At 41.5% G+C, this 72089-nt stretch overlaps 1 protein-coding gene and 2 gene segments (V, D, J or C); all 3 read left to right on the top strand.

Annotated features, from left to right (window-relative positions):
- Positions 1 to 5608: 5608 nt before the first annotated feature.
- LOC132869149 (Ig heavy chain V region PJ14-like) lies at positions 5609 to 6047 on the top strand (the record flags this gene model as incomplete). The annotated part of the segment is given in 2 exon segments: positions 5609 to 5654; positions 5746 to 6047. Coding segments are annotated over 2 exon segments (348 nt in total), but the record flags the coding sequence as incomplete, so codon positions are not given.
- A 47387-nt stretch (positions 6048 to 53434) lies between these two features.
- LOC132869401 (Ig heavy chain V region 914-like) lies at positions 53435 to 56399 on the top strand. The segment is given in 3 exon segments: positions 53435 to 53480; positions 53564 to 53865; positions 56208 to 56399. Coding segments are annotated over 3 exon segments (540 nt in total).
- Positions 56400 to 62269: 5870 nt separating this feature from the next.
- Positions 62270 to 71782, top strand: LOC132869148 (sterile alpha motif domain-containing protein 3-like). Of its 3 annotated transcripts, none has more exons than XM_060902495.1 (12): positions 62270 to 62321; positions 63086 to 63172; positions 69347 to 69476; positions 69570 to 69617; positions 69732 to 69898; positions 70011 to 70098; positions 70190 to 70342; positions 70443 to 70508; positions 70613 to 70822; positions 70934 to 71087; positions 71199 to 71278; positions 71380 to 71782. In XM_060902495.1, the coding sequence occupies exons 5-12, from the start codon at positions 69750 to 69752 to the stop codon at positions 71662 to 71664; spliced, it is 1185 nt and encodes a 394-aa protein (XP_060758478.1). In that variant the 5' UTR covers positions 62270 to 62321; positions 63086 to 63172; positions 69347 to 69476; positions 69570 to 69617; positions 69732 to 69749; the 3' UTR covers positions 71665 to 71782. The 3 variants fall into 3 exon arrangements, with proteins under 3 accessions (XP_060758478.1, XP_060758477.1, XP_060758476.1); XM_060902494.1 differs by lacking the exon at positions 62270 to 62321 and adding an exon at positions 62486 to 62988; XM_060902493.1 differs by lacking the exon at positions 62270 to 62321 and having other exon boundaries at positions 62486 to 63172.
- Positions 71783 to 72089: the final 307 nt, after the last annotated feature.

Here is a 72089-nt window from a genome sequence, read left to right as displayed (position 1 = left end):
AGAATTCATTGCTCCAACAATGATGGCAAGCCATCCTGGCCCAGATGCAGCAAAACAGGCCCAAACCATGATACTACCACAACCATGTTTCATACATGGGATAAGGTTCTTATGCTGGAATGCAGTGTTTTCCTTTCTTCAAACATAACACTTCTCATTTAAACCAAAAAGTTCTATTTTGGTCTCATCCTTCCACAACATTTTTCCAATAGCCTTCTGGCTTGTCCACATGATCTTTAGCAAACTGCAGACAAGCAGCAATGTTCTTTTTGGAGAGCAGTGGCTTTCTCCTTGCAACCCTGCCATGCACACCATTGTTGTTCAGTGTTCTCTTGATGGTGGACTCATGAACATTAACATTAGCCAATGTGAGAGAGGCCTTCAGTTGCTTAGAAGTTACCTTGGGGTCCTTTGTGACCTCGCCGACTATTACACGCCTTGCTCTCGGAGTGATGTTTGTTGGTCGACCACTCCTGGGGAGGGTAACAATGGTGTTGATTTTCATCCATTTGTACACAGTCTGTCTGACTGTGGATTGGTGGAGTCCAAACTCTTTAGAGATGGTTTTGTAACTTTTTCCAGCCTGATGAACATCAACAATGCTTTTTCTGAGGTCCTCAGAAATCTCCTTTGTTTGTGCCATGATACACTTCCACAAACATGTGTTGTGAAGATCAGACTTTGATAGATCCCTGTTCTTTAAATAAAACAGGGTGCCCACTCACACCTGATTGTCATCCCATTGATTGAAAACACCTGACTCTAATTTCATCTTCAAATTAACTGCTAATCCTAGAGGTTCACATACTTTTGCCACTCACAAATATGTAATATTGGATCATTTTCCTCAATAAATAAATGACCAAGTATAATATTATTGTTTCATTTGTTTAATTTGGTTCTCTTTATCTACTTTTAGGACTTGTGTGAAAATCTGATGATGTTTTAGGTCATATTTATGCAGAACTATACAAAATTTGAAAGGGTTCGCAAACTTTCAAGCACCACTGTATTATGGCAAAAAATTCAGTTTATTTTTCATGACAACCAGAATAAGAAAACAGAATTACATAGTTGATTTGCTTATTTATTTATGAACCATTGTTTCAACAAAAAAAATCTTATAATAATAATAAATAAGTTATTTTCCACATTAAATTGATGTTAAATCGAGACATGTGATGTGACTGAGATGAACATCTGCAGAGCTCCGCTCAACACAGCTCCTCTGTAATGTTGATGCAAATCTCCATCTCCTCTTGTAATATTAGCACCGTGCTTATCTCGAGAGGAAGCGGTTCTCATTCGTCCTCCTTCAACACAAACATGTTTGCTTCAGCTCCACCGCTGCTGCTGGCTCTCGCCCCCTGTGAGTGTTTGGATTATGAGTTCATCTGATCCTTTCAGTTCAACATGGCAACCTTTTTCTTTTTCTCTTTTCACAGATGTGTTCTGTGCTACTGAGCTCATCCAGCCAGACTCTGTGGTGATAAAGCCAGGAGAGACTTTAACCCTCACCTGTAGAGTGTCTGGAGCTTCGATCACTGATAGCAGCAGCCACTTTGGAACAGCTTGGATTCGACACCCTGCAGGAAAACCTTTGGAATGGATCAACACCAGTGATTATAAGAGGGATATTTATCAGAAAAATTCACTGAAATACAAGTTTCTCATCTCTCAAGACACTTCCAGTAACACTGTGACCTTAGGGGGACAGAACATGCAGACTGAAGACACAGCTGTGTATTACTGCGCTTGTGAACCACAGTGAGACAAATCAACAAGATCCCTGTACAAAAACACCTCATACAGTGTACAGTATAACAGAATGTCCACAAGATACAAAACTTATCCATCCAAGTCTCATTTAAAAAAAAAAAAAAAACAATTCCATAAATCACAGCAGTGTCTCTCAAGGGAAAAATAAATGAACTTCTACAAACAAAGTGAGCTTGTTTGCACACAAACACACATGATTCCAATTTAATTTTTATCCAGTAATGTTACTCCAAAACCAAACTGATGATGGTGTCAAGTAAATCAAGTACTATCAAAAATGAATGTGCAAATAGTTTATTTTGGTAAAATTGTGCAAACCAGCAGAGGAAGGTGTGTCTGTCTTCTTCTCTCCCAGTGCACTAAGAAAGTTACACACATGGGGAACTTTGAAAACTATTGAGCTGAGTTACCCGACTGAAGACAAAAGCTGAAGAAATTGTGGAATCTTTGAAGTAAGCTCTTACAACAATATTGTGCAGTAAAAAGCAAGTGAAAATAAAATCCTTTTATAAAAAGAAATCCAGCTCAAAACTACTGTGTTGTATGTGACATGAAAAATATATTTACTACATGCTTCACCTGCCAAAGAATTCTGACCGTGATGCTTTGCAGATCGACAGCAACATGCTGTATACAGGTTCTACAGTCAGCATTTGTTCATGATAGAATAAAGATGCTGTGAGAATGACAAACATTTGGAACAGTGTGGACAGGAGAGGAATTAAAAAACAAACAAAGCTTAAACCTAATTTTGGCATTTATAAAACATGTTCGGTGACCCCAACATCCCCAAGAACAGATAATAATTATTGCCCTAAATTTCATTTATAATCCTTGTTGTGAGTTTCTCTAGATGTATACTTCCCTCTGTTATTGATTTATAAATAATGGAAGTTGGTAAAGAGCTTTCTGTCATGGAAAAAATTTGTTCCATTCAAAAGCCACACATTCTCCATTAGATGAATCTCCTCCTCATGATTTAAATACATTTTAAATCCGTTCTCCTCCCATCATCATCAGATAAGCAAATACAAGTGTCAGGGCTGGATATCGCTCTATTTATGTGTTGTGTTGGTCTCTGTTAAACTTTGAAGAACAGAAAAGACCCCAGTATAAACAACACACACCATGTTTTCTCCATCTCTACTGCTCCTGCTGGCAGCTGCTTCCTGTGAGTGCTTTATCAAATTCATTCATTTACGACAAAAACAATAAATGTGCAGCTTATATTGTGTGAGATATCACCATGTGTTTTCCTCCACAGATGTGCATGTTGAGGAACTGACTCAGCCTGCTTCCATGACAGTCCAGCCAGGCCAGAGTCTCTCCATCCACTGCAAGGTTTCATATTCAGTTACTAGTTATTATTCATATTGGATTCAACAACCTGCAGGACAAACTCTGGAGTGGATTGGATACATCTGTCGTGATGGGAGTACATATTACAGTGAGAAACTGAAAACCAAGTTCAGCATCTCCAGAGACACTGCTACTAACACAATAACAATTCAAGGACAGAATCTGCAGACTGAAGGTACAGCTGTGTATTACTGCGTGAGATACACACAGTGTCACAGAATAGTGGATTCCCCTTCAAAAACTTTGAGACGCGTTAGAGACATCCTGTCAATGCAACTAATAAACCATTTCAGTCACACTTTTACTTTCTTCCACTGGAATGAAGGCTTAATAGTTTGTGTCATTTTTAATCACACAAACAGTTGATTAATAGTTGACAGGCTCAAATCTAATATCTATCAAATGCTTGCCAGTAAAATTGTTCATGTTGAGTAATGCAGTGTATCATGAGGTCTCATCCATGGCATCATCTGAATAATAATGACAACAAAACACTAAAAGTGCAGTTCTGTTGTCGGTCCTTTTGTGTAATTTGTATTTGATCAGAAAATGTGTCATTAGTCCACCGACTTTTCGTTTCTCCTCCAAAGGCATTCTGGGGAAAAAGGAAGGTCGAGTAAATCATCCATAAATCTATTCTCTGACATCAATAAGTTATTGAACAGGCAGAGAAAAATAATGCAGCCATTTCTAAGCAGTAGAAGTGCAAATTATTTTCCATTGTTGATAAACAATCAAATTTAGAAAGTTTCCTCTACCTTTGGTCTTGTAGTGTCTCCTGTATATTTATCCTGAGCCACATTAGAAATGTCTGAACATGATGTTTTTCTTTCAGCTTTAAGGCCTGTGAGGGGCGCTCTTTCTCTATTCACACAACATCTACCCACCATGCTGAGCTTCAAAGGACTGAGAGAGTGGAATAAATATGAGAACATGTTCTCCTGGGATTTACATTAAAGCCATAAACTCTAACTACAACATTGTTATGAAGCTAAGACCTTACAGATCGATTATATCAGTGTCTCATTAAACCAGGCTGCAGAATCCACACTGTTTGGTGAATTAGTCAGTAAATAGTCAGTAACTCTTCTATTTTGTGAATGTGTAAGTGTTTTTACATTTGCAGGGAATGCCTCGTGTCTTTAAGCCTGCTGTGCCTTTATGAAAGCATTCATTCATTCATTCATTCATTCATTCATTAGTTACTTTGCTTGATTTGTGGTAAAAAATAAAAGTCATGAACTTTCAGGACCTAGAAATACCATTATACTGGAGATTTTTCAAATAAAATCAATAGACAATGGGCATGGAGGAGGAAGAGAAGAAGAATTTTGACCACTGTCATTTTCAGCTGTTTTTTCCTTCCAAAAACTTAATTTCCAAAACCATTATTAATCCCTTCATTTTACAGTTGGAATAAGTGTTTAATGAGTGGATTCAGGAAAACTACATCATGTTTCTCCTCTCTGACATCAGGACTCACACATTTATTCCATCATGACGTCAGAGACTAAAACCCTGTTCCATTTTAATGAGAGATTTCTGAGCAGTGTCGTTTCATCAAGGTTTAAATTTGATCATGTAATTGCAAACATTTTATTATTTGATGTGAAACTACTGTTTATCATCAGATGCTGAATTCTTCCAGCTCCATATTTGCCTTTTAATCTGAGGACTGTGTGTTCTTCTCAAAGTTTCTCTGTAATCTTGATGAGGACATGAGACTGATAATATTGCAAGAATACATTCTGGTGTCGACTTTGGATAAAAGCTGACTAACAAGTAAGATGTGTGTGTGAACTGGTTCCACTTCAGCTTCTCATTAGAAACAGGATAAAGAGCTGTGAGACAAAGACTGTTCTGAAGAGGCTGTGTAAGAGTCTGTTCTTCACTTGAGAGATTGTTAATAAAGTGAGGTTGCTCATATGGTCTCATCACTTCATCTGATCTCAGTATGGAGGAAAATCCACAACACAGGTTGGACAAGTTAAAACTCAATGAGGACAGAAAGTGAAGACACAGTTGTGTATTATGGAATGACATCCTTCAGTGGTGTGTGAGTTTTCTCAGGAACATGACAAGATGCATTTTATACTGCTGTTATAATGTAAGGGTCCAAATTAAACAGAACTATTCATGAATAAAAGTCGAATTTCATCTTCTTTGAATGAATTCACCTGAAAACAAACTCACTAAGGAACAACTGCCTTCAGCTTCTTATTTGTTAAAATATCAACAGAAACAGGACTGACAGATCGATCTACAAACAGACATGACACAATGTTTTCAATTATTCTACATTTAAACTCACAGATTATAGATGTGTGAGAGATGAGGAGGTTTTCTCATGTAGAAAAATTCCTCAAATTTCCCTGAATCTAAGGAGTGTCTCCATGCAAATGTCCTTCCCTGTTATATATTTAAGCAGTGAAGACCAAGAGCTTTTACTTCTTCTGCTTCAACACACACCATGATCTCTACATCCCTCCTGGTGCTGCTGCTGACAGCTGTACACTGTAAGTGTTTTTACATTTGATATTTCATACAGTTTTATTTTTACTGGCAGCTTTTTGCTTTTCCAACATTAAAATAACTTTTCTTTCCCAGGTGTTCACTGTGTTGAGCTGATCCAGACCGGATCCACAGTATTAACCCCTGGTCAGTCACTGACTCTGACCTGTAAAGTGTCTGGATATTCATTAACTGATAGCAGCTACTGGACACACTGGATCCGACAACCTGCAGGAAAAACTCTGGAGTGGATCGGAGGTATATGGTCTGCTGGGGAAACTTACTACAGTGAGAAACTGAAAAGCAGGTTTCAGGTTTCCAGAGACACGTCCAGCAGTACAGTAACATTAACAGGGCAGAACATGCAGACTGAAGACACAGCTGTGTATTACTGCGCTCGTAATCCACAGTGAGACAAATCAACAACATCCCTGTACAAAAACACCTCATACAGTGTACAGTATAACAGAATGTCCACAAGATACAAAACTTATCAATCCAAGTCTTACTAAAAAATAAATAATTTCACAAATTACCACAGAGTTTCATGTTCATTTTTTTATTCGTTTGCGGCAGAGATTTTAAACCACAGTGCTACATCTCTAACACTGCTGCACATCTCATCTCATCTCATTATCTCTAGCCACTTTATCCTTCTACAGGGTCGCAGGCAAGCTGGAGCCTATCCCAGCTGACTACGGGCGAAAGGCGGGGTACACCCTGGACAAGTCGCCAGGTCATCACAGGGCTGACACAGACAACCATTCACACTCACATTCACACCTACAGTCAATTTAGAGTCACCAGTTAACCTAACCTGCATGTCTTTGGACTGTGGGGGAAACCGGAGTACCCGGAGGAAACCCATGCGGAGAACATGCAAACAAGCATTAATAGCAAGCATTAATAATAGTTTGTGCACCCTGTGCTTCCACTGCTACAAATGTATCCAATCCACTGCATCTTTTTCCCTGGAGCATGTCGGCTCCAGTCTGTACAATAGCTCATGGGCGTCGCCACCACTGAATGTGAAGGGGACGTGTCCCCTTCACATTTCATAATTCTTCGTTTGGACCCCCCACACACACATTTAACATAGAATATTAGTTCACCCAGCGCCGTTTCTATTGCTTCGTGAAATAATCCATTCCACTTACACAGACCACTGAAAATCCACTCCGGGTTTTCCGGGCGTTCGCTACAACAACTCACCGCGCGCGAGTGAAGTGAATCTCAGCGCGAGCAGAAAAATTGGTGCAGCTACTTGAAAGTGGAAGAGGTGACGTCAGCCCCATTGCCACCTCAGTGTCTTGCTTTTGCTAAAACCTTATTCTTTTGTTCTATTCCCTCAAAATTAACCCGAGGCCACATTAAATTAATGTTCAACTAAACAATGAAATAAGCTTAGCCTAATGGGGTATTCTTGGTTGATGATGAATTGTTTGCAGTATTTGCTCCTCCCCAGACACAATGGACAGAAGGAAATTCTTTTCAAAGAAGCAGAAAGTCAGTCAAAATTTCCCCACAGGACAGGGTTTTTTTGTCCCAATGGAAATGTTAGTGCAGTTAGCTGGCTAGTCAATGTTAGATGTATCAGCTCGCTTAATGTTAGCTATCATTTAATTCAAACCCAGTAGGCCTGCCTTACTGTAATGCCAAGAATGAGGTCAAGTCTGCTCTGATGATATTTATTGATTCCCTGTTGTGATTTGAAGAACTTGTTTTGCCTGGTCTTTGCCAGTTTTCTGGAAAGTAACATGGGAAACCAGTGTCTGGGGAAGGAATAGTAGAAAGGAAACCAATGGAGAGAGATGGATGTTATTCCAGGTGGATTGTGAAGGAAAGGGGGATAAAAGTTATTAAGTGGTAGAAATTGTGGTGGCACCAATGTAAGAAGGAGTTATATCTATAAATCTGTTTGTTATACTAATCTGTAAATGTTACTGTAGTGCCACCATTGCATGTAGGTTGACAAAACTGCACTTGTTCATTGTGTAAAGTTCTCTTTTATGTGTCGTTGCTTGACACAGTGCAATTTTGTGTTATGAAGACTGCATGATGCCATGTCATTTTTGTTATGAGTATCACTAAATCGGAAAAAAAGTAGAATTCACCCACTAAAGTCACTGTTGGTGGTTAACAAAATTGCACCTGTTCATTGTGTGAAGTTATTTTTTGTGTGTCACCATTGCTTGACACAGTGTGATTTTGTTATGAAGTTTGCATGATGCCATGTCATGCCTGTTCATTGTGTGAAATTATGAATATTCTTATTTTTAAACATACAGTTGAGTGTCACCATTGCTTGGCACAGTGGCATGTTGTGTTACATCTAAAACTAAATAAAAAAGGAAACATAAAATAAAAAGTAAAATGCACTCATTAAGTCATTGTTGGTGATAAATTGTGTCACATTCATCTCATTATCTTAGGCATAGCAGTGGGTTTAAAAACAGGCTGATGAATATATGGACAAGTTGAATGAGGACTTATTGTTGAGTCTCTTAAATAGTCATTGAATTAAGTGACTTGTTGGTAAAATTAGATGTTTAAAAACCTGTTAAAAATACACCAGAATGCAGGAAATGGCATCTAATTAATTAAGCATTTTCTGGGGGAGGACCCCCCGCCAGTGTGTCCCCCCCACATTAAAAATGCTTTTGACACCCCTGCAATGGCTGCTATCATTCAAGCTATATCCAGACACTTTACTTCCAATGGTCAAAGCCTGTCCAAGCTGGACAATCACATGACCTGACAAAGCAAATTCAATTGCACCAAATGCAACTGTAATTTAAAAAAAAAACATCAGTAATTTAATTTCTCGAAAATATCTCAACAACAAATACACAAAGTACAACAATGGATATTAGAACACATGTATGAACTTCCAGGATGCAGTGATGAGCAGCACCAGGGAATAAAGGAGCCACATGGTTGCAGATGAGGCTATACTGGTCGGATCTGCTCTATGACGGTCCAGCTTTATTGAAGGAAAGGTGGGAACTGAGTTTGCATCATGTAAGGGAGTGTAAAATGACAGTTTTTCTGTTGGTCAACAGGATGAAGTGGCTGCAGGATATCATAACATTTACTGTTGTGGTTAACGTGACAGGAAGACTACTGCTGAGGATCATGAGTAAAAATATACTTTTTTTAACCTTCAACTCTCCATGTTGCAATTACAAGTCTGAGAAAGTTATGGTGACTTGGAGTCAGTATATTTAATACATAATATGAAGAGTCTGAAAGCTGAAGACACGGCTGTTTATTACTGTGCACAAGAGTCACACTGACACAACAGACTCCAGAGCTGTACAAAAACTGACACAAGCACATCCTCATGAGCTGTAAATATTCCCTCAGCAGGAAACTGAACCCCAAATATGTCAAAACATGTATTTTGCCATGTTAGTGTGCCTGTATAGTCTCCAGAAGAGATGGCCAGCTATCAGTTTTGTTTACTGGTTTAAAGAATGTGAAATGTTTTTCCTTCCTGCAGTAAAATTCCATAATGCACTGCTTTAATAACTGGCAATGCATTACCAAGAGTGCATGCAAATCTCCACACCTCACACAGGTATAAACAGCCTGAACGCACATAGCAAGTACAACAAAGCTGCTCTCTTCTAAGCATCATAAGCTGGCCTCTTCTTCTCCTAGTGTACTCTGAGCCCTGTGAGTGCACACTTCTCTCCACACTTTATTCACCAATTTATATGCTCCATATTTCAGTTAAAGTGAAGTGTGTTGAATAGTTTCTTTGCCACTCTTCTCTTTTCAGATGTGCACTGCATTAGTCCGATCTCATCTCCTGCTGAGGAGCCTCAGTGAAGTTGTCCTGTCAGATTTTTGGCAAAGACCTGACTCGCAATGGCACAGGCTGGATAAGACAGTGTCCAGGAAAAAGGCTTGGAGCGGATCGCGATCATATGGGGTGGCGGAAGGATAAACATTGTAGCTTCCTGGAAAACCCACTACAGCATCTCCATTGACACGAGCAACAATGCGCTTTATGAAGATATCACACTGGTGAATCTGACACTGTGATGTTGCACAATGCAAGATCACACTGAGGAATGTTCAGGAAAATCTCCTCCTGTTTCACTTGCATGGAGTTGTTTTTCAGAGAATTGCCTTGTGCAAGTTCCTCATTAAACGCTTTCTCCACGTGAAAGGTTTTACCTGCTCATGTAATGCATTGGTTGTTTCATTTCATTATTTGTTTATAGACATGCATTCTTTCATTTCAGGTCTGCAACACATTACCAAAAAATTTGGGACGGGGTGATCTCCAGTTTATCAGAGTGTGTGAGAAAATTATTGAACTGTTTAAAAACAATGCTCCTCAAAGAAAGATAGGTAGGAATTTGGATATTTCACCTTCTACGGTGCATGAGATCATGAAATGATTCAAGGAATCTGGAAGAATTTTAGTGCATAAAGGGGAAGGGCATGTTCCTAATTTGAACACCCATGATCTTTGATCCCCCAGGCGGCACTGCATCAACAACCATCATTCATCTATCACGGAGATAACCACACGGGCTTGGGATTACTTTGGCAAACCTTTGTCAAGTACAATACAGTTACTGTACATCCACAAATGCCAGTTAAAACCTTCCTGTGCAAAAAGGAAACCTTAGGTTAACTGTGTCCAAAAGCAACACTGACTCCTCGGAGCTCAGAGGCATCTGGGATGAACTATCTCACAGTGGAAACGTGTACTGTGGTCAGATGAATCAGTATTCCAGGTCTTTTATGGAAGAAATGGATGCCGTGTGCGACAGGCCAAAAATGAAAAGGACCATGCATACTGTTCCAAACAACAAGTCCAAAAGCCAGGGTGTGTCAGGGTATGGGGTTGTGTCAGTGCCCTCCGGAAAGGTAACTTGCACTTCTGTGGTGGCAGCATTAACGCAGAAAAAGTAGAGTGAGATTCTGGAGCAACATATGCTGCCTTCAAGATGGCATATTTTCCAGGGAGATATCAACAAGACAATGCAAAACCACATTCTGCACAGAGGATAAAGGCATGGCTGTGGACACAGAGGGTGCCTGTCCCCAATAGAGAAAGTGTTGCGACTTTCAAAATGATGACGACCTTGTACTGTTGCATACTTTAAGACCATTTTACTGTAAGATTGAAACAAAATAAGACCTCTAATGTTTCATCATTAGGTCTCTTCAGTCCCTAATCAACTTTTAGGTGCTGCGAGAATGAATGACAGCATTATCAAGTGGTCAGTGTTGTCCTGTCTCTACTTTTTTGAAATGTCTTTCTTTGAATGAAATAAATCAACAAACAAACAAACAAACAAACAAACAAACAAACAAACAAATAAATAAATAATTCATGAGGTAAAACAATGTGCTGTTTGTATTGTTTTGAGGACAATCAAGGTTGAACATGATTTATAATTCATTGTTTTCAGTTTTAATTTCAATTCCAACATCCAACATACTTTTTTCCTGTTGTACTTGCTGGGTTGAGTTTGTTGGATCAGGTCTCTGGGTCACTGTGACCCAAATTTGGGTGAATTGGGAAACCTCCAGCATGCTGGGTTGGGGATGCGGACCGGAAAGATTCATTTTCTGGAATTTTCCACTGTGTTTGTGGAGACAGAACAGCAACCAGAAAAAGTCTGAAGTAAAACGAATCTGGTGCAACTGTAAGACTGTTTCACATAATTTTTAATTTGGTTTAATCTTTTGAAATTATTATATTTTGCATTAAGGCATGATGTCAGTAATTTTACCATGTAGGTTTGTTTAATAAGCAATATTAGCCTGCTGACAAAATGTACAGCAGTTACCATGAGCTGAGGGGGAAATGTTGTCATACAGCAGCCTTAAATTAGATAAATTAGTGTTAACTGACATTTAACATTAATTTAGGGTTATTGTTTGTCTTCTAGCTCATTAAAAATGATCTCGCGTTTTCTGCCCAACATTTAGCTGACTAGCACTGGAGTTGAGTTGATGCTAATCCTGTGTGTCAGGGGCACAACTACCCACTTTTTGGGAAGTATGCAGCAATAATTTTGCCCCCCCCGCGCACACACACCGTGTATATATATATATATATATATATATATATATGGGCGGCACGGTGGTGTAGTGGTTAGCGCTGTCGCCTCACAGCAAGAAGGTCCTGGGTTCGAGCCCCGGGGCCGGCGAGGGCCTTTCTGTGTGGAGTTTGCATGTTCTCCCCGTGTCCGCGTGGGTTTCCTCCGGGTGCTCCGGTTTCCCCCACAGTCCAAAGACATGCAGGTTAGGTTAACTGGTGACTCTAAATTGACCGTAGATGTGAGTGTGAATGGTTGTCTGTGTCTATGTGTCAGCCCTGTGATGACCTGGCGACTTGTCCAGGGTGTACCCCGCCTTTCGCCCGTAGTCAGCTGGGATAGGCTCCAGCTTGCCTGCAACCCTGTAGAACAGGATAAAGCGGCTACAGATAATGAGATGAGATATATATATATATATATATATATATATATATGCACATTTTACAGTTCACTGAAGTTTATTTAAACATATCTCACTATAACAACTGAGGTACTCATAGCACAAAACAATTACATTTACACAATGTCCAGAACGCCAGTCAGGGTGTTAAAAGGAAAAAGTAAGAAAATGGATTAAAACAAAAAGTAAGATATTTCATCTTTGACCCAAATGTAGTAGAGTTCAAGTACCAAAATGCAACTACTTCAGTAAGGAACAAATACTTCAAAAAGGTAAGTTAGTATAGTACAGCAACTAATTTTACTTTGTACTAAAAGTACTTTGTTACTATCCAGTCCATCACTGGCCAAAGGATAGGAAGGAACTAAATTGTAACATGCCACGCCTTGGCATTCGCCCATTTGTCAAGTATAGAATCAAAGGAAATAGACTGCGCCAGAGTATTTATTATGGAAATGAATTCATCTGACTTTCTGTTACACAAGCCAGAGTTCGCTAGCTATCCAAGAATACTGATTGCATAATCAGGTGCTTGTCCAACTGACATTAACAATCGTTGCATTCACGCAGGCACCACATTTCAATCAATTTGACAAACGGGTACTAAATCCTTGCCCATAGCCTGTGTGTGCATCAGGCTCAGCTTAAATATGCTAAATCACTATACAATTGAATTTCAGCTAGCCAGGCCAGCGCAGCACTATCTAGTCTTCTATGAACTTCATAGCCTAATCCCTGACCCTGAACACAAGATCTGTTTCCATCATAGTCCATACCCGCTACTGTCTTTCATCCACATCAACATTTTTTGGCGCATCCCCGAGACTAAAACTCTGTTCCATTTTAATGAGAGATTTCTGAGCAGTGTTGTTTCATCAAGGTTTAAATTTGATTGTGTAATTGTAAACATTTTATTTGATGTGAAATTACTGTTTTTCATCAGACGCTGAATTCTTCCAGCTCCATATTTGCCTTTTAATCTGAGGACTGTGTGTTGTTCTCAAAGTTTCTCTGCAATCTTGATGAGGACATGAGACTGATAATATTGCAAGAATGCATTCTGGTGTCCACTTTGGATAAAAGCTGACTAACAAGTAAGACATGTGTGTGAACTGGTTCCACTTCAGCTTCTCAGTAGAAACAGGATAAAGGGCTGTGAGACAAAGACTGTTCGGAAGACACTGTGTCTGTTCTTCACTTGAGAGATTGATAATAAAGTGAGGTTGCTCGTATGGTCTCATCACTTCATCTGACCTCAGTATGGAGGAAAATCCACAGCACAGGTTGGACAAGTTAAAACTCAATGAGGACAGAAGGTGAAGACACAGTTGTGTATTCTGGAATGACATCCTTCAGTGGTGTGTGAGTTTTCTCAGGAACATGACAAGATGCATTTTATACTGCTGTTATAATGTAAGGGTCCAAATTAAACAGAACTATTCATGAATAAAAGTCGAATTTCATCTTCTTTGAATGAATTCACCTGAAAACACCTGATAAACTCACTAAGGAACAACTGCCTTCAGCTTCTTATTTGTTAAAATATCAACACAAACAGGACTGACAGATCGATCTACAAACAGACATGACACAATGTTTTCAATTATTCTACATTTAAACTCACAGATTATAGATGTGTGAGAGATGAGGAGGTTTTCTCATGTAGAAAAATTCCTCAAATTTCCCTGAATCTAAGGAGTGTCTCCATGCAAATGTCCTTCCCTGTTATATATTTAAGCAGTGAAGACCAAGAGCTTTTACTTCTTCTGCTTCAACACACATCCCTCCTGCTGCTGCTGCTGGCAGCTGTACACTGTAAGTGTTTTTACATTTGACATTTAATACACTTTTTTATTGCTTTTTCCTTTTTCCTACATTTAAAATAACTTTTCTTTCCCAGGTGTTCATTGTATTGAGCTGATCCAGACCGGATCCACAGTATTAACCCCTTGTCAGTCACTGATTCTGACCTGTAAAGTATCTGGATATTCATTAACTTATGGCAGCTACGCTACACACAAGATACGACAACCTGCAGGAAAACCTCTGGAGTGGATCGGACGGATATGTTATGCTGGGGAAACTTACTACAGTGAGAAATTGAAAAGCAGGTTTCAGGTTTCCAGAGACACGTCCAGCAGCACAGTAACATTAACAGGGCAGAACATGCAGACTGAAGACACAGCTGTGTTTTACTGCGCTTGTGAACCACAGTGAGACAAATCAACAACATCCCTGTACAAAAACACCTCATACAGTGTACAGTATAACAGAATGTCCACAAGATACAAAACTTATCAATCCAAGTCTCACTAAAAAATAAATAATTTCACAAAGTACCACAGAGTTTCATGTTCATTTTTTTTATTCGTTTGCGGTGGAGATTTTAAACCACAGTGCTACATCTCTAACACTGCTGCACAAGAAACACACTATTATAATCACATCACTAACAAGAACTTGTTATACTGTAGGGAACAATAATCACCTCAACAAACGTGTGAGAAAGTGTGAGAGCATTTTCTCATGACTTTGAAGATCTCATCTCATTCTTATCTCATTATCTCTAGCCGATTTATCCTATTCTACAGGGTCGGAGCCTAGCTGACTACGGGTGAAAGGCGGGGTACACCCTGGACAAGTCGCCAGGTCATCACTGGGCTGACACATAGACACTGACAACCATTCACACTCACATTCACATCTACGGTCAATTTAGAGTCGCCAGTTAACCTAACCTGCATGTCTTTGGACTGTGGGGGAAACCGGAGCACCCAGAGGAAACCCACGCGGACACGGGGAGAACATGCAAACTCCTCACAGAAAGGCCCTCGCCGGCCACGGGGCTCGAACCCGGACCTTCTTGCTTTGAGGCGACAGCGCTAACCACTACACCACCGTGCTGCCTGACTTTGAAGATAAGTTGAATTTTTCCACGATCACGATCCAATATTCTCAAGCATTAATAATAGTTTGTGCACCCTGTGCTTCTACTGCTACAAATGTATCCAATCCACTGCATCTTTTTCCCTGGAGCATGTCCGCTCTAGTTTGTAGAATAGCTCATGGGCGTCGCCACCACTGAAATGTGAAGGGGACGTGTCCCCTTCACATTTCATAATTCTTCGTTTGGCCACACATTTAACATAAAATGTGAGTTCACCCAGCGCCGTTTCTATTGCTTCATGAAAGAATCCATTCCACTTGATCGATAAGAGAATACACAGACCACTGAAAATCCACTCCGGGTTTTCCGGGCGTTCGCTACAACAACTCACCGCGCGCGAGTGAAGTGAATCTCAGCGCGAGCAGAGAAATTGGTGCAGCTACTTGAAAGTGGAGGAGGTGACGTCAGCCCCATTGCCACCTCAGTGTCTAGCTTTTGCTAAAACGACTGGGGGCCAAGATGGCGTCTGTGTAGGAAGGTGTGTTCGTTTGAGCTCTTCAAGGGAGGTGGTAATAACAACGCAATTTATGATAATTTTGATGCATACCGTTTGAATTTCATTAACTATGAGCTACACTCATACTGTGGACTCTATGGGAAAGAAATTAAGAGGGAAAGGTAAAAGAATTCCGAAAATGGCAACAGATTCAGCAACCGTCGGCGAGACTAACCCAGCTAAGCTTGGAGGACAAGATATGATTTGGTTCGACTCGCATCCAGCAATTACCAAAAAAGTTACATTAATTCCCTTGCCTGATACCCCCGAGAAACCTCCGTTCAAAAAGACAAAACGAGAAGAATCACACGGCAATGGTAACAAGGACATTTTAGCTGTGATTAGCAAGCTGTCCCTCAAGCATGATGCTACCTTCCAGAAGGTGTCAGCGATTGAAAGAACAACCCAGGCTACCTCAAGAGAACTAGAAAATTTGTCCACTATAGTGAAGCAACTCGTTTCCGAGGTAGGTGAAAACAAGAAGGAGCTTTCTCATCTGCAGACTGAAGTGCAAACGCTACAAAAAGACAATGCCGCTTTGAAAAAAGCCTTGATTGAATCGCAGCGCTACAACTGGAGATCCTTTTTGAAACTCCATGGTCTAAAAGAACTAGCAGGAGAAGATATAAGAGGAGCAGTCATCGAGGTGCTACAACAAGTGACGACTGATCTTTCAGCTGATCTCCTTGACGCTGGTGTGGATGTGGTACACCGCCTCGGGCCACCACCGACTGATGCAAAGTGCCGCTCAGTTATCATCCGCTTTTCATTTAGAAGAGTGAGAGACACAATCTGGCAAGCATCGAAAAAATGCAAGTTTCTCCTTCAGAATAAACTGTCTATCACGGAACCTGTACCACCGGAGGATAGAGCGGCGCGAGAGAAGTTGTGGTCTTTAGTTCAGAAGGCAAGAATGCAGGGGAAGAAGGCTTTTTACAAAGACTCCCATGCTCTCATCGATGGAAAGAGATATGACTATGCAGAGGTGAGTTGAATCAAGGCTCATAGCTATAGCTCTCCATAGGAATTTTAAACCTGCCGAGCCTACCTCCCTTTTGTTTGCCATTAGAGGTGCTTATAACCTTGATCTTAATGTAGACCTGGCATTTTAAGTTCTATGGTCCTCTAAATGATAGGCTATCTTTCCCAATCTTAGCCACATCAGAATTAATCTTTGCGGATAATAAGCTAGGCCATACCAAAGTTTCTTCTTTTCAGTAAACTCTCTTCATAAAACAAAAAGTCAAACAGTCAGTTTACATTCAGTGAGCTAAATGTAGAAGCTTTCTATAAGCTTAATGATTGTTGGTATTTTTTGCATCAGACTACAAAGTTGTTCTCCACCTCTCTTTTGTAGGTGAGTTTTTGCAAGTTCTTGCAAATCTGTGTTTATTGTTGGGTTTTTGTATTCATGGTTGAATCTCTGTGTTGTGTGTCCTTAAATGTCAGAGGAATATGAGAAAGTGTGAAAAGAAAGGCTTTATTTTTATTTTGCAAGAGAAGTGATGCAGATTTTGTACCGCTACAAGAAACACATTCACTTGAAGAAGATGGTAAATTTTGGAAACTACAGTGGGGGAACAGCATATACTATTCTCATGGTAGCAACTACTTTGCAGGTGTTGCAATACTTATTCACAGATTTAAAGGAGAGGTTTTGGAAATGATACATTCTTTAGAAGGTAGATGGGTCTTAATTGTTGCCAAACATGGTAACACTACTATTATTATAGGCAATATCTATGGGTATAATTCTAGTCAACTCAATAAAATCCTTTTTGCTGAGATCTCCAGTAAAACTAAATTACTTGGCAACAAATATAAAGGTTCAGTAGTTATTTTGGGAGGGGATTTCAATGAATGTATGGATGCTACGGTTGATAGATTTCCACCAAAGTTGAATCAAAATTCAATTTCAAATAACTTAATCTTGACTTTAACTTCTGACCTGTCCTTAACTGATACTTGGCGTTTCTTTAACCCAGACTTAGTTGATTTCACCTGGTCTAACAGTACTTTGACATTGAAGTCAAGAATTGATCTTTTTTTTAATCTCACAGTCTGCTTTGTCTCTAGTTATAAATGTCATGCACTCTGCTGCACCTTTAACAGGCCACAAATTCATAACTCTCAAGATGGGTGACCAACATAATAAACCAGCAATAAGGGGATACTGGAAATTGAATAATTCCTTATTAAATGATGAGGAATTCAATGACTGTATTAAAGAACTTGTAAGAGAACTATTCACTGATTGTAGTGATGGATGCAAACAAAAATGGGAGTTTTTTAAGTATAAAGCTAGACTTATTGCTACTAAAAGATGTAAACTGATCAAGGCTAGAAGGAGTCAGTTAGAAACGGCACTATTGCAACATTTAAATGGGTTAACCAAAGAAAATAATACAGAAGAAGAAAAATTAGAAATTAAAAAAATCAGTTTACAACTGGATGATCTTTATTTGAATCTAGCAAGAGGTGCCTTTGTGCGCTCTAGAGCCAAGTGGCTGGAAGAGGGGGAGAAAAACTCCAGTTATTTTTTTTGCCTTGGAGAAAAGGAATGGTCAAAGGAAAATGCTGAATTCTCTTAATATTGATGGAAAAATCTGGAATGATGCTGCTCTAATTTCAAAACATATTTATAATTTCTATAAAGAACTATATACATCCAAATTTAATAGTTGTACAGCGGAAGTGTTCATTAAAAAAAATAAATACATCCCAACCGTTGATAATTCATATGTATCGCTTTGTGACTCTGACATAACTAAAGCTGAGATGAAGAAAGCTCTCTGTAGTATGTTCCCTATGGGTGGGTGGAGCACAGAGGACGGCAGGACAGAGATCAAGGTAATCAGAAGGCTTTATTGCCGTACTTTCCAGTCTGACAATTTCACACGTAAATTCGAGACAGACACACACTGTCGTCTTGTCTCGGGAAGCTCTCCTCTGCTCTCCCTCTGCCTCCTTAAATAGGGCGCGGTCACTGGGAAGACACACAAACACAGGTTAATTGCCGTCAGGTGTAGTGATTCTGCCACTCACCTTCCCTGACTCCGCCCTCCTGTCACAGACCGGCGCTTGACCACGCCCCCGCTGCCACACTCTCCTTTCAATGAAGAAAGGCAAAGCCCCAGGTATAGATGGGCTTTCTGTAGAATTCTATGTTCATTTCTGGGAACACATTGAGAATCCATTATTTTGTATGTTTCAAGAATGCATTGAGCAGAGACATATGACTTCAACTATGAAGCAAGGTGTAATTTCTCTGATCCCAAAACCAGGGAAAGATGCACATTCTGTTGAGAATTGGCGCCCAATATCACTGTTAACAATTGACTATAAAATTGTAGCGTTAGTCTTTGCAAAGAGATTTAAGACTGGCCTTGATGATATCATATCAGAGACACAATCAGGGTTTATTAAAAATCGCCATATTACGAATAACATAAGATTGGTACTTGATCTGTTAGATTATTCAGATGAGGTACACTCTGAAGCTCTCATGCTACTGCCGGACTTTTACAAAGCCTTTGACTCCATTGAGCATCAGTTTATATTTCAATCTCTCAAGCTATTTGGATTTGGTCAACCCTTTATTAATATCATTCAGACACTTTATAATGACACAAACAGTTCAGTAATAGTTAACCATAACACTACCCAAAGATTTAATGTTGAGCGTGGAATAAGGCAAGGGTGTCCTCTTTCTCCCTTTTTATTTCTTCTAGTGACAGAGCTTCTTGCTTTAAGTATAGTTAATGACCCTGATTTAAAGGGTCTATCCATTTTTCAGAGGGTAATCAAAATATCGCAACTGGCAGATGACACGATTTTATTTTTGCAAGATAAAGAACAACTTCCCCATGCGCTGGCTCTTGTAGAGCAATTTTCTAATGCATCAGGTCTCAAGTTGAATATTTCAAAATGTGAAATATTACCCCTACATGACTGCAACGACACCATAATAAATAACATCCCAATAAAGCAAACAGTTAAATATTTAGGAATACAAATAACTAAGGACCCTAAGAATAGAGAGGAATTGAATTTTGCAGGAAAAATAATTAAAGCCAAAAACATCTTTAACTCCTGGTTACAACGAGATCTAAGTACAGTATATATGGAAGAACTTTACTGTCTAAAGCAGATGGTCTTTCTCATTTTGTTTATCCCTCTCTTTCCCTATTTTTGAAAGATAAAACAATAAAACAGATCAACAAAATATTTCTGGATTTCATATGGAGAAATAAACCTCATAAATTGAAGAAGGAAGTGCTGACTGATTGTAAAGCTAACGGAGGTCTAGATTTCTTAGACTTCTCTAACACAATTGATTCCTTCAGGATTGGATGGATTCGAAGATGCCTTTTACAACCTAACTCACTGTTTTTTTTTTTTTTGTTTGTTTGGTTTTTTTTATCCCTAATCACATATTCAATGAATTAGGTGGTCTTTCTTTTATTCTTAAGTGCAACTTCGTCCCATCTAAATTACCTATTAAACTTTCTAATTTCCATAGGCAATGCTTGCCTGGAGAATGTGCTTTGTTCATAACTTCTCCCCCCATAAAGTCATTATCTGGAACAATTCTGACATTACTGTGAGAAACAAAACTTTATTTACCCTAAATGGTTTGAACATGGTATATGTGATGTTATTTCTTTGTTTGATAATTCTGGCACTTTGTTGACATATGAGCAATTTTTGTCACGTTACTACTTCCCTATACCTTTTCGTCAATTTAATATGGTAATCAAAGCAATCCCTCAAGGATTAGCTCTTCTTATTAAAAGTCACTTGTTATATCATTTACCTATTAATACTCCTTCTCCAGAAATTGTATTGAACGGCATTAATATATTTGATAAAAAATGTGACAATAAACATGTACGTCAGTCTCTTCAACTCAGGAACAAAATTTCTCCTAGAGGGAAATTCTTTTGGAACTCTTTAGTTCATAATATCAACTGGAAGAAGGCTTGGCTGCTACCTCACAAATATTGTATCACTAATAAAATAAAGGAAATTCATTTTAAGATTCTTCACAAGATTTACCCTACAAATGTAAATATTTCCATATACACTGACATAAGTTTGAATTGTTCTTTTTGTGATAAAGAAGGTGAAACACTTGTACATTTATTTTTTGACTGTAATATAGTAAAACAATTTCTAACAGACCTTAGTTTCTATCTTTTTGTGCAGCAGGGTCATTGTTTTCACTCTTAAAGATATTTTCTTCTACTATGAAAACTCAACTGATTTATCGTTTGAATTTTTAGTTAATTTTTATATTTTACAGGCTAAGTTTTTCATTCATAAACAGAAATGGCAAAAGAATCAGCCTCTCTTTATTTTTATTCTAGAAATGACCTCTTTTCTCAGCTCTCAAGTTTGTACATAATAAGAAAAATACAAGACTTCTGAATGTTCTCTAATATATATTCCTCGTTTTTTTCCCTTTTAGTTGATTAATGTAATTTACTGTCTTTATGTACTTAATCATTTGCTCTTGTTTTACCTTATTGTCACGTCAATGTCATTGTTGTTTTATTGCAAAAAAAAAGCTTTTGATAAAACCTTATTCTTTTGTTCTATGCCCTCAAAATTAACCCGAGGCCACGTTAAATTAATGTTCAACTAAACAATGAAATAAGCTTAGCCTAATGGGGTATTCTTGGTTGATGATGAATTGTTTGCAGTATTTCCTCCTCCCCAGACACAATGGACAGGACATTCTTTACAAAGAAGCGGAAAGTAAGTCAAAATTTCCCCACAGGACAGGGTTTTTTTTTTTTGTCCCAATGGAAATGTTAGTGCAGTTAGCTGGCTAGTCAATGTTTGATGTATCAGCTCGCTTAATGTTAGCTATCATTTAATTCAAACCCAGTAGGCCTGCCTTACTGTAATGCCAAGAATGAGGTCAAGTCTGCTCTGATGATATTTATTGATTCCCTGTTGTGATTTGAAGGACTTGTTTTGTCTGGTCTTTGCCAGTTTTGTGGATAGTACCATGGGAAATCAGTGTATCAGGGATGAGAATTTTCCGCGAATCAGCGGAATTCCGAGTTTTTCCTGCTGAAAATGTCATTTTTGTGAAACGTGTAAATCCGTTGAGAAAATTTCGGGGGGTCGGCGCGAGGCGAGGCCAGGGTTCCTGTGGGTCCTTTAAAAGTCTTAAATACAACTTTCGGTTTTCAAGGCCTAAAACGTCTTAAATTGTTTGGAATGACTGGGATTTTTGAAAGGGAGGTATTACATTTAATATTGGACCGAACGAGTGAAATGTCTCCATCCGGTTTGGGGTATTTCTTTAATTGTAATTTTAAAAGTGACCAGCGCACCTTTTGGGGGCAGCATTGGTTCTGTGCGTCTTCTATGCATTCCGTAGATCAAGAACTAACCTTAGGAGGTTGCTGGAGGCAGTGTGGTGTGGTGTGGTGCGGTGCGGTGGTTGTGAAGAGTGGGAGATGCGCGGGTAGCTTACGTGGGCGCTAGAAAGCATTGATAATTATGGGAAGATGTCTGTTTAACGACAAGTGGTTGGGGGATGACAGACCCCCAAAATAAGGAGAAGAATCGTTTGCGATAAAAAGCGCTGGATCGCACAAATGTGTTTAAAGACGGTACCGCAGCGCTGGGGACACGCCCACTGAGAAACTGTTTTTTCACGGACATGAGGCGCGCGCACGTGTTAGAGGTCAAGCACTCTGGAGTGAAACGCAGGGGGGTTCGCGCATGCGCACAAGAGTAAGGTGGAAAATGGGGCTTATAGGAAATAATGATTAGCATCATTTTTTTACATAATTAACATTTGTTTATTATACCAAGTTGAATATAAATATATAAACAACCTTTATTTCAAAACTCAATTAAAAAGAACTCCAGAAAATACAATAATTCTAAATATAGTACAGTATAAATAATTTGTACAAAAAGTTTGTTTTATTACTTATCGTCTACAACAGTGTTTTTAATATAATAATATTAACAACCACTAATAATTAGTAGTAATAGTAATTATTATTGATTATTAATCATTACTACTTATGAATTAGTGATTAATAAGTACTAGGGATTATTAAATGTTATAAAAGTAAGTTTATAAACGTTTTAAACCATCATTGAATTTGAAAACATTCATATATCTCATTATCTCTAGCCACTTTATCCTTCTACAGGGTTGCAGGCAAGCTGGAGCCTATCCCAGCTGACTACGGGTGAAAGGCGGGGTACACCCTGGACAAGTCGCCAGGTCATCACAGGGCTGACACATAGACAACCATTCACACTCACACCTACGGTCAATTTAGAGTCACCAGTTAACCTAACCTGCATGTCTTTGGACTGTGGGGGAAACCGGAGCACCCGGAGGAAACCCACGCAGACACGGGGAGAACATGCATACTCCACACAGAAAGGCCCTCGCCGGCCACGGGGCTCGAACCCGGACCTTCTTGTTGTGAGGCGACAGCGCTAACCACTACACCACCGTGCCGCCCTGCATTCATATATAGGAAAGTTGGCAGACATTTCAGAGTTTTTTTAAATGTCCCATTCTCATCCCTGGTGTATGGGGAAGGAATAGTAGAAAGGAAAGCAATGGAGAGAGATGGATGTTATTCCAGATGGATTGTGAAGGAAAGGGGGATAAAAGTTATGAAGTGTTAAAAATTGTGGTGGCACCAATGTAAGAAGGAGTTATATCTATAAATCTGTTTATACTAATCTGTAAATGTTACTGTAGTACCACCATTGCATGTAGGTTGACAAAACTGCACTTGTTTATTGTGTGAAGTTATCTTTTGTGTCTCGTTGCTTGACACAGTGTAATTTTGTGTTATGAAGACTGCATGATGCCATGCCATTTTTGAGTATCACAAAATCGGAAAAAAGTAAAATTCACCTGTTCATTGTGTGAAGTTATTTGTGTGTCACCATTGCTTGACACAGTGTGATTTTGTTATGAAGTTTGCATGATGTCATGTCATGCCTGTTCATTGTGTGAAATTATGAATATTCTTATTTTTAAACATACAGTTGAGTGTCACTATTGCTTGGCACAGTGGCATGTTGTGTTACATCTAAAACTAAATAAAAAAGGAAACATAAAAAGTAAAATGCAGTCAGTCATTGTTGGTGATAAATTGTGTCACATTCATCTCATTGTCTTAGGCATAGCAGTGGGTTTAAAAACAGGCTGATGAATATATGGACTAGTTGAATGAGGACTTATTGTTGAGTCTCTAAAATAGTCATTGAATTAAGTGAATTGTTGGTAAAATTAGGTGTTTAAAAACCTGTTAAAAATACACAAGAATGCAGGAAATGGCATCTAATTAATTAAACATTTTCTGGGGGAGGACCCCCCGCCAGTGCGTCCCCCCCCCCCACATTAAAAATGCTTTTGACGCCTCTGCAATGGCTGCTATCATTCAAGCTATATCCAGACACTTTACTTCCAATGGTCAAAGCCTGTCCAAGCTGGACAATCACATGACCCTGACCAAGCAAAAATCAATTGCATCAAATGCAACTGCAATAAAAAAAAAAGTAATTTAATTTCTCGAAAATCTCAACAACAAATACACAAAGTACAACCCCGATTCCAAAAAAGTTGGGACAGAGTACAAATTGTAAATAAAAACAGAATGCAATAATTTACAAATCTCAAAAAACGATATTGTATTCACAATAGAACATAGACAACATATCTGTTAGGGTTTTGCTGCGATTCGAACCTGATTCACTGGTGTGATAATCCAGCAAACCCCCACTAGGCCACCAGGGGATGACTCAAATACAGAGGCGTGAGGCAGAAGTAGAAAAAGTATCAAAAGGTTTATTTACAATATTTACAAAAAATCCAAAAAGTATAATCCAAAACGCTCAGAAGATCTTAAGGGAAAAAATAAAAAATCCAAAAGTTCAAAGTCAATACAAAAGCCAAAAAAAAACTAGAAAAGAAAAGGCAAAAATACCAAACACTCAGAAGATTCACAAAGTCAAAAAACAAAATCCACAAAGTCCAAAAGAAAGCAAAAATACAAAGAACACAAGGACATGGACGAGGAAATCGGAACAGAGGTAACTGGAGCTTAAACATAACAGCACAAAGACTCCATGACAAGAAGATTGAACTCAGGGGTATAAATACACAAAATAAATTGGAAACAGGAGACACTAATGAAACAGGCAATCAACACCAACACAAAACACAGGACACAGTGGCGACCTCTAGAGGCCAAAACAAACAGACAAAAAACAGGAAATAACAGCGGCCTCTAGAGGCCAAAACAGTCCCAGTCCTAACAATATCAAATGTTGAAAGTGAGACATTTTGAAATTTTATGCCAAATACTGGCTCATTTGAAATTTCATGACAGCAACACATCTCAAAAAAGTTGGGACAGGGGCAATAAGAGGCTGGAAAAGTTAAAGGTACAAAAAAGGAACAGCTGGAGGACCAAATTGCAACTCATTAGGTCAATTGGCAATAGGTCATTAACATGACTGGGTATAAAAAGAGCATCTTGGAGTGGCAGTGGCTCTCAGAAGTAAAGATGGGATCGACTACTTCAGCTCTCTGTCTAAGGCCCTGTCCACACGGCAACGGATTCAGGTGACTCCGATACAATTGCTTATCATTTAGGCCTGGCGTCCACACGGCACCGGCGTTTTGGGTGCCCAAAACGCAATCTTTTTGAGAACGGGTTCCAGAGTGGAAAGATCTGGCAACGTTGCCGTTGTGAAGTCGTCTGGATGAGTAGAACGGATTTGTTTACGATGATGTCACAACCACATGACTGTGAGTGCTTCACGCCGGGTAGAAGTGTAACGAATATCACCAGGATATCACCAGGAAAAAGCCTTACAGAGCACTAGTGAGAGTGAAACACGAGCTTGGATATTATTATTATTATTATTATTATTTTTATTATGTTCAGTGTTAGTTCACAGTAGTAATGCAAGAAGCAGAATAGTGACAGTAATAGTGAAGCAAAAACATGCAATTGTACAAACACTGCAGCTCTACAGCAAAATATTCATTTATGAAATGGTCTGATTCTTAACACCAGTAGTGCCAATGATGATCTCATTGTGATGCGATGCGAGTTGTCAACAAATCCTATAACTTGGTTCATGAAACGTGCTTACAAAATATTTTCACTGTGAATATTTATTGTGTAATGGTGCAAAGAGAGAGAGAGAGAGAGAGAGAGAGACTCTGCCCTTAGGGCAGAGTCAATCCCGCCAGCAAAAATAGGGAAAAAAAGGAGCGATCTCACCTATTCAGATGTTGGTTTAAGTCCGACAATACATTCCTCAAAAAGGGCGTAGAGGAGCAAATTAATGTTAGGACTAGGACTGTTTTGGCCTCTAGAGGCCGCTGTTATTTCCTTTTCATGTCGTGTTCATTTTGGCCTCTAGAGGCCGCCACTGTTCCTGTGTTTTGAGTTTGTGTTAATTGCCTAATTATCTTCACCTGTGTCCTTAATTAGTTTGTCTATTTATACCCCTGAGTTCAGTCCTCTTGTCACGGAGTCTTTGTGCTGTTATGTTTATCTCCAGTTTCCTTTGTACTGTGTTTTTTGATCTTCTTAGCTTTTGTATTTTTGCACTTTGCTTTTCTTTTGGATTATACTCTTTGGTTTTTTTTTTGTCTTTTGTTTTGCCCTGTATATAGTGTTATATAGTTTAAATAAACCTTTTGATTCTTTTTCTACTTCCGCCTCACGCCTCTGCATTTGAGTCATCCCCCTGGTGGCCTAGTGGGGGTTTGCTGGATTATCACACCAACGAACCAGGTTCGAATCCCAGCAAAACCCTAACAGAAAGACTCCGTCATGACCGACTCAGCAGAGGCTGCTTCAACTGTCTACCCGGCCAACCTTCAGGGAATTATGGCAGCTTTGACACGCTTCGGAGCGACCATGGACGCTCATGGACGTACGCTCACCAGCCAACGTGAGGCCCTCGCTCGCCACGAGGAACTGCTTCAGCAAATTGGGAAAACCCTGGCACAGCTGACATCTCTGCCTGCATCTCCTGATCCAGTTCCTGCTCCTGATCCAGCTCCCACTCCTGCTCCAGTGCCTCCTGCAATGCTGCCTTCTTCACCTCGCGAACCCAGCCTTCCTGCACCACAGAGGTATGACGGCAAGCACAGTGAGTGCCGAGAGTTCCTTACCCAGTGTCAACTCACCTTTGAGCTTCAGCCTACCACCTACACTACGGATCGCCGCAAGATTGCCTTTGTGATCACCTTATTAGCTGGTAAGGCGCGAGCCTGGGCTACTGCTATCTGGCAAAGACAGGGACCTGAGTGCTTTGATTTCCAGCTGTTTTCTGAAGAGATGCTTCGGGTCTTCGATCAGGCAGACATCAGTACCGACGCAGCCCGAAAGCTCATGTCCATCCGGCAAGGAGGAAGCGTCGCAGATTACGCCATCTCGTTCCGAACACTCGCAGCAGTAAGTGGATGGAACGAGACTGCCCTGGTGTCAGCCTTCCACCATGGTCTGTCTGACCCCATCAAGGACGGTCTGGCCTCTATTGGATGCCCAAGTGACCTCGAAACCCTCATCTCACATGCTATTCGTCTGGACAACAGGATGAGAGAACGCCACCAAGCCTTGAGCCCCCCCAGCCTCCCTACCTCTACCTGGAGACCATCTACCTCCTTCAGTGACTGTCCAGAACCCATGCAAGTGGGTCGTACTCGCCTCTCCGCATCTGAGAGGGAGCGCAGAAGGCGGGACAAGTGCTGCATCTACTGTGGCAAGCCTGGTCACTTCCGAGCATCATGTCCCGAACTCTTGGGAAAAGGACCGCCCCGTCCAGCCGAGGGAGGGTTGTGACGGGGCCTACCCTCTCTCCCGGACTCCCTGGCCAAGGAATCTACATCCCGGTCTCCATCTCCTGGGGTGAGTCTGTCCACTCTTGTCAAGCTTTGATAGACTCAGGGGCGGCTGGGAACTTTATGGATATTCACTTCGCCCAAAGCATCAATATTCCGACTGCACCTCTTGAAGTCCCACTGTCTGTGTCTGCCCTCGATGGCCAAGCGTTAGGTGATGGAAGAGTCACCCAAGTTACTTCTCCAGTTTTCCTCCAGTCTCAAGGTCACAAGGAAGAAATATCCCTGCACCTGATTCCTTCACCTGAGTTCCCAGTTATTCTAGGCCTTCCTTGGCTTACTCGCCACAACCCTCGCATAGACTGGGTAACAAGCCAGGTTGTGGAATGGGGCCCTGCATGCCATGCCTCTTGTCTGCTCTCTAGCTCTCCTGTGTCTCCTGCCGAGCCCCCTGATCTCACCGAGTTATCTCAAGTTCCCACAGAGTACTGGGATCTCAAGGAGGTATTCAGCAAGAGCAGGGCCGCCGTTCTTCCTCCGCACCGGGCCTACGACTGTGCCATCGACTTGCTCCCTGGGACTACCCCTCCTCGTGGCAGACTGTTTTCACTCTCTCAGCCAGAACGCAAGGCCATGGAGGAATACCTCAAAGATGCCCTGGTCTCTGGGTTTATTCGACCCTCCACTTCACCTGCTGGAGCCGGCTTCTTCTTTGTCGGCAAGAAGGATGGCGGGCTCCGACCATGTATTGATTACAGGGGCCTGAATAAGATCACTGTGCGCAACCGATATCCCCTTCCGCTGATGTCCACAGCTTTCGACCTGCTCCAAGGCGCCACCGTCTTCACCAAGTTGGACCTACGGAACGCATACCACCTCATCCGTATCCGACAGGGAGACGAGTGGAAGACTGCCTTTAACACCCCGTCTGGGCACTACGAATACCAGGTGATGCCCTTCGGACTCACCAACGCACCAGCTGTTTTTCAGGCCCTAATCAATGACGTCTTAAGGGACATGATTAACCTATACGTTTTTGTCTACCTCGACGACATCCTTATCTTTTCCAAGACCATGCAGGAGCACCGCCACCATGTCCGCCAGGTTCTCTAGAGGCTGCTACAGAACAATCTGTTCGCCAAGGCCCAGAAATGCGAATTTCATGTTCCCGAGGTCTCCTTTCTGGGATTTATTGTACGGACAGGCCAACTCCAAATGGACCCTGCCAAGACCCTGGCCGTCCGGGATTGGCCTACTCCCAAGTCCGTTAAGGAGGTTCAGCGGTTCTTAGGATTCGCTAACTTCTACCGCAAGTTCATCAGGAACTTCAGTTCTGTGGCAGCACCCATGTCAGACCTCACCAAAGGGACAGGTGGATCTTATGGCTGGTCTCCTCAGGCAGAAAAGGCGTTCAAAGACCTCAAGGACCGCTTCTGCACGGCACCCATTCTGGTTCTCCCGGACACCTCCCAACCATTCATCGTGGAGGTGGACGCCTCGGACAGTGGTGTCGGCGCGGTGCTCTCTCAACGTTCGGAAGGAAAGCTGCACCCCTGCGCTTACTTCTCCCACCGCCTGAGTCCTGCTGAGTCCCGGTACGATGTGGGGGATCGAGAACTGCTAGCGGTCAAACTGGCCCTTGAGGAGTGGAGGCACTGGCTGGAGGGAGCACAACATCCATTCCTGGTTTGGACTGACCACAAGAACCTGGAGTACCTCCAGCAAGCCAAGAGACTGAACCCTCGACAGGCTAGGTGGGCCCTGTTTTTCAGTCGGTTTGACTTCACCCTCTCATACCGCCCCGGCTCCAAGAACACCAAACCTGACGCACTGTCCAGACTGTTCTCTGCCACTAACAGGGAGAATGAAGTCGGGCCTATTATCCCTGTGTCCCGGATTGTGGCCCCTGTCCGCTGGGGTATTGAGGAGGCTGTCCGACGAGCCCAACGCCAGGACCCCGGTCCTGGGACGGGGCCACCAGGCCTCTTGTACGTCCCACATCAAGCCCGGGCCAAGGTTCTCCAGTGGGGTCACTCTTCCCCTCTCACCGCCCACCCGGGAGCTCGGAGGACCCTGGACTTCCTGAAAAGACGCTTCTGGTGGCCTAACATGGAGAAGGAAGTAAGGTCATTTGTCCTGTCCTGTGAGGTTTGCACCAGAACCAAGAACCCACGACAGCGTCCCCAGGGTCTCCTGCATCCTCTGACCATTCCCCGGCGTCCCTGGTCCCACGTGGCAGTCGACTTTATCACGGGTCTCCCTGAGTCACAAGGTAACACGGTCATTTTGGTCTTAGTTGACAGATTCTCCAAGGCCTGCCGCTTCATACCACTGTGCAAACTCCCCTCTGCTCTTGAAACTGCGAAACTTTTGTTTAATCATGTCTTCCGAGTCTTTGGTCTTCCACAGGACATCGTCTCAGACCGAGGGCCCCAGTTCTCCTCCCGAGTGTGGCACGGGTTCTGCAAGGTCATCGGAGCCACTGCCAGCCTCTCCTCTGGGTTTCACCCACAGTCCAATGGTCAGACGGAGAGGCTCAACCAGGACCTGGAAACCACCCTGCGAGGCCTGGCTATGGATAACCCGACATCGTGGAGCACCTGGCTGCCATGGGCGGAGTACGCCCACAACACCCTGCAGTCATCGGCCACCAAGCTGTCGCCATTCCAGTGCCAATTCGGGTTCCAGCCACCTCTGTTCCCGGACCAGGAGGAGGACGCGGGGGTGCCCTCGGTCAACCAATATGTGAGACGGTGTCGCAAGACCTGGAGCAAGGTCAGGAAGACCCTCATACAGACCTCCAGAACCAACCAGACTCAGGCCAACCGCCATAGAAGACCTGCACACGCTTTCCGCCCTGGGCAGCGTGTTTGGCTGTCCACTAAGGACCTTCCACTGCGGGTGGAGAACCGTAAGCTTGCTCCTCGCTACATTGGCCCCTTCAAGGTGGTGCGCAGGGTGAACCCTGTCTCCTACCGGCTCCAGTTGCCCCGGACTCTGAGGATCAACCCCACTTTCCATGTTTCCCTGTTACGGCCCGTACTGACGTCTACGTATGCCCCTGCCCCTAGGAACCCCCCACCCCCCCGCATCTTCCAGGGGCAGACTGTGTTCACTGTGAATCGCCTGCTTGACTCCCGCCGGGTCCGCGGCGGGTTGCAATATCTGGTGGACTGGGAGGGCTATGGTCCTGAGGAGCGCTGCTGGGTTCCTGCTCGGGATGTCCTTGATAAAGAACTATGTCGGGACTTCCATTCGGCCCATCCGGATCGCCCTGGGAACGTCAGGAGACGCTCCTAGAGGGGGGGGTCCTGTTAGGACTAGGACTGTTTTGGCCTCTAGAGGCCGCTGTTATTTCCTTTTCATGTCGTGTTCATTTTGGCCTCTAGAGGCCGCCACTGTTCCTGTGTTTTGAGTTTGTGTTAATTGCCTAATTATCTTCACCTGTGTCCTTAATTAGTTTGTCTATTTATACCCCTGAGTTCAGTCCTCTTGTCACGGAGTCTTTGTGCTGTTATGTTTATCTCCAGTTTCCTTTGTACTGTGTTTTTTGATCTTCTTAGCTTTTGTATTTTTGCACTTTGCTTTTCTTTTGGATTATACTCTTTGGTTTTTTTTTGTCTTTTGTTTTGCCCTGTATATAGTGTATATAGTTTAAATAAACCTTTTGATTCTTTTTCTACTTCCGCCTCACGCCTCTGCATTTGAGTCATCCCCCTGGTGGCCTAGTGGGGGTTTGCTGGATTATCACACCAACGAACCAGGTTCGAATCCCAGCAAAACCCTAACAATTAATCCATCAACGTGTAGCATTCAATTTATTCCGGACCATTAAAGACGCCGCCTTCCATGTAGAATCATACGTCATCCTCGCCGCCATATTGGATAGGTCAAAGCGGAGAATAAAGATTCATGCGCTGCCTTTAACTGTACCAACAGGTTTACCGTCCAAACGAGATCACATGGGATTAGCTTTCACAGGTGAGAAACAACAAATTAATCCATCAACGTGTATCATTCAATTTATTCCGGACCATTAAAGACGCTGCCTTCCGCGTAGAATCATACGTCATCCTCGCCGCCATATTGGATAGGTCAAAGCGGAGAATAAAGATTAGCTGCGTTTAACTGTACCAACAGGTTTGCCGTCCAAACGAGATCACATGGGATTACCTTTCACAGGTGAGACTGGAAAAATACTTTTCATTGTATTTGGTCATTATAATGTAATTTTACGAACAGATTTTCCTGACTTTGTGGCTAATATGAAGTCTCGCGCATAATAGTTTATGCGCATGCATCCTTACTTTTTCTATTGTTCTGGTGTCTCCGAAGGGACCATCTTACAGCGCCCCTAGAGGTGTGGCATGTGTATTGCATCGTTTTCAGCAAGCGTTGCGTTGCCATATGGACCTGATATTTTACTGATCGTTGCCCATTTGGACGCGATATATTTTTAAATAACATCTCGTTGTCGTGTGGATGTAGCCTAAGATAAGGAGTGTCTCCATGCAAATGTCCTTCCCTGTTATATATTTAAGCAGTGAAGACCACAAGCTTTTACTTCTTCTGCTTCAACACACACCATGATCTCTACATCCCTCCTGCTGCTGCTGCTGCTGCTGGCAGCTGTACACTGTAAGTGTTTTTACATTTGACATTTAATACACTTTTTTATTGCTTTTTCTTTCTCCACCATGAAAATAATTTTTCTTTTCCAGGTGTTCACTGTGTTGAGCTGATCCAGACCGAATCCACAGTATTAACCCCTGGTCAGTCACTGACTCTGACCTGTAAAGTGTCTGGATATTCATTAACTGATAGCAGCTACTGGACACACTGGATCTGACAACCTGCAGGAAAAACTCTGGAGTGGATCGGAGAGATAGGTTCTGCTCGTACCACTTACTACAGTGCGAAACTGAAAAGCCGGTTTCAGGTTTCCAGAGACACGTCCAGCAGCACAGTAACATTAACAGGGCAGAACATGCAGACTGAAGACACAGCTGTGTATTACTGCGCTCATTATCCACAGTGAGACAAATCAACAACATTCCTGTACAAAAACACCTCCTACAGTGTAGAGTATAACAGAATGACCACAAGATACACAATTTATCAATCCACGTCAAATAAAAAATAATAATAATCCCACAAATTGCAGCAGAGTTTCATGTGTGCTTGTTTATTTACAGCAAAACTCCCATATATTTGGGAATGAGCAGATCAATGTGTGTGTGGTGCCCTGTGATAGAATGGTGTCTTATACCGTACATATCCCCTCACCACACCTATTATTTCCTGGAATAGTCTCCAGATCCACTGCAACCCTGACCAGGATAAAGTGTTCCCTGTAAACGAATGAAGGAGTTTTTCATTCTAATGTGATGTGCCTCCCAAAATATTGCTGTTGTCTTTTAGTGAGAAATGATCGACATTGTTGGACATTTCTGCTCTGATCAGCAAATTTATTCAAGATTTTAACAAAATAATTTCCCATGAGGCAAGTGTGTGATGATTTTGGACATCCAGTTTCCATGAGTAAGGAGATTTAAAATCATTTACAGGACTAAATTTAACTTTTATATTCAGTCTTTCATAAATACAAACCAAATTCAGCACCAAAAAACATTTTTCATTCTGATGATTAAAACCTGTCAAGGACAGAAACCAGCAGGCTGTTTTGAATGGACCAGGATCCCAATATGCAAATGTTGATGCAAAATTTTCCCCCTTCCAACTACATATAGAGAAATATCAGCCTCAGTCACTGTGGGCTCTGGAGAATTTAGCACTGCTTTTAGTTCAACGATGTTCCTTCCATTGTTGCTGCTGCTGGCAGCTTCATCCTGTGAGTTTCACTTCAATCATGAACTCAGAGATCAGAGCAAATTATTGCAGTGATAACATACTGTACAGACATTTCTGACTGAAATTGTGACGTCTCTTATTTTTTTCAGATGTGGACTGTGCAGTAGAGCTCACTCAGGTCACCTCAGTGATGTTAAAGCCAGGAGATTCTTTAACCCTCAGCTGTAAAATATCCGGCTACTCTGTTACTGATAACAGCTACGCCACGGCTTGGATCCGACAACCTGCAGGGAAAACTCTGGAATTTATAAACAACATTTGGGGAGGTGGAGGTACCACCCATAAAGATTCTCTCAAAAGCAAGTTCAGTATTTCTAAAGACGGCTCCAGCAGCATGGTGACTCTGAGAGGACAGAATCTGCAGACTGAAGACACAGCTGTGTATTACTGCACTCGTGAACCACACAGTGAGACAAATCAACAACATCCCTGTACAAAAACACCTCATTCAGTGTACAGTATAAGAGAATGTCTTGTAGATGCAAGTCAAACTAAAAAATAAATAATCCCACAAATTACAACAGAGTTGCATGTTAATTATTTTTCAAGTAGTTTGTAATGTAGATTTTAAACCCAGGATGACATCTCTAACATTGTTTCACATTATACACACTATTCTAATCACATCACGAACAAGAACTTGTGATACGGTAGTCTCATTAGGGAACAATAATCACCTCAACAAATCAGAGTTTGTGAGAAAGTGTGAGACTATTTTGTCATGATTTTGAAGAGGAGTAGATTTTTTTCCATGATCATGATCCCAATATATTCAAGCACTGATAATAATAATGATCATTCTCAATTCAGTATTTAATCCTTGTTGCCAATTTCACTGATCCTTGAATATATGATTGAAAATTATAGTATTTCATAAAGAGGTTTCCATTAAAAACCACACATTCTCCATCAGATGAAGCTCGTCCCCATGTTTTATATAAATTTATTTGGAGCATTCGTGATATAAGTGTCGGTGTAAATTGGATAGAAATGAAAACACATGAGAACAAGCATCCCTCTGTCAACCTTGCAGCTGGAACTACTGTCAGAGCTGTTGTTCTAGAAATGTGAGGGCCGAATCAGTTGGTGACAGAGGTACGCAATTGTTTAGTTTAAAACCCAAGTTTTCAAGGTCATGTGATGCATTTGATGCAAATCCTTCACTGATGTCTCTTATATGAGGGAGGTGAGTGTGTGTGTAGTGAGGAGGAGAGCAGCTGAACAGTTTAATTCACTTCAGTTTTATCCCAAACAATGATGTTCTCATCAGTACTGCTGCTGCTCACAGCTGCATTCTGTAAGTCTCCATGTTGGCTGAATGAGTTTAGATTTCAGACCTGGTTGTGAAAATGATTTGATGACATTTGATGATGTTTTATTGTTGTTATTCTCAGGTGGTGTTGGTGCTCTGGAGCTCAGTCAGTCAGCCTCTGTGCTCGTGAAACCTGGAGAGTCGTTCTCCATTTCTTGTAAGACCTCAGAGTCGAGCTATTGTATTCACTGAATACGACAACCTGCTGGAAAAGCTCTGGAATATTTTGGCGTGCTGTGTAACAATGGCGTTACGACTCTCAAAGATACAGTGAAGAGCAAGATCAGTTTCAGCCAGGACACATCCAGCAGCACAGTTTATTTAAGAGGACAAAACTCTCAGACCAAGGACATGGCTGTGTATTACTGCGCCAGAGACATGGCACTACAGACTCCCTGCAGCCCTGTACAAAAACATCCCTGTTCATTTTCATCTCCCTGCAGTCCACTTGTCCCCAGGGACGCCTGGTAAAAATGAGCTCGCAGGGCTCAGACCCCTCTGAATTTCAAAGACAAAGGGAAATCAACATCATGTTTCATCTTTGGCCTCAACATGAAATTATTTCTTGTCCTGAGCTGGATATACAGTTAATCCATCATTAATAATCTGTCAATCCATTCCAATCCATAGTTAATGTGAAAGAGGTGAAGTGTTACTGCAGCATTCAGACTCTCCAAAGGCCAGGTGATATGAACATCACAGTTTATAATTTTAAGGTATTGTCTGTCTTTGGACACTGAAAGTTTGACTTTAACAGCTTTAATGATGATCATATTCCAGTTCTCTAAACTGCTCTGATCAGTTGGAGGTAAATCTCCTTGTCTTCAGATGTGACAGAGCTCAGAAGTTGTGCCTCTTGTTGCCTGGAAAGTATGTTCACATCACTCAGTGCACAATGACAAAATAATCTCACAAACTTAGCTGTTTAAATTCATGCTCCGTGCAACACCAGCATGATTTGTGTTCAGGAGTCCACAAGACAATGTAGGAACAGCCAGAGTCTCCGTCTAGAACTACAAATCCCATCAACTAACTTCCGCGATGACCTACGTCACGGCGTCCATGATTACGTCACGTCACGTGACCGACTCTATAAGTGACCCGGTCATCCTCAACTCGTTCTCTCTTGCTCTGTGGATCTTCGTATCATACAGACATATAGAGATACCCACTTCATCGGACCATCCGAAATCACGACGTCTGCCTTGCAAGAAAGAAGACTCAGCGCGCTTTTGTATATACCGTACCACTGGCCATGGTAAAGAGTAACTAAGTTGCGCCGTCTCACTCAATTGAGTTACAGCCGGTTTTGTTTATTATAAGTAACGTCACGACTGCAGCCCAAGCAGTTAATTAAAAGTTAGAAGCGACCGGATTCCTTCTGACTTAATTGCTGTGCACATTATCGTCAGAGACTTTTCCTCACGAACGTGAAACTTCGGGACATCTCTGCATATCCTGCATAGAAGCAAGATACTGGAAGTAAGGCTGGCATTTGGGCAAACTAGTCTTAGGAATTAGCTTTATGAAGTAGTGTGAATTTAAACTCAGAAACTGTTTAATTGTGCACACTATAGACACTTGGAGTGTCGAGTTGATCATTGTGTTCTATATTATTTCCTCTGTTGTTTTTATAGATAGGTTGTTGCATGCTCTTTTCTATCTTCTCTAACACCCCTTAATTTCATTATTACACACACTTTGACCTCATCAAGATTTCATGGATTTGGTAATGTTATAAAGTAGAAAAATTAGCAACCACTACGAATTCCTTTGTCTCAAGAAGACCACGAGGTGATTTTCCCTCCCCCCCAACACCTTAGATAACATGCCAAACTTTACAGCGCATCCTCTCATATACACACACACACACACACACACAGACACATGCTCACACACATACACACACGCTCATCAAGTACTACCTCACTGTTTGTGCCTTGTCTATATATATTGCTGCTGACCATATTGAATGTATTCAACTGCTATTACCCATTTAGTATCATTGTTATAATAAATTCAATTATTCTGTTAAACTGTGCTTGTCTGTTTTTTGCTGCTGTATTCTTGAAGTCACACAATCTCAAAGAACTCCAAATTGCCTTCACCCAAGTGTATATGAATGCTATTGGCTGTAGTGTCTATGTAATCCGGTAAGTAATACATTATTGCTGCATCAGTAGTGATCATAATAATTTGGAATACACCATAATTTAGCTGTTGGGTAATTTATGATTAAACACCAAAATGAATGGTATTATTAATGAGACTGATTTAATGAGACTGATTTAATGAGACTGATCACTTAAGACCAATTGCACCCACATATTTATTGGTGCCTTGTGTGAGGAGATTGGTTTGTTGACTTCTTGAATATTGTTGCAACAACAGATAAATTATCAGTTTGATTAAGCAACTGCCAAGGTATATCCCCAGGTGTGTTAAATGGTTAACAGTAGTGTGATAACCATATCACAAAATACTAATAACCTATTAATAACTTAGGATAAGAGATAGCATTTCCAAACAAAAACAAACTTTATTAATTGATTAATTAATTATGTAGTTAATATTAATTAATAATAATTAATTAATTAATTAGTTAACTCATTGATTAATTAATTACCTAATATCCAACCTAAGTAAAATGGCATCCCCTCATGTCTCAGAGGCTGAAGACAATGCTCAAGACGGGTCTCTCTTTGATGTCATCGCAGACCTCATTCACTGCTCTGCCTCCGAAAGAGCAAACATTAGGAACATGAGTAAGGGTGAATGCCAAAATAACATAGATAACTCAATAAAACATATGAGAGATCCAAAAAGAACAACTATTAGTGTCCAAGAGACACTAGGTAGGCTATTCCTGTTACACTTCCAAGATACTGATTTAGAAATCAGATACCTCCATGGAGAGGTTGACAGGCTGACCACCAGCAACGCCGAGCTGGCAGCTGATAACAATGATTTATATAGGGAGAGTGAGCTCTTGAAAAACTCCCTTGATGATTGCGCCAAAAGGCTATGGAAAGCCGAAAAGGCTGCCAAGAGGGCTGCCAAGGAGCAGACCCCCCAAGAAGGGCATGAGGGGCGTGAAAGACCCCCAGCAATGTGCCGAAGCTCAGAGCGGGAAGAGGCGTCCGAGCCGGACACCGTGGATTACCTGGTCGAGGACCAGACATCCCGCCAAACTCCATCAACTCGCTACATGACTCCTTCGTCGTTTAGCCAGGGTGGAGCCATACTGCGCTCATCCCAAGCCCAGGCCCATAGCACACCCAGGTCAGTGCGCTACAGTATCCCTGATCCATCTTTGGATGAATCAGACTACGAATCTAGTGCAAAACGGGAGCGATACCAGAGTAGCTCAGATAGTGAGTACTCAGGAGAGCCAAGAAGGCTGCACAAGGACATGCACCAAGCCCTTCGCATACAGCAAATTGACCTACTTGCCAAAGATGTTAAGCGATTCGATCCTGATAATAAAAGAACAAATGTAAATGATTATTTGCAAGAAATTGACTGATGCCTGATGGACCTGCCAAAAGCCACAACACGAGAGAAACTTAAACTGATCTGGAAGACCTCCAGTAGCAGCGTTCGTGCACTGAAAAAAATGGCCTGTTAAATTAACACAAAAAAATCTTGTACATCAGTTGCACTTATTAAAATCATATCCACTAAGACCAATTAAGTCATGTTCTGTTTGACTGAACATGACTTAATTGGTCTTAGTGGATATGATTTTAAAAAGTGCAACCGATGTACAAGATTTTTTTGTGTTAATTTAACAGGCCATTTTTTTCAGTTTGCCTTTTTAGAGACGCTACCCCCAGACGTTCGCGATAGCTATTCAAAACTTTGCAATTAGATGAGGGAAGAATATGTGCCATACACGGATGAAACCTCCACGACATTGTGTGCAATACAAATTAAACAGAAACGGTCTGAGGCGCCTCGTGAATATTATAGACGGCTACGTACTGCCTATTTCCAGGGTAGTAGCGCACCAGGCTTGGAAGAAGATAAAGGCTTCAAATCCCTCTATTTACATAACCTCCACCCAAGCGTGCGGACTCAAGTCACACTGACGTGTCGACAAGGTTTCTACTCGATGAGGGAAATTAGGCAACTAGCCCAAATGACCTGGGAGACCATTGTCAAAACTACAGACAGAAACGATGATGAACCCAGGGTCCTTAGTCTCCAGGGTGCAGACAGGCCCCCGCTAGCCTTAGAAGGAGGTGAAGCTCCACCAGGGGGACCCACCTGGAGAAATCCCGGTCTGAACCGCCCCTTGCCGAGCCATCACCAGGGTGAGTGGAAGAATCGGCAAGGTAAGGCCAGGAGAGACCGAGGGCAAGGCCACAGTAACCATGGCAACCGCTCATCATATGAAAAGGGTCATAAGGAACAAGGCGGTTGGCAGCAAGATCGTCATCCCCGCTCTGGCCAGAGACGGCAGGAGCGCTCCGACTGTAGCTCTACACGTAGGGGTAGAGGTGACCAACACAGTGACTCAGACCAACCTGGTAAGTTCTGCTTAGAGCTGGATTCTTTGAAAGCCCAGTTGGCTGAGGTTAAAGGACTGTTACATAAGAGGTCAGACCCCTCAACAGATAAAACAAAAGAGCCCAAGAAAGATGACAAAGGCCACCCACAGGCATGACTAGGCCAGGAACCACGAGTATATCTCGTGAAATGGGGAGGAGATCCCTGTGAAACAGCAGGCGATGGTCAGGATGTAGGGCCCCCCCCGGTGGTGAAGGCAAACACACAAAACGCACCTCTGATGCAGTTCTTAGGCGATCTACAGTAGTTAGAAGGGGCAATGCTAAGCGCATTTGCACCCCCGTGGTGGTCGAGGGTACAATCACCCTCCAAGCCCTTCTAGATACTGGATCGGAGATCACGCTCATGTGTGCTAAAGTCTTCGCCACCATCTCTCAGACATGGCTCTCACAAGGTGACCCAATCCCAACCAAGCCCTGCAACATAAACTTGGTCAGCTTCACGCAAAACAAAGCCCCAGTAACACAAATGGCATGGTTGGAACTCACATTCCAAGGCATGTCAATCATACATCCCACCTACATCTGCTCTGTGGGTACGGAAAAACTACTGATTGGCCAAGACCTACTCGACAGGTTGGCGCCACTCATTGATTGTCATCGCAGTCAATTGTGGGCCCAAATCACGACCCCACAGCCGTTGGATCCCACAAAACATGCACAAGCCCGTTGCGATGAGATTAGTGCAGACACTGACCAACCAAGTGCCACGGGAGACCAAATTTCCAATGAACTTCAGTTCATGTCTTTGTACACCGAGTCTGGTGTCTAAACACCCGACATCGCGAGTCCCCCTAGTGGCCACAATTATTTGGAAAACCACGCCTCTTTCCTTTGTTCCTTGAGTAACTCAACCTCAGCTATGTACTTCCCTATCCTATCAGGTGAAGTGCGAGTCAATGGGACCATGGTCCTCAATGCAGCTATGACGCTTTGGTCTGAGAAGTCAGCCATCAGCCAGACTTTGTTTGACACGCTGTGTCAAAGCCATTCCTGCCCCGTATTCATGCAGAAAAGCCTCCATCTATCCATCGACTTAGACAAAGGCACCCATTTCACTGCTGGTGTAATGGCTGCGCTGTGGAACATGTTAGGAGTTGAAGTGAAATTCCATATCACATACCACCCTCAATCCTTTGGTCAGGTTGAACGAGCCAATCAAACCATTGTGAGCATGCTGCGGAAGTATGTCACCCACCATGGTAAAGATTGGGATGTGAAACTTCCCTTGGTGCTAATGGCCATTAGGTCCACCCCTCATCGCACCACTGAAGTCACACCCTTTGAGATGATGACTGGGCGGGAGATGGTTCTCCCACTGCATCTCCTGTACAGACCAGAGGACATGAGCGTCGCAACTGCATACACCGCACATCAATATGTCGCCGACCTACAACGCCACCTACAGTCAACCTTTGCATGGGCCCAAAAGAATCTCAAAACGAGCGTAAAAGGACAAAAGGCCTACTACGACCGAAAAGCCTCCCATCACGAATATCAAATAGGTGACAAAGTCCTATACTTCAACTTTACCAAGCCGGTAGGAGTCTCAAAGAAGTTCCTACCACACTGGTCGGGACCTTTCGATCGTGGGAAAACTGTCCCCCGTCGCGTATCACATTAGAACATCCAGGCCTAATCAAACGCCCTCATATCGGTGGGTCCATAGCAATCAAATCAAGCCTTTTGAACAGTCCTCACTCCAAAAAGGGGGTGGACGATAGTTAGGCCCATCCTGTTCATCTAGCTTGTACGCCTCACTTACCCATAAGCGTACACTAACATTCCCAGTCACATTTACCACAATAACACTGTGCATGCCGTAGACAAGTTGGCCGAAATAATCAAGAGCGAGATCAAATCCATCCGGGTAGTAAGGGATTTGATGCAAGACCCGCTTAGGGAAATTGGCAGCTCAATCAGTACCCTGAGTAGTGGTAAAATCCCACCGTATCTGATACCCCTTAGCATGGTAGATAAAATACTAAAATCCGCTACTACTACTAATGTGTATTCATCGCAAATACACCTGGCCTATAGTCTTGGCAGTGCTATCCCCATTTTTGTGAATCCACAAGACTTAGAGATAGGATTCATGCTGAACCTACCCATCATTGAGAAAAACAACATATATAGACTCAAGTCTGTCCTCAATGTGGGTTTCTGGAAAAACAATGTCCGTATATGCATACAGACACCACCCATGGTAGCATTCCATGATGACAGCCCCTCTGTCTACTTTATTCCCAACCTAGAGATGTGCACCTCCACTAAAGACATCCACTGGGTCTGCCCAAGCAACCCATTCATTAGAGACACTACAGATCGCCTGTGTGGTTTGAGGGCAAAAGCGCCCGAGCAAAAGTGTGTAGGTCAAATGTCCGCAAAGGACGAGGATATGGAAACTAGAGTAGAGAGAGCTGGTAATCAGTGGGTTGTTAACACTCCAATAACTGAAGTCTTGATGTCATACGATCAGCACGACACAGCCACCAGAATGAAAATCCCAAACCAAACGGTGTTCCTTAGTGTACCACAGGGAGCCACCATTCACGTAGGTGATATCACCCTACACCATCTTAGTACTGACAGGTACGATTCTGAGATTGAAATGATAGACGCATTTCAAGGTTATGATCTTGAGATCAATGACACCCTCCAACAGCAACTACTGGTTGAAGGGACCAAAACGGTGAAATTTAGTTAAGGCCAGACTGGAATTTCGACTATGGTCTCCCGCTAGCAGGTCAGAGAGTCATCTGATCTAGGATCTACTATAAGTCTGATTGCTTTGGGACTTCTCCTCAGTGGCTGGGTCTTAACCGCTGGCATCGCATACATGCTACACAAATACATAAGAATACTACACGCCAAGCTGGATAAGATAGTCTGCATCCCTGACAGCTTTAGCCTCAGTAGCGCACGCTTTCTGGCCAGACCACCCGCTGCTATTACCATTCCAGAAGATTAGGCTTACTAAGCCAAGCACTAATGCGTCTTTTCTTTCCTTCATTCCTTCTCTTCTCTTGTTTTTATGCATAGGAAATGAAGTAACTATGTAGTGTTTAATTTTTTTTTTATAGATATGATTTTGACCTAGTTAGATAGAGTGTGATTATATGCCCAAATGCTTACAGCCTGATATTGGCCCAAATGCCTATGCCTCCAACTGTCTTACTAGGACTCATGAGTTTACACAGGTTTCACAGGACACCATGGACTGTACAGAGGATGCTACTTCAAGGACTATGGACATGTGGACTGTACTGTACTGTGCTCTCAGTGCTACGACTCTGTCATACCCCTGAGACCAAAAGGGGGAATGTAGGGACAGCCACAGTCCCCGTCTAGAACTACAAATCCCATCAACTAACTTCCGCGATGATCTACATCACGGTGTCCATGATTACATCACGTCACGTGACCGACTCTATAAGTGACCCGGTCATCCTCAACTCGTCCTCTCTCGCTCTGTGGATCTTCATATCATACAGACATATAGAGAGACCCACTTCATCGAACTATCCGAAATCACGACGTCTGCCTTGCAAGAAAGAAGACTCAGCGCGCTTTCGTATATACTACTGGCCACAGTAAAGAGTACCTAAGTTGTGCCATCTCACTCAATTGAGTTACAACGGGTTTTATTTGTTTATTATAAGTAACGTCACGACTGCAGCCCAAGCAGTTAATTAAAAGTTAGAAGCGACCAGATTCCTTCTGACTTAATCGCTGTGCACATTATCGTCAGAGACTTTTCCTCACAAACGCAAAACTTCGGGACATCTCTGCATATCCTGCATAGAAGCAAGATACTGGAAGTAAGGCTGGCATTTGGGCAAACTATTCTTAGGAATTAGCTTTATGAAATAGTGTGAATTTAAACTCAGAAACTGTTTAATTGTGCACACTGTAGACACTTGGAGTGTCAAGTTGATCATTGTGTTCTACATTATTCTCTCTGTTGTTTTAATAGATAGGTTGTTGCATGCTCTTTTCTATCTTCTCTAACACCCATTAATTTCATTATTACACACACTTTGACCTCATCAAGAGTTCATGGATTTGGTAATGTTATAAAGTAGAAAAATTAGCAACCACTACGAATTCCTTTGTCTCAAGAAGACCACGAGGTGATTTTCCCTCCCCCCCCAACACCTTATGCCGCTTTTCCACTACAAACGCGGCTGAGCCGTGCCGTGCTGAGTCGAGCTGAGTCGAGCTGAGCGGGGCTGTTGGAGTTGCATTTCGACTACAACCACGCTGAACCGTGCTGGCTGGAAGTGGGTGGACACATTGGGTGGAGTTAGCGAAAGTGGGTGGACGTCAGGTGATGTCGTTAAGCAGCGCAAACAGTGACATCAGTGACAGTGGCGGAACAAGTCAGAGCCGGGCCGGGGGCGGGGCAAATGACCGGGCCCTTTATTAAAGCTTATCATAACATCATTTTAGGCTACAAAATGTCCGCAACTGCGGTGTTTACCAATTTCAACACTACCGGGTGCAACTATGTTATTTAGTACATCAAGTCCTTCAAACGAACATGTAACTCAGAAACAAAAAACATTAGGATACTGTACATGGCTCATAATAAAACATCAATAGCCTATACTGCGCACATTATTTGAAGGGCATACAAATGAGCGCTCAGAGGTTGCAACGGTGACAGGAAGAGTCAGAAATAAAAGGAGGGCGGTGCAAACCTCACTGAATGCACTGTGTTTACCAATTTCAACACTACGGGGTGCAACTATGTTATTTTGTACATTAAGTCCTTCAAACGAACATGTAACTCAGAAACAAAAAAACATTAGGTGACATACTGTACATGGCTCATAATAAAACATCAATAGCCTACTGCGCGCATTATTTGAAGGGCATACGACGAGCCTTGCGCTCCGCGAACTCGTCCACGATGCTCTGTATGTCACTGATTCAGTGATCTTTTAAGTGGTAGTCTCACGACCCGAATAGTAAACAATAAACATGGAGGACATGGAGTCGTTAGTGTTGCTGGTCTTGGCGCTGTGGCTTGTTGTCACCGACAACGCGGACAGATACTGGCAAGAGCGTATAGATGAGGCGAGGCGCATAAGGCTTCAGAAATTCTCGTAATTCATAATTCTTCTCCTTCCGGGTTTGCGGTGTTTACAGATCCCAGCGTGCTCGCGGGGCGTGTGTGGGCATGTGAGGACACGCCTCCTCACCAATCAGTGCACAGGGGAGTGTCTGCTCACGCCCCCAACCTCAGTCGGCACGGTTTGGCTCGCTTCAGCCCCACTCCAAAACGGTGCGAGTTTTAGGGGCTAAGCAGGGCTGAAACGAGCTGAGTCGTGCTGGTTTTTGGTAGTCGAAACGCGAGCCGTGTCGGGCTGAAGCGAGCTGAAGTGAGCTGAAAAAGGGTAGTGGAAAAGGGCCATAAGATAACATTCCAAACTTTACAGAACATCCTCTCATACACACACACACACACACACACACACGCTCACAAACACATACACACACGCTCATCGAGTACTACCTCACTGTTTGTGCTTTGTCTATATATATTGCTACTGACCATATTGAATGTATTCAACTGCTATTACCCATTTAGTATCATTGTTATAATAAATTCAATTATTCTGTTAAACTGTGCTTGTCTGTTTTTTGCTGCTGTATTCTTGAAGTCACACAATCTCAAAGAACTCCAAATTGCCTTCACCCAAGTGTATATGAATGCTATTGGCTGTAGTGTCTATGTAATACGGTAATACATTATTGCTGCATCAGTAGTGTTCATAATAATTTGGAATACACCATAATTTAGCTGTTGGGTAATTTATTATTAAACACCAAAATGAATGGTATTATTAATGAGACTGATTTAATGAGACTGATCACTTAAGACCAATTGCACCCACAACAACAAATAACTATGCTTATGAGTTAATTAGAATTTTCTATATTTCTGCATAAATGTGACCTAAAACATCATCAGATTTTCACACAAGACTAAGACTTACACTACGTTCAGACTGCAACCTGAAACGACCCATATCCGATTTGTTGTGAAATCCGATTTTTTTGTTAGGCCGTTCACATTACCAATTATATGAGACTTGTATGCGATCTCCAATATGAACGGAAAACGACCCAAAAGTGTCCCGCATGTGCAAATTGACACGTAATAAGCACATCTACATAATACGTAAACAAAAAAAAAGCGCACTCTTCATGTTTAATGATTTCTTTTTTGTTTGTTTAATTATCTGGTTTGTGTTAAAGTGTGAGGTCTCGTGTGTTTTTGTTTCTGAACTGAAATGAAAACGTGTAGCCTGGTAACGAGGGTTGACTCCTAAATGTCTCTCTAATTTCTATATAAGTGCACTACATGTTACTAGGAAGTAATGGATTTTTAAACTCTATATAGTGCACTCAAGCTTCAGTAGGCAGTCATTTGGGATACGGCTGCTGTATTACCAAACTCTTAATTCAGACTTAATAATTTGCACATATTTATTTCGTCATATTAATAAACTTTTTCTACATTTTTATAAATATTTATTTAGATTGTTTATAGCCAGCTGAATTCTGAAACTTCTCTCAGCACTGGCTCAAGGTGCATAAACACCAGTGCAGTTTGCTATGGAGATGAGGCGAGACCTGGCGATGTGGTTTTTGTGGCGGTGGCTAATGAGACCGAAGGTGTCAAATTACTGGAAATTTCCAGAACAATTTTGTTATCTTGTAATACAGGATGGTTTAAGTAAATAAATCAGTTATAGAAACTGTTTTATTTAATCAGGCTAACAGATAAACATCCAGGTCCCTACCAAATCCACCATTAGCTTGATCAATTCTATAAAAGTCTATTTAAATTCTGAAAACTGTATAAATGTTGTTGTTTTCCACCAAAGAGGCGGGATTAGCCAACGCAGAATAGTGACGTTTGTCTCTTGTTGATGACATATAGGTCGCATAAATGCGACCTGTCCGGTCAGACTGCAGTCGCATGTGAAAATATCGGATATGCATCGGATTTAGGACCACATATCCAAGCGGCCTGGGTCGCATGTGAAAAAATCGGATCTGTGTCGTTCAGATTGTCAATAACAAATTGGATACAGGTCGCATATGGGCCAAAAAATCGGATATGGGTCGTTTCAGGGTGCAGTCTGAACGTAGTCTTATTGTCATTCAACCATGCGACATTATAAGAACGAGACACAGTTACCCAGGTCTCAGCATGTGCAGCATGAAAAAATAACTAAGTTAACTAAGAAGGAAAATAGTTAAATAACAGATAGAATAAAATAGAATGAACTAATATTGGATTTAAAAATAGAATAAACTAAAATAAAAGCTATCTAAGATAACATTAAAATTCAAAGGACAGTAAAATAAAATAAAGTATTGCACAATGTACTGCAGTAGCATGGCTTAGGCTACATCCACACGACAACGGCAACGAGATGTTATTTAAAAATATATCGCGTCCAAATGGGCAACAATCAGTAAAATATCAGGTCCATATGGCAACGCAACGCTTGCTGAAAACGATGCAATACACATGCCACACCTCTAGGGGCGCTGTAAGACGGTCCTTTCGGAGACACGAGAACAATAGAAGAAGTAACGACGCATGCACATAAACTATTATGCGCAAGACTTCATATTAGCCACAAAGTCAGGAAAATCTGTTTGTAAAATTACATTATAATGACCAAATACAATGAAAAGTATTTTTCCAGTCTCACCTGTGAAAGGTAATCCCATGTGATCTCGTTTGGACAGAAAACCTGTTGGTACAGTTAAACGCAGCTAATCTTTATTCTCCGCTTTGACCTTTCCAAAATGGCGGCGAGGATGACGTATGATTCTACGCGGAAGGCGGCGTCTTCAATGGTCCGGAATAAAGTGAATGATACACGTTGATGGAATTAATTTGTTGTTTCTCACCTGTGAAAGGTAATCCCATATGATCTCGTTTGGACGGTAAACCTGTTGGTACAGTTAAACGCAGCTAATCTTTATTCTCCGCTTTGACCTGTCCAATATGGCGGCGAGGATGATGCATGATTCTACGCGGAAGGCGGCGTCTTTAATGGTCCGGAATAAATTGGATTAATTTGCTCCTCTAAGCCCTTTTTAAGGAATGTATTGTCGGACTTAAATCAACATCTGAAGAGGTGAGATCGCTCCTTTTTTCCCCTATTTTTGCTGGCGGGATTGCACCATTACACAATAAATATTCACAGTGAAAATATTTTGTAAGCGCGTTTCATGAACCAAGTTATAGGATTTGTTGACAACTCGCATCGCAATGAGAAGATCATTGGCACTACTGGTGTTAAGAATCAGACCATTTCATAAATGAATATTTTGCTGTAGAGCTGCAGTGTTTGTACAATTGCATGTTTTTGCTTCACTATTACTGTCACTATTCTGCTTCTTGCATTACTACTGTGAACTAACACTGAACATAATAATAATAATAATAATATCCAAGCTCGTGTTTCACTCTCACTAGTGCTCTGTAAGGCTTTTTCCTGGTGATATTCGTTACACTTCTACCCGGCGTGAAGCACTCACAGTCATGTGGTTGTGACGTCATTGTAAACAAATCCGTTCTACTCATCCAGACGACTTCACAACGGCAACGTTGCCAGATCTTTCCACTCTGGAACCCGTTCTCAAAAAGATTGCGTTTTGGGCACCCAAAACGCCAGTGCCGTGTGGACGCCAGGCCTAAACGATAAGCAATTGTATCGGAGTCACCTGAATCCGTTGCCGTGTGGACAGGGCCTTAAAGATGTTCAGTGCAACAATGCAAAAGTACAGCAGCAAAACGATGAGCAGCAACAGTGCCCAGTATTAAGGCATGTTGGTAAGGTGCATAGTGTTCATGTTTCAAGTCCTAAAAGTAGATGATGAGAACCCAGTTCAACAAATGAGACAAAAATATTATACTTGGTCATTTATTTATTGAGGAAAATGATCCAATATTACATATCTGTGAGTGGCAAAAGTATGTGAACCTTTTGCTTTCAGTATCTGGTGTGATCCCCTTGTGCAGCAATAACTGCAACTAAATGTTTCCGCTAACTGTTGATCAGTCCTGCACACTGGCTTGGAGGAATTTTAGCCTGTTCCTCCATACAGAACAGCTTCAACTCTGGGATGTTGGTGGGTTTCCTCACATGAACTGCTAGCTTCAGGTCCTTCCACAACATTTTGATTGGATTAAGGTCAGGGCTTTGACTTGGCAATTCCAAACCATTAACTTCATTCTTCTTTAACCATTCTTTGGAAGAATGACTTGTGTGCTTAGGGTCGTTGTCTTGGTGCATGACCCACTTTCTCTTGAGATTTTTTTTTTTTTGGGGGGGGTAACTCTTGTGTAAAGCGTCCTTGGGTTTGTGAAAGGTGCTATATAAACTGAACTTATTATTATTATTATTAGTAGTAGTAGTAGTAGTAGTAGTAGTATTCATGGACAGATGTCCTGACATTTTCCTTTAGAATTCGCTGGTATAATTCAGAATTCATTGCTCTTACAATGAACACAATTAACACAAGCCGTCCTGGCCCAGATGGAGCAAAACAGGCCCAAACCATGATACTACCACCACCATGTTTCATACATGGGATAAGGTTCTTATGCTGGAATGCAGTGTTTTCCTTTCTCCAAACATAACCCTTCTCCAAACATAACCCTGTCTGACTGTGACCATGTTTCATACATGGGATAAGGTTCTTATGCTGGAATGCAGTGTTTTCCTTTCTCCAAACATAACCCTTCTCATTTAAACCAAAAAGTTCTATTTTGGTCTCATCCTTCCACAGCATTTTTCCAATAGCCTTCTGGCTTGTCCACATGATCTTTAGCAAACTGCAGATGAGCAGCAATGTTCTTTTTGGAGAGCAGTGGCTTTCTCTTTGCAACCCTGCCATGCACACCATTGTTGTTCAGTGTTCTCCTGATGGTGGACTCATCAACATTAACATTAGCCAATGTGAGAGAGGACTTCAGTTGCTTAGAAGTTACCTTGGGGTCCTTTGTGACCTCGCCGACTATTACACGCCTTGCTCTTGGAGTGATCTTTGTTGGTCGACCACTCCTGGGGAGGGTAACAATGGTGTTGAATTTCATCCATTTGTACACAGTCTGTCTGACTGTGGATTGGTGGAGTCCAAACTCTTTAGAGATGGTTTTGTAACTTTTTCCAGCCTGATGAGCATCAACAACGCTTTTTCTGAGGTCCTCAGAAATCTCCTTTGTTTGTGCCATGATACACTTCCACAAACATGTGTTGTGAAGATCAGACTTTGATAGATCCCTGTTCTTTAAATAAAACAGGGTGCCCACTCACACCTGATTGTCATCCCATTGATTGACAACACCTGACTCTAATTTCACCTTCAAATTAACTGCTAATCCTAGAGGTTCACATACTTTTGCCACTCACAGATATGTAATATTGGATCATTATCCTCAATATATAAATGACCAAGTATAATATTATTGTTTCATTTGTTTAACTTGGTTCTATTTATCTACTTTTAGGACTTGTGTGAAAATCTGATGATGTTTTAGGTCATATTTATGCAGAATTATAGAAAATTCGAAAGGGTTCACAAACTTTCAAGCACCACTGTATTATGGCAAAAAATTCAGTTTATTTTTCATGACAACCAGAATAAGAAAACAGAATTACATAATTGATTTGCTTATTTATTTATGAACCATTATTTCAACAAAAAAAATCTTACTCATAATAATAATAAATAAGTTATTTCCCACATTAAATTGATGTTAAATCGAGACATGTGGTGTGACTGAGATGAACATCAGCAGAGCTGCACTCAACACAGCTCTTCTGTCATGTTTATGCAAATCTCCATCTCCTCTTGTAATATTAGCACCGTGCTTATCTCGAGAGGAAGCGGTTCTCATTCGTCCTCCTTCAACACAAACATGTTTGCTTCAGCTCCACTGCTGCTGCTGGCTCTCACCCCCATGAGTGTTTGGATCAAAGCTTTATGAGTTCATCTGATCCTTTCAGTTCAACATGGCAACCTTTTCTTTTTCTCTTTTCACAGATGTGTTCTGTGCTACTGAGCTCATCCAGCCAGACTCAGTGGTGATAAAGCCAGGAGAGACTTTAACAATCACCTGTAGAGTGTCTGGAGCTTTGATCACTGATAGCAGCAGCCACTTTGGAACAGCTTGGATTCGACACCCTGCAGGAAAACCTTTGGAATGGATCAACACCATTGATTATGAGAGGGATATTTATCAGAAAAAATTCACTGAAAGACAAGTTTCTCATCTCTCAAGACACTTCCAGTAACACTGTGACCTTAGGGGGACAGAACATGCAGAGTGAAGACATAGCTGTGTATTACTGCGCTTGTGAACCACAGTGAGACAAATCAACAAGATCCCTGTACAAAAACACCTCACACAGTGTACAGTGTAACAGAATGTCCACAAGATACAAAACTTATCAATCCAAATCTCACTAAAAAATAAATAATCTCACAAATTACCACAGAGTTTCATGTTCATTTTTTTTATTCGTTTGCGGCGGAGATTTTAAACCACAGTGCTACATCTCTAACACTGCTGCACATGAAACACACAATTATAATCACATCACGAACAAGAACTTATTATACTGTAGGGAACAATAATCACCTCAAAAAATGACAACAACACAATAACAATTCAAGGACAGAATCTGCAGACTGAAGACACAGCTGTGTATTACTGCGCTCGCAGAACACACACTGAGACAAATCAGCAACATCCCTGTACAAAAACACCTCAGACAGTGTACAGTACAACAGAATGTCCACAAGATACAAAACGTATCAATCCAAGTCTCACAAAAAAAAAACAAAAACAAGAACAATCCCACAAATTACAGCAGTGGCTCTCAAAGGAAAAATAAATGAACTTCTCCGAACAAAGTGAGCTCGTTTGCACACAAACACACACGATTCCAAATTAATTTTTATCCAGTAATGTTACTCCAACACCAAACTGATGATGGTGTCAAGTAAATCAAGTACTATTAAAAATGAATGTGCAAATTGTTTATTTTGGTAAAATTGTGCAAACCAGCAGAGGAAGGCATGTCTGTCTTTTTCTCTCCCAGTGCACTTTTAAAGTTACACACATGGGGAACTTTGAAAACTATTGAGCTGAATTACCCGACTGAAGACAAAAGCTGAAGAAATTGTGGAATCTTTGAACTAAGCTCTTGCAACAATATTGTGCAGTAAAAAGCAAGTGAAAATAAAATCTCATCTCATCTCATCTCATTATCTCTAGCCGCTTTATCCTTCTACAGGGTCGCAGGCAAGCTGGAGCCTATCCCAGCTGACTACGGGCGAAAGGCGGGGTACACCCTGGACAAGTCACCAGGTCATCACAGGGCTAACACATAGACACAGACAACCATTCACACTCACATTCACACCTACGGTCAATTTAGAGTCGCCAGTTAACCTAACCTGCATGTCTTTGGACTGTGGGGGAAACCGGAGCACCCGGAGGAAACCCACGCGGACATGGGGAGAACATGCAAACTCCTCACAGAAAGGCCCTCGCCAGCCACGGGGCTCGAACCCGGACCTTCTTGCTGTGAGGCGACAGTGTTAGCCACTACACCACCGTGCCGCCTTGAAATACCATTATACTCGAGATTTTTCAAATAAAATTGATAGGCAATGGGCATGGAGGAGGAAGAGAAGAAGAATTTTGACCACTGTCATTTTCAGCTGTGTTTTTTCCCTCCAAAAACTTAATTTCCAAAACCATTTTTCATCCCGGGGAGGCACGGTGGTGTAGTGGTTAGCGCTGTCGCCTCACAGCAAGAAGGTCCGGGTTCGAGCCCCGTGGCCGGCAAGGGCCTTTCTGTGCGGAGTTTGCATGTTGTCCACGTGGGTTTCCTCCGGGTGCTCCGGTTTCCCCCACAGTCCAAAAACATGCAGGTTAGGTTAACTGGTGACTCTAAATTGACCATGAGTGTGAATGGTTGTCTGTGTCTATGTGTCAGCCCTGTGATGACCTGGTAACTTGTCCAGGGTGTACCCCACCTTTTGCCCGTAGTCAGCTGGGATAGGCTCCAGCTTACCTGCGACCCTGTAGAACAAGATAAAGCGGCTACAGATAATGAGATGAGATGAGATTATTCATCCCTTCATTTTACAGTTGGAATAAATGTTTAATGAGTGGATTCAGGAAAACTACAGCGTGTTTCTCCTCTGTGACATCAGGACTCACACATTTATTCCATCATGACGTCGGAGACTAAAACTCTGTTCCATTTTAATGAGAGATTTCTGAGCAGCGTTGTTTCATCAAGGTTTAAATTTGATCATGTAATTGCAAACATTTTATTATTTGATGTGAAACTACTGTTTTTCATCAGATGCTGAATTCTTCCAGCTCCATATTTGTCTTTTAATCTGAGGACTGTGTGTTTTTCTGGAAGTTTCTCTGTAATCTTGATGAGGACATGAGACTGATAATATTGCGAGAACACATTCTGGTGGCCACTTTGGATAAAAGCTGATTAACAAGTAAGACATGTGTGTGAACTGGTTCCACTTCAGCTTCTCAGTAGAAACAGGATAAAGAGCTGTGAGACAAAGACTGTTCTGAAGACACTGTGTAAGAGTCTGTTCTTCACTTGAGAGATTGATAATAAAGTGAGGTTGCTCGTATGGTCTCATCACGTCATCTGATCTCAGTATGAAGGAAAATCCACAGCACAGGTTGGACAAATTAAAACTCGATACGGACAGAAAGTGAAGACACAGTTGTGTATTATGGAACGACATCCTTCTGTGGTGTGTGAGCTTTCTCAGAAACAGGACAAGATGCATTTATTATGTAAGGGTACAAATTAAACAGAACTATTCATGAAAAAAAGTAGAATTTCATCTTCTTTGAATAAATTCACCTGAAAACACCTGATAAACTCACTCATTAACAACTGCCTTCAGCTTCTTATTTGTTAAAATATAAACACAAACAGGACTGATAGATCGATCTACAAACAGAGATGACACAATGTTTTCAATTATTCTACATTTAAACTCACAGATTAGAGATGTTTGAGAGATGGGAGGTTTTCTCATATCGAAGAATTCATCAAATTTCCCTGAAGATAAGGAGTGTCTCCATGCAAATGTCCTTCCCTTTTATATATTTAAGCAGTGAAGACCAAGAGCTTTTACTTCTTCTGCTTCAACACACACCATGATCTCTACATCCCTCCTGCTGCTGCTGCTGGCAGCCGTACACTGTAAGTGTTTTTACATTTGCATTTAATACACATTTTTATTGCTTTTTCTTTTTCCAACATTTAAAATAACTTTTCTTTCCCAGGTGTTCACTGTGTTGAGCTGATCCAGACCGGATCCACAGTATTAACCCCTGGTCAGTCACTGACTCTGACCTGTAAAGTGTCTGGATATTCATTAACTGATAGCAGCTACGCTACACACTGGATCCGACAACCTGCAGGAAAAACTCTGGAGTGGATCGGAGGTATATGGTCTGCTGGGAGCACTTACTACAGTGAAAAACTGAAAAGCAGGTTTCAGGTTTCCAGAGACACGTCCAGCAGCACAGTAACATTAACAGGGCAGAACATGCAGACTGAAGACACAGCTGTGTATTACTGCGCTCGTGAACCACAGTGAGACAAATCAACAACATCCCTGTACAAAAACACCTCATACAGTGTACAGTATAACAGAATGTCCACAAGATACAAAACTTATCAATCCAAGTCTCACTAAAAAATAAATAATCTCAAATTACCACAGAGTTTCATGTTCATTTTTTTATTCGTTTGCGGCAGAGATTTTAAACCACAGTGTTACGTCTCTAACACTGCTGCACATGAAACACACAATTATACCCTAATCACATCACTAACAAGAACTTGTTACAGTATGCTGTAGGGAACAATAATCACCTCAACAAATCAGAGTTTGTGTATCATGTGTGAGAAAGTGTGAGAGCATTTTCTCATGACTTTGAAGAGAAGTTGAATTTTTCCACGATCATGATCCAATATTCTCAAGCATTCATAATAATTTGTGCACCCTGTGCTTCCACTGCTACAAGTGCATCCAATCCACTGCATCTTTTTCCCTGGAGCATGTCGGATCCAGTTTGTACAATAGCTGCTATCATTCCAGCTATATCCAGACACTTTACATCCAATGGTCAAAGCCTGTCCAAGCTGGACAATCACATGACCTGGCTGAGCAAAATCAATTGCACCAAATGCAACTGCAATAAAAACAAAACAAAACAAACAAAAAAAACAGTAATTTAATTTCTTGAAAATATCTCAACAACAAATACACAAAGTACAAGAATGGATACTACAACAGATGTGTGAACTTCCAGGACGCAGTGACGAGCAGCACCAGGGAATAAAGGAGCCACATGGTTGCAGATGAGGCTGTACTGGCCGGATCTGCTCTTTGACGGTCCAGCTTTATTGAAGTAAAGGTGGTGACTGAGTTTGCAGAATGTAAGGAAGTGTAAAATAACAGTTTTTCTGTTGGTCGACAAGATGAAGGGGCTGCAGGATATCATAACATTTACTGTTGTGGTTAATGTGACAGGAAGACTACTGCTGAGGATCATGAGTAAAAATTTTATATTTTTTTAACCTTCAACTCTCCATGTTGCAATTACAAGTCTGAGAAAGTTATGGTGACTGGGAGTCAGTACATTTAATACATAATACAAAGAATACACAGTACATCCAAGATAAATGACAATTAAATGTCACTGAACTCGAGCTGTTTTTTCAGACACTAATTGAGTCTGATTCAGTGATCATCAAACCTGATCAGTCTCAGAAACTGATTTTAGGAGCTATTACATGGCTTGGATCAGACAGGTGCCTGGAAATGGAAAAAGGCTGGAATGGGTTGCAACTGTCTCACAGGGCAGAATTAACAAATATTACTCGAGTGCAGTTAATGGCCACTTCATCTCCAAAGACAACAGTAAGATGCAGGTGTATCTGCACATGAACAGCGTGAGGACAGAAGACACAGCTGTGTAATATATAGACTTAGGTACTGCTTAAAAACGGAGCTCCCATCTGTTTCTGGGTTGTAGAATTTTCTTATATCATAGCCAGTCTCTTTTGTTTTATTTCTTTACTTGCGAGCACTGGACACTAGGCAGTGTGTATGACTGGTAATTATGAACACTGGCCACGAGGCGGTGTGTATGAGTGGTAATTACTAACACTGACCACTAGGCGGTGTGTATGAGTGGTGGGACACGTACATGGACAAACCACAAAAAATCGACTCGATAGGTTTACCATTTTTTCTTAGGTATGGTGCTCCGCTGGAGCTCTGCTATTATGGCACTAGAGAAGCACAGGGACAAATGAGGTTTAAGAGCTGGACATCAACCTTTTCATAATATAGAAGTTTGTCTTTTTTCTGTCCTGATCACTTCAGAACATCTCATCTCATCTCATTATCTCTAGCCGCTTTATCCTTCTACACTGGTCGCAGGCAAGCTGGAGCCTATCCCAGCTGACTACGGGCGAAAGGCGGGGTACACCCTGGACAAGTTGCCAGGTCATCACAGGGCTGACACATAGACACAGACAACCATTCACACTCACATTCATACCTACGGTCAATTTAGAGTCACCAGTTAACCTAACCTGCATGTCTTTGGACTGTGGGGGAAACCGGAGCACTCAGAGGAAACCCACGCGGACACGGGGAGAACATGCAAACTCCACACAGAAAGGCCCTCGCCGGCCACGGGGCTCGAACCCGGACCTTCTTGCTGTGAGGCGACAGCGCTAACCACTACACCACTGTGCCGCCCACTTCAGAACATATCAGGGAATTTTTTTTCTCCCAAATATTAAATATTCTACCCGAGGAAACAATAAAACACTTGGAAACATGCTGAACATAATCATCAAGAGGGTGGAGTTACAAAGTGTTGCTGAGTTACTCTTCCCTCTCTGAAGTTGATGATGTTCCTGGAACTGGAAGAGGTTGCACTCCACTACCAGCAGCCAGCAGAGGGGGCAGCGGTGCACAGTGAGAGCAGCCAAGCAGGAGAAATCAGTTACCCAGAATTCTCCAGACTGATTAACCTGAACTGCCTGCACCTGCCAGGAAGGTTACTTCAGGCCAACTTTGGACGCAGCCCTTGTTGAGGGGAGACCGGAACGGTATGTCACGGCTTTATCTGAGCAAACTCGAAAAGAAAAGGAAGATAGAAATAAATAATTAGAAAAGAAACAAAACATCAGAGAGTGTACGAAAGAAGGGACAAGATAAATTTCAGGCATGGTATGAAAAAAAGAAATAAATTAACACATAGATATTAAACACAACTGAAAAGATTTCCAAAGTGCATAAAACACACCCAAACCCTTCCTGAGACGTTCATCTTCCCGACTGTATCTATAAACCCTGCTTGTCTGTTTATTTACTAGTAAAGCAGGACTTTATCACTCTGTCATTGGATCCACAATGAACAGTGTTTTATTCCTCTGATATCACAGCATTTTGGGAAGAATTGCTTTTTTTATGAATTCCAGACATTATATACTTTTTTTATTTGTGACAGTGACAAGTAATCTGATGAAACGTCCACAAAACAAGTTATTTCCTTTTATCACTTCCGTTAGAGCAGTATCAGCAGTTGGTCCCTCACCAGCCTCTCTCTTGTTTCTCCCTCATGAAGCTGCAGCTTGTTCTGTCACTGAGAAACTATAAACCCTTCCCTTCTGAAGACTTTCTGAAAAGCTGAGTTATACTTTTACCTCTGACTGTTACAAAGTGCTGACACTGGAGACTCCTTCCCTGAAGGCTAAATAAACATCTCATCAGAGAAAACCTGACCATGTCAATCACACACATTTTATATCCGTTGGTAGGGAGCGCCATTAAGATATCAACCTTGCAGCCAGGACGACTGCCAGAGCTGCTGTTATAGAAAATTAATCAACACCTTCTGACCAATCAGAACTGAGAATTCAACAGCACTGTGGTATCAGAGACTTTAATCATCAACTCATTCAGTGTGTCTGACGGCACAGAACACAACTGGAATGAAATGTAAAGCACAAGGTTTGAAAACAATTTTGGTATTTTTATTGAATGAAGGACATGAGGGAAGAAAACTATGCTGTGAAACAGGACAGAAACTGATCAAAAAACTAAGTGGCAAGAAAACAGACAAAATTCAGAAGGATTGCAGTTTGTTTGTTTTCAGGCTTCACAGAGCATTGGCCCTGAACTTGGTCCTCCTGCAGCTCTGTCCATGTCACATCTCTCCAGTTAGCCTGCTTATTGTGGAATCTTCCAAAACAGTGGTACTTGAATATCGTATCAACATTTTAGTCTTATTTTGCCTCTGTCCCAACGAGTTTGAGTGTGTTGCAGGCATCAAATTTTAACTTTGTTCATATTCAGAAAATATCATGAATTTGGTCAGTAAAACTATTGAAAATCTTTTCTTTGTACTTTTGTCAATTAAATAAAGGCCCACGTTCATTAACAAATCACAGATTTTTGTTTTTATTGCATTTTGGAAAATATCCCAAATTTTCCAGAAAATGGGGTTTGAGAGATCTGCAGCAACATTAGAAATGCATGAACATTCTGCTTTTCATTTTGCTTCAAGTCCTCTGAGAGGCACTCTTTCTCTACTTCAACAACATCTGCCCAACATGTTGAGGTTAAAAGGACTGAGAGATTAAAATGACTGAGAGAGAACTGATGTCCAACAATGTGACTGGAATTAGTTTGATTTTGAAAAAAAAAAGTTATCAGAAAAGTACAATCTTGCGGTGTGCATCAGGATGGGAATCAGCTCTAATAAAGTCACAGGAGCATGTGGTCAGATATGAAGCTTGTGGGAGACACAAAAGACCAGAAACATGAACATGGCAGTGTATTGGGAGCCCATGTGATGCTGCATGACATGTTTTCTGCTTCATCCTTGTTCACGTCACTCATCGGCATGGCAGTCTCGGAAGACCATGGATTTCTTGTGCCTGGAGTTAGGTTTTCGCGCAGCGTCTGCTGTGGCTGAGAAGACCAATCCGTGAGAGGCAGACTTGGCCGCAGATGTCACATGCATAGATCAGTTCCGTTAATGTTGGTGGTGTGGTGGTATCCTGTTGTTGCTTCCTTCTTGTCCTCTTTGCTTCCTGGTAACGAGCCAGGGTGGTTTCATATTCTAGCAGCCCCCTGCGGATTCTCTGCTGCCACTGAAGGCGGTCCTGAGCTGCATTTTCCCAAGTGACAGGGCTGATGTTGAAGCACTTGAGGTCTTGCTAACAGACGTCCTTGTAGCGAAGCTGGGGGTGACCAGTTTGTCTCTTGCCAGATGACAGTTCCTCATAGAGGATGTCCTTCGGGATTCGTCCATCGTCCATCCGCCGGACATGGCCCAGCCAGCGGAGACGTCGCCGCCTCAAAAGAGAGTACATGCTGGGAAGCTGCACTCTCTCCAGGACTGCTGTGTTGGTGATCCTATCCCTCCAGATGATACCCAGTATACGCCTCAGGCAGGGAAGGTGGAAGCTGTTTAGCCGCCGCTCTTGGTATGAGTATGGTGTCCAGGTTTCACTACCATACAGGAGTGTGCTGATGACACAGGCTCTGTACACCTGCATTTTTGTATGGGCATGAATGAATGAATGCTGAGAGAAAATGGAATGCAGTCATTTTAAATTTCTAAATAAAAAGTGAATCTTCTCGTGGATTTCTTTGAGTTGTTTTTTTTTTCAATTCCCCCCATCGTTGATTATTTTTCTATAACTGCACACTCTATAACTGTTCTGTTTTATTCATTCCGAAATGAGGTGATATTCTCATGTGATTGCTTCATATAAATTCACCTGAAAACAGGTAATAGTCCATAAGCTCACCCCTGAACAACTGTTTTCATTTTTTTAATTGTTCAAATATTTGGTCCAAATTATTATTTTTTAAACTCACAGATTAGAGATGTTTGAGAGAAGGGAGATTTTCTCATATCAAAGAAACCATCAAATTTCCCTGAAGATAAGGAGTGTCTCCATGCAAATGTCCTTCCCTGTTATATATTTAGGCAGTGAAGACCAAGAGCTTTTACTTCTTCTGCTTCAACACACACCATGATCTCTACATCCCTCCTGCTGCTGCTGCTGGCAGCTGTACACTGTAAGTGTTTTTACATTTGACATTTAATACAGTTTTTCTTACTGAGAGCTTTTTGCTTTTCCAACATTAAAATAACTTTTCTTTCCCAGGTGTTCACTGTGTTGAGCTGATCCAGACCGGATCTACAGTGTTAACCAGACCCGTTGCAACAAGGTAGGCAGACTTGGCAATTGCCTAGGGCCCCAGCCCTCGAAGGGCCCCCGCTGCCAAACGACTGGTTATGTATTCAATAGCAATGACAACTTTTTGAGCGCGGCAGCGCCTAATGACACTTGTTGAAATACCCTAGTTCCAAGGGGGGCCCCCTAATGCACAACAGCGCCTCCCTACATGCTTTGGCCGAAAAGTGCAATGACAGTCTGTTGTCAACCCCTCAATGCCCATCTCCGTACAGTCAAGTGGTTGCAGAGCTCCGCGGCAAAAAAAACAAAAACAAAATCAAATATGAAGCGAAATTACCCCTCAGGGAGAAAGAAGAAAAGGGAAGAGGAAGACAGAAAAAAACAAGACACTGGTAAGTGAGAATATACACACTCATTAATACCAAGCGGGTCAACAAGCAAATTTGGTAGCTAGCTTACGTTAATGGTAGTTATCTTGTAGACAGTGTTTATAACAGTGATGTAAACGTTGTCACACACAACAGGCTTACAAACTTGCAAGGACTGGCTAAAAATTCTAATATATGCCACACAAATAGGTGAAAGACTGTCAACTTCTCCCAGATTAACTTATTGTGTTTATCAAAATGTCATAGTCAGAGTTAGTTTCAGCGATCTGCATGGCTTTCATCAGAAGTAGCTAGTGTGTCATGAGCATGAATGGAGTAGGACAGGGGATGGCTCACAAGAAAGCTCTTTTTTACATAAATAGGCTACGTTTGTGACCTTGGTCGGATATTGACGCAGAGGACTTAGCACTGGAGATCAATTCTGCTGTCCACACTTTCCCAGATAATGCATCCACCTGCCCATTTGACATGCTTGACTACATATACAGTGAGAAGCTACTAGACTTGTACAGCAATTTAAGCATTGCACTACGTTTACTTCTTACACTTCCTGTGTCAGTTGCCTCAAGTGAGAGGAGCTTTTCAGCTCGGAAGCTTATTAAGAACTATATGAGGTCCGCCATGGGCCAAGAGAGGCTCTCCGGACTGGCACTGATGTCAATTGAATGTGATGTCCGCAGGTCTTTGGACGTGGAGGGTATTGTGGCTGCCGTTGCTGAAGCCAAAGCCCGCAAGCAGCAGTTTTAGACATTTTGCCCATGATTCTAGTTGTGTATTCTTAAATTTTTGTGTTTTTCTATACCTTTTGCACTTTTCTGTGTGTGCTGGTTCTTGTTAAGATTCTTATTCATGTTTGTAATCATTTAATCACCATTTGAAGTTATTTCTACTTGTGTATATACTGTAAATATTTAGTGTTGTGTTATTTGCACATTTTATATTACTTTGTCTTATTTTCATATTTTAGACTTAGACTTCTTTATTGTCCACTAAACTTGCATGAAATGGAAATTTCTCTTTAGTAGTGGCATAAAAGACACACAGAGACAAACATACATCACAGTCAGCATAATACTCAATAAATAAATAAATGGGGAAGAAAAAGTGTTCTTAAGGAACAGTTACTCTGTCCATTTCACTCAGTTAAATATTAAAAAGTTAAAAGAAAAAGATGTAGAAACACCATACTAATACTAAAAACTTAAGATGCACAACCTAACTAACTATAATGTGTCACTATCGCTTAGGCAGTTCTTTGTTGAGAATGGTCACAGCTGATGGAATAAATGACCACTTGTAACCATTCTTCCTAGTCATTGGGACTTTAAGTCTCCGTCCTGATGGCAGCATCTGGAAAGCACAGTGTAGAGGGTGAGTGGGGTCCTGGTAGACTTGAAATGCTTTTTTTGTTAGAGCCTGTGTGTATAGGTGTGAAAGTTGCAATTGTTTGTGTCCAATAATTTTTCCAGCCTGGTTGACAATCTGTACCAGTGTGTTTTTTTGTTTGACAGAGAGGTGCCCATACCATGACACGATGTTAAATGTCAGCACACTCTCTGTCAGTGATTTGTAGACCATGGTCATTGTCCGCTGACTAGTGTTCAGGTTCCTGAGTTTCCTCAGAAGAGCCAGGCGCTGTCTCCCTTTCTTGAATGTATAGTCCACATGTTCTTGAAATTGTAACTGACTGTCTATTATTGTTCCAAGGTATTTGAATTGAGTGACCTGCTCCACTTCCTGACCCTTCATGCTGATTGGCCTGAAGGCATGCCCAGAATCTTTGTTGCCTCCCTTCTTGCTGCTTCCCAGCCACATCTCCTTGGTCTTGGTGACGTTGAGATCCAGGAAGCTGCTATCAAACCATGCAGCCAGGGTGTTGATGTACTGCAGGTAGGGGGAGCTGTCTGTGTCCCGCAGGCAAGCAATTAGGGCCATGTCATCTGCATACTTGAGGGAGAGGTCATCACTGTTGCATTGTATCTCGTTTGTGTATATGGAGAAAAGCAGGGGTGATAATACACATCCTTGAGGAACACCGGTGTTGAGGACTAGAGAGTCAGAGAGGCAGTTGTTAATACACACACGCTGGGGCCGGTTTCTCAGAAAGTCCCTGATGAGAAGGACTAGGCCACTACTAACTTTCAGGTCACAGAGGCGCTGTAAGAGGAGGTGTGGCTGCACAGTATTAAAAGCTGAGGAGAAATCCATGAAGAGAATGCGGGCATGAGTTTTTGGTTTATCCACACTCTTAGAAAAAAAGGTTCTTGGGGGTGCTATATAGAACCCTGTGAGTTCAATTCAGGGAAAATGGAACCTTTTCCAGCGAAAGGTGCTATTTTAGGCACGTGAAGATTTATTTGATTTCCAACGAACCTTTCCAACGGCAACCATTCACTTCAAGCGTTCATTGGTAAGTGACTACGATTTTTGTCCTTCCGTGTATTTTCTTTATAACGCCAATGAAAAATACCTTAAGTGGTGCTTTCCCTTTAATAACGTGAAGTGGTGTTTGTTTGAGCGTCAAGGGGTGTGTCGTGTGTGTAAATGTTGTAGTCATTGGTTTTGAACGTCAAGGGGCGTTAACTTTGTCAACGTCAGCTCCGCAGATGTTAGCTTGTTAGCTAGCGGATATATAACTTTTGTTCACTGGCATTAAAAAGGCTACAGATGTCAACATTACTGGATACAACAGGGAGTATCATACATGTTGTGTTTTATTTGTTTTCGTTGTGTGTATGAGCGTTTATGAGGGCCAAGATGCCACATATATTTAAATCCATGTAATTTCCATAGTGTAATGGAATGTACAGATACACTTTATTGTTCTGCCACTGCCTGATGTCTAAAGTGCTGCTATATGAGACCTGCTCCATCAGTCAGTGAAAGTGAATGTAGCCTTTGAAAGTGAATGCACAAAAGTACCAAGAGAATTGTGTGTAACTGGCAATGTCAGGATGTCAGTTCGAAAACAGGTGGTGACAAAACAACAAAATGCTGTCTATAAATACTGCACCTTGAAATTATTTTTATTTATTTATTTATTTATTTATTTAACACCTACATTGCAATGATTTAAAGTGAGTATTTTTTTGACACCCTGTAGTGCTGTGAAGTACATTCAGAATTTTGAGCACTTTCACAATTTTGTGGTGTGTGTGTGTATATTCTTTCTAGGAAACATGGTTGATGCGTGGTCCACCCATGAGGTCTGTCTGTGGCTGGAGCAGAATTCTTTAAGCGAGGCTAAACAGATCTTCTTTGGTAACACACCCAATTTTTTATGATAATGGAGCGTTTTTTTCGATGTGGATTTTGTAGTGTTGTGAAGTTCACTATCCCAAAATATCTCAGCCACTTGCAGCTCACGCACCAACACCAACCTGATTTCCAAGCACAATGTGTTGTTGAGGCATGCAGAAAAACATACAAAAGTGTTGGAGCCTTGAGGATACACTTATACAGACACCACAGGAACTATGTGCAAACAAAAACTGTGCCTCATGAAGAAATCAATTCGGAACCTGAATCGGACTCTGATGTAGACCAAAATGTAGAAGACCAATCTACTATTGAAAATGACAGCGAGCAGGTGGATTTAAATACTTTGCTCTCAGGTCTTCAGAAGCATGTGGCACTTTTTATATTAAGGCTCACTTTACACGGGGACGGTCTGAAACAAAAACGCAAAAGTCCGTTTTTGTTCTCACTTTTTTCCGCGTCTACACGACCGTTTTCAAGGAGGAAATCTGCGTCTATACGGTGACGCATAAATGTGTGGAATTCAATTGGATGTTGTAATAGAGTGTGCCGAGTGGATGGAGTAGTCAGTCAGAATGATGAGCAAAACAAGGAAAATTCTTGTACAAAAATAGTTTTCTTTTTATTCTTAAGCCGGCAGTTAACACAAACAGGACAAACAAACAAACAAAAAAACACTGATGACAAAACCAAAAAAAAAAATTCTGGGACAAAATGCCCACGCAAGCTAGGCTACTCTGGCATTACTCACACAGAGCTCAAGTCATGCGTCCTCTCCCTGCCGAGGCTGTCTCCCGAATGAATAGTGCAGCGCATATTTAAAAGACTACGGCACAGTCTTAACACAATTAAAATCAATCCACACATCTAGACAGATTTTAACAGTTCTAAACATTTTCACTGCATGCATTACACTCCTACAACAATGTGCAGACCTTAAATATTACAACAAACACTTACTTAAGATTTTTAGACCATTTCTCTCTGCTCTAATGAGCTGCTTTCCCGCGCATCGCGGAAGAAACCTGGAAAAGCGCTTTCAGACCTGCATTCTGGTTTGGTCCCGCACCCGGAAGACTACAGCAGGTAAATGGCTCCAAACATTTCTGGCTGATGTTAGATAAACTCTAGCAGAAAAGGATTCAGATGTTAAACGTGCGCACTTAATGAATCTTTACACGCTATTGTTTATAGTGAAAACTAATAAATGCTTGCGCTGTTTAAACCTGTGTCGCGTCTTTTACTATGAAAAGTTGTAACAAATGTACCCGTAACAAAACATACTTGTAAAGCCCCCATTACCAAACCCACAACAAACATACAACACAGATTGTATTTGGAATGTCTTTGCAACTGTGGTTTAGTCCATTGCACTTGACCATTGAAACATGACCAGCGGGAGGAACCGCTGTTTAGTGACAGACGCATTGCGCTCTGTCACAGATGTGCATGCCAGGCGGTGCTGTGAAAGACCTCCGCTATGTCTGCACGCATGCGCAACATCTTCCGTCTTGTCTGATCTGCACATCTGCGCCGCGAAAACTTTGACTACTCTGGCTATGGTAAGTAAGAAAGTAAGTAAAAAAGTAAGAGCATACTATACCCGCCTCTGTTCATTAACGGTATATGTGCAGATTCGGTGTAGATGTTCGAAGGACTCCTGGACGTTTATTAAAGCTGCCAGAGCAGCTTGAAGGTCCGTTGGATCGATGTAATCAGACATGCTCTTACTTTTTTACTTACTTTCTTACTTCCCGGGCTGGCATGTACAGTATATGACATATGTATGACGTAAACGCGTACCCGACGTGAGCAGATCCGAGCAGAGTTTCGCGTATTGGGTAGTTTAGACGGATATGCAACGGGGGCCGTTTTTAACTTATCCACTTTGGAAGGCTAGTTTTTTTTTTCTTTTTTATCAGACATCTAATTTTTGGGTTTGTTTACCTGACATGTTTCGACGTACAACTTCCGTCTTCCTCAGAGTGTCACCGGATGTTAATTGGTGACGCATCTTTTATCAGCTGCTGTTTCTGAAGGCGTGGCCTTCCTGTCTGGATTGACAGGTCGGTCACGCCTTATACTGTCTGTTCGTCCCCTGCAAGATGTGACTCCAGGTATGGGAGAGCATGTATGCTCCCTCATCCCGGTTGATGGTCCTCGGGCTTCGCTTACGGATCTCTATGGCCTCCCTGATCCAGCGCTGATGTTTGTTATCTTCTGTGCGGATGACTCTGGCATTCCCCCAGTCCATAATGTGGTTTTCCCTTTTACAGTGATCTGTTATAGCTGACTTATAATTTTCCTGTTGTGCCTTTTCTTTTATTGTTCGGGTTTGTCTTGTAGCTGTCTCCTTTTCGCACTCTTTCTTATGTTCATGTTTTCTTGTGTTGAAACTCCTTCCTGTCTCCCCAATATAAGTTTTATTGCATAATTTACATGGAATCTCATATATGGTGTTGCATCTGTTGTCCGGATGTATTCTGTCTTTGGGATGCACCAGGATCTGACGGAGTGTTGTGTGTGGTTTGACCGGTGTGTTAACATTGTGTTTCCTCATTACTCTTTGAATGCGTTCAGTTATTCCCCTGATGTATGGTAATGTCACTACTCCCCTGTGTTCTTGTTTGTTAGTTTGTTTTTTCTCTTTCTTCTGTGTTTTGTTGTTCTTAACCTGTTCCGCCCCTTTGGATATTGCCCATTGTGGATATTGACATGCCTTCAGTGCGTGTTGTATATGTTGTTCCTCCTGTTCTTTGTCCTGTGGATCTGTAATTATTGCTGTGCGTTCATGTAATGTTCTAACTACGGATATTTTGTGCATTATGGGGTGTTCGGAAGTCCAGTTTAAATATTGGTCGGTATGTGTGGGTTTTCTGTGTACTTTTATTTTGATGTCCCCATCTTCTGTGTGTTGTATTTTTAAATCCAAAAATGCTATTGACTGCTCCGTTTCTTCTTCATGTGTGAATTTTATATTGCCGGTATTGTCTATGGTGTTGAGATGGTCGGTGAGCTGTTGAGTGTGTCCCCTCTTTACTTTTTCCAATATGTCGTCCACATACCGTTTCCAGAGTGTTGGCCTGTATTCTGCTGGTATTGTAGTGAGTGCTTTCTGCTCCAGATCCTCCATGAAAAAGCCGCACATGATGGCTGATAGTGGGTCTCCCATGGCAAAACCTTCCTTCTGTCTGTAGATTGTATTCCTGAACTGAAAGTATGTGGATGTGGCGATGAATTGAAGGAGCTGAGTGATGTCTTGTACGGTGAGGTTTGTGCGTTTCCTGAGCGTCCTGTCTGTTTTTAATTTGTCTTGTACTATCTGTATGGTGGCTTCCGTGGGTGTTCTGGTGAAAAGAGATATGACATCATGTGAAATAAAAACTTCATCTTGCTGCATTTTGATGTTTTTTAGTTCTTCTGCCAGATGTTTTGAGTTTTTGCAGTGTTGGTCTGTGAGTCCTAGTAATGGTTTAATTATTTCAGTGAGTGCTTTTGATAAGTTGTATGTGACTGAACCAATGCTATCTACTATGGGGCGTAATGGTGTTCCTGGTTTGTGTCTGGAGTCACATCTTGCAGGGGACGAACAGACAGTATAAGGCGTGACCGACCTGTCAATCCAGACAGGAAGGCCACGCCTTCAGAAACAGCAGCTGATAAAAGATGCGTCACCAATTAACATCCGGTGACACTCTGAGGAAGACGGAAGTTGTACGTCGAAACATGTCAGGTAAACAAACCCAAAAATTAGATGTCTGATAAAAAAGAAAAAAAAAAAAAAAACTAACTATATTTAATATAAGACATAATGAACGTAATCGAAACACTTTGGAAGGCGTTTTCAATTTTTTCCGTTTTTCAGCCTCAGAAACGCCGTCCTCGTGTAGACGAAAGGCACTTCCGATAAAATATTTAGTCGTTTTTACCCGACAGCGTCCTCGTGTAAACGGGCCCTAAATCTTCAAGAGAAGCACCTCCTCCCCAAAATTACTCAAGACACAATTGTTGAAAATCTTCAATTTGTACTGCAATTTTTTCAGCAACATTACAATGATCTCATTAAGTTCCACTTGGATCAGTCGGGTTTCAGATTAAAAGACCATGAGGAATTGGACAATCTACTGTCAAATGAAACTGTTTTTGACCGTGCATTTGAGTATGTTAAATCTGAGTACAGATTAATACAGTTTAGTAGGGAGAATCTGGATTTTGTGGAGCCAATTCGCTATGTCCTTGATATTAATAGCAGGGGAAAGGAAGACAGTTTCCAATATGTGCCACTGAATGATGTTTTAAAGGTTTTTTTGGAGAAAGAGGACATTTTTTATTCTTTTCAAAGAGGATGTGAGAAGGTTTCAAATGATTTTTTGGAAGATTTCACGGACGGTATTTTTTTCCAAACTCCACCATTTTGTGGTGATCCAAGTATTCTGCGTATTCACCTATACACCGATGAATTTGAAGTTGTTAATCCATTAGGTGCTAAAAAAGCAATACATAAAGTAACGGCCTTTTACTTTACTATTGGAAATCTTGAACAAAAATACAAGTCCCAATTACGGCACATACATCTGTGTCTTTTGATTCGACATCAGCTCTTTCAGAAGTATCCTCATAAGGACATTTTACGTCCTCTCCTACTTGATCTGAAGGAGTTATTTACAAAGGGAATTGACATTTGTGTGGATGACAGACACCATGTTTTGAAGGGGGCTCTAGCAACTATTTCTGCTGACAATTTGTCTGCCCACTACTTAGCAGGATTCACATGCTGTTTTAACAGTGGCCGTGTGTGCAGATTTTGCATGACCGCATATAGCGACTTGAAGACCCATGTTAATGAAGAAGGAGTTCAAATTAGGTCTTCAGATGTCCACAAGTACCACCTAACTGCCCTCGAAGAAAACAATCAGTTAACAAAACAGACCTATGGTGTAGTGAAGGAGTGTCCGTTCACTGAGCTGAACTACTTTGATGTCACACGACAATTTCCACCAGATTTAATGCATGATTTTTTAGAGGGTGTCATACCAATTGTTGTTTGTAAAGTCATCACTGCACTTCATCAGTTGAAAATTGTGACACTGAATGACATTAACTCAGAGCTGGAAGCATTCAAGATTGGGAAAAATGATAGAGGTAACATTCCACAGACACTACCGCAGAGTGTACTGAAACAGAAGTTAACTGGATCAGCAGCACAAAACCTGTGTTTATTCCGGATTCTACCACTCCTTATTGGCCATTATATTCCAGAAGGTGACACACACTGGGATATTTATCTCAAGTGCAGAGAAATAGGTGACATAATCCTCGCTCCCTGCGTCAGGAAAAGCACTATTCCTTTCCTCACTCTTCAAATTGGTGAATTTCTCTCCTCTTTCAAGACTGTTTTCCCAGAGACCTTCACCCCTAAATTGCACTATCTTATTCACTATCCTCGTCTGATGTTGTAATTTGGTCCACTGAAACAGCTGTGGTGCATGCGCTTTGAGGGTAAACATCAGTATTTTAAGAGGTTATCCCACAACACCAGCAACTTCAAAAATCTTTGTCACACCCTAGCTAAAAGACACCAGCTGCGCCAGTGTTGGGAATTGACATCCTTGGACATTCTCCACCAGAGCTCATACACTGAAGGTGAACGTCAAGTCCCATTCGCTTCTCTTCCATTGAACATTCAGGAAGGTATTGCATTAAAGAGTGGTGTTGAAGACATACCAGCACATGAGAGAGTAGGAGTTGTTAGCACTCTACTGACCAACAACTGTACGTACAAAGAAGGTGACAACATCGTAATTGATGTGGTAGAGGAGGACATTCCCATCTTCATGAGAATAGCGAAGCTTATTCAGTTCAGAAGTCTTTGGCTTATCTTTGGAAAATTACGTACCCCCAAGAATTTCAGTTGTCACTACCATGCCTTCTCTTTGGAGGAACAAAAGGAATGGGTTGTTGTTCATCCAGGGGATGAAAAAGATTATCATTCTCTCGATAGCTATATCATTGATGATAACATGTTCCTTCCACTTCATCATTGCGTGCAGAGGTAAAATCCTGCCTAAAAGTGGATTTACAATTTAAAAATCGATTTGTTAAAAATTATATAGGTAGGCCTACTGTATAACTATCCCCTTATTGGAAATGCATTGTTTGTAATTCTTATATCAACAGAACAACAGATTGATGGGGAAACACTACTGGGACTAACAGAGCGGATGGTAGAAAAACTGTTTCCCATCATGAAACACCAGGTCTTGTTTTTGAAAGAGTTGGAGAAGTTGCGCAGCACATCATCAGCACAGTAATTACCGAATTACATTACTTGTCAGCATTAAATGGATAATTTCTTGCCATGAATGCTGTTACACCAAATTGTTGTCTTTCCTGTCTATAGAAAATCCAATCCAACATGTGACACACTACCTGTAGAGTCAAATACTCAGTAAGTCTACAGCACTTCAGTGTTATCTTACTTAAATGCCTCCGCCCTTCTGAGAAAATGTTTTATGACAAAAGGAAAAAGACTAATGGTATCTGTCTCTATTTATGTTTGTAGTCAACAAGCTCATGTGTCATGGCCAGCACTGTATACCCTGCCTGTTATGCCACCAGAGCTACAGGAAGCTCTACACAGAAAAGATCCATCTTTCAAAAAAAGGATAAATCACACTTGAGAGCATTGTTAATACAAGTTCTATTTGACCACATAACAACGTACACATGGTATTGTTAGTCTTGATCTATACTCACGTTCTCATTATTTGGTTTTAGTAGGAATGTTGGAATAGTCAGAATGGGTTTAATTTAAGAACACTTTTATTCTGTGAATTTTCAGGTACCCTAACCATAAAAAATACACTGATGTTCTCGGATGTCTGATCACCAGATTTCCCTTTTTGAGAGACCACAGCAGCACTGGATATGTAAGTTCTTTCTTACCCTTTTTTAAAACTTTCTTTATGTCAAACACAGTATATCTAGTTCAGTTACTTAACTATATGTCAACATGTACAGGATACCTTGCTGGAGTGCTTAAGGAACAAGTTTAAAAAGGAAAGGTCTCCCTTGGTGAACTTCCCAAAAGTTATGGAGATGAAGAGGAAGTTTGGGACAAAGAAACAGCGAAGTGTAGACCATGAGTCTCTGGAGGACTCACCTGCATATCAGGTACTAACATCAGGGTCTGCTTTTCAGCTTGCTAGTCAGTGTGGTCATTGTTTACCAGTGCAGTTCAGAAATTTGACCATTATCTAATCACTAATTTCAGAGGGCAAAGAGACGCAGGACAGAAGCAATCCAGGCATGTTGGGGGAGCTTGGATCCAACACAAGAGGTGCACAAAATGAGTGATTTAAACACTGCTCATTGCTCACATGATTCCTGTACATTGCATGAGTCCTGTATATTGCACATTACTCACTTGTGGATGTTTTTTAGATTGTAGTGGAACTTGAGAGTGTTGGGGAGGATGACCTGAGTTTTCAGGAACATCTAAATGCGATTAATAATGAGCTACGCCGGCGACAGCCAGATCTAACACAAATCATGGATAGGATGAAGCGCACTCTTTATAAAAGGGTTGAAGTCACGGCCAAGCCAACAGGCGAAGTCATGCAGATGTTCCCCTTTTTTCAGATTCCCGAACTGGTGAGAAGCGAATTTTAAATACTGTAAAAGACAGTCTGGTCAAACTGACAACCTTAAACAACCTCACTCTCTCTCAAAATGCGTGTGTGTGTTTGTTGATTTGTTCTCTAGTTGCATTATGAAATGAGGCTGCGGTTCGGTCAGGACATGGAGCTAAATCTCCAGAATGCCCTCACGACAATCACGCCAAACATCATCAGGGCGGCTCAGCAGGGGAACCACAAGGAACAACTGACCACCTGGCTGACAGAGGCCACCACAGATGGTATGGCACCAGCTGATTTTTTATTTTTTTTTTCTTCTTCCCCACTCACACCTTCAATTACCTCTATAAAACTATGGTTTTATGAAAACAAGGTTTCTTTTGACATTTTAGATCATCTGAAGAGTGCTGCCATCCTCATCCTGCCAGAGCTCTTCAAAGAAAGATCAAAGTTTTTCTACTGCTTGGATGAGGTATGTAGTCTTTCTGTAATTAATTTGCCCCTCTTGCTTTTGTCACGACATCCAAAATTCTATCAGGACATTACATACACTTTTTGTTTTCATTCATACAGGAGCCATGCAGCCCGTTTCCAGTCATGGTCATTGACAATGCTGTGAATCCCCTCCTATGCTCCAACAACGTCTCGATCAAGATGGATGGAGTCACTGTCACAAGTGGGGAGATGGACATCCCTCATGCACTCCAATGTCTTTTGGAAATTTATTTTATTTTTGGTGTGGAGTACCCAAAGCAAATCCGACACACCTTGAGTTTTGTGGAACATTATTTTTTTAAAATTCAAAATACCCCAGTTTCTATTCCTGTCCTCAAACTGTATAACCAAATTTGTTCATGATTATTTTTAATTTGCATGATTTTACGTCTTCACAATAAACATGAAGACCTTAACAATAATACCTAATAAATTAAAACCTTGAATGTTTCGGAGGTGTGTATTTGAATATGTATGTGTATGAGCGCTGTTTTATTCTTTAGTTTAGTAGTGAGTTTGTATTTGTTCCTTTCTCTATTTTAACTTTAAAATGTTTGAACTTTTTGGAGTGTATTTCACTTTTTTTTAACAATACAGTTGGTCTTAAAAACCACCTCTCTGTTCCTTTCTTTATGATTTTACAGCTTAAAGATTTGCCTTCTAATTGGATATTTTATGTAAAATAATAGCTGCAGTGTTATACATTTTACATTTATAATGTGATGATAAAATATTAAATGTAGTTACAATACAATAACAATAATATGAATAATCATCATCATCACAAT

This window comes from Neoarius graeffei, chromosome 20, assembly GCF_027579695.1.
Source record: "Neoarius graeffei isolate fNeoGra1 chromosome 20, fNeoGra1.pri, whole genome shotgun sequence".
In the NCBI taxonomy this organism is placed as follows: Eukaryota; Metazoa; Chordata; class Actinopteri; order Siluriformes; family Ariidae; genus Neoarius; species Neoarius graeffei.
The sequence above is the reverse complement of the archived record's forward strand: the minus strand, read 5'-3'. Positions and strand labels throughout refer to the sequence as shown.

What these genes read in the sequence shown, in the direction of transcription:
- LOC132869148 (XM_060902495.1), top strand. Translation starts at nt 69,750, where the DNA reads ATGGCCAGCACTGTATACCCTGCCTGTTATGCCACCAGAGCTACAGGA. An exon ending in TTTTTCAGATTCCCGAACTG is followed by an intron (nt 70,823 to 70,933) that starts GTGAGAAGCGAA and finishes TTTGTTCTCTAG; the next exon opens with TTGCATTATGAAATGAGGCT. An exon ending in TTTTCTACTGCTTGGATGAG is followed by an intron (nt 71,279 to 71,379) that starts GTATGTAGTCTT and finishes TCATTCATACAG; the next exon opens with GAGCCATGCAGCCCGTTTCC.